Below are 72,089 nucleotides of genomic sequence, written 5' to 3'. Positions count from 1 at the left end.
GTTGTGTCTGACTCTGTGCGACCTCATAGACGGCGGCCCACCAGGCTCCCCCGTCCCTGGGATTCTCCAGGCAAGAACACTGGAGTGGGTTGCCATAGAGCCTGGTAGGTTACAATCCATGGGGTCGCAAAGAGTCAGACATGACTGAGCAACTTCTCTTTCACTTTCATTACTCCATTAGATCTCTAATAGAGAACTGTTACCCTATAGGGGAAACTGCTACTATGACAATAGAGAGGAGCTAACACTGTAGAAGAGGAACCATTACTGTAGAGGGGCTATGACAATAGAAAAGGAGTAATACAATGAAGGGGGACTATTATTACAGAGGGGAGACTATGACAGTAGCGGAGCACAGTTACTGTAGAAGTGAAGTTTTGAGAATAGAGGGCTATTACTCTAAACCCTATGACATTAGTGTTGGTCGTTCAGTCGTGTCCGACTCTTTGTGACTCCATGGACTGACCGCATGGAGCCTGCCAAGCTCCTCTGTCCATGATATTCTCCAGCTAAGAAGACTGGAGTGGGTTGCCATGCCTTTCTCCAACTATGATATTAGAGGGGGCTGTTACTATAGAAGCGGAACTATCACTGTACAGGGGAGAGTATGACAATAGAAGGGGAATATTACTGTAGAGGGGGGAACCATGACAACGAAGGGGACATTACTATAGAGAGGGGACCTTAAGAATAGGACAACCCCTGTCATGGAGAGCAGTAAACACAAAAATAAAGTCCAGGCATGTTTGCCATGAAAGGAGTCCCTGATGGCATGCAGACCACCAGGACACCACCCATAACAGGGAGAGGGACACTCAGACCCTACTGGAGGCATTCCCAGCTTCTTAGCTGCTCAGGTGGGTGCTCATCCTGGGAGCCTATCCAGTCACTTTTTACTGCAACAACACCCACCAGATGAGAGACCGCCTCTGGGAGTGAAGGGCGTGTGACCTTGTGCCTGGGCTCCATCGCCCCTAGGATGGAAGCCCCATACCTGGAGCCCACAGGCTCCACTGGGCCCCTCTCAGGCCCAGAGGGAGGGGGCTGGTGCACGTGCGAGGGAAGGGGGGGACCCTCTGGAGGAGGTCGCCGGTCTAGCCTCAGGGAGAGCAGACTTGAGCTGCTGGGGTCTGTCTGTTGGTCCCTGTCTCCCCGCTCCCTTGCTCCTCCTCAAACCCCCACTTAAACTTCTGTGTCTCTCTGCCTCCTTGCCTACTGTCTGTCTCTCTTCATGTCTCTTCCATTTCTCTCTGTGTCTGTTTCTCTGTCTCTAGAGCATGTCTCCCCTCTCCACCACCCCATCCTCCTTTCTCTTGGAGAGAAGTCCACAGGTACAGTTCCTAGAGCCACGCCTTCCACGCCGCCAGCACCGGGGCTTCTGTATGTCCTGTTTTCATTATGCAACACCCCATTTCCCTCCCCCAGATTCGCCCCAGGCTGGGCCTCCAAGTGGGCTGGCAGGTGAGCTTGCCCCGGATCCTTCCTGAGCCACCCAAGGTGAACGCCAACTGGGATGTCGGTGCTGAGTTCTCAGCTCTGAGACATGCCCTGCACCACCTCTCCATCCCAGGTGAGGCCCCGCAGGCTTGGCTCAGCGGGGGATGCGGGCTGCAAGACAGATCCAAGTGTGGGAAGCCTCAGAGCCAAACATGCACACATTGTAGGCACACACAGGCACCACTGAACACACACACGCATGCACACACACACCAAAACACATATGCACACACACACACCAAACACAAATGCACACATACTGCACACAAACACATTACACATACCAGCACCTTCCCTTGTCTGTCCACTTTATCCCATTAAACCCGGAAGGTTACGAGAACCCTCGAGAGCCTGCCTTCAGGACACATGCCGGCCTCCCTGGGGGGCGGGTTGTGTTTTCTCAGCTTACTCTGTCCTACTCCTGGGGACCCTCACCTTTCCACCCACGTTTTCCATCAGAGCTTGTGCAGCACCTTCTGCACGTGAGCCTGGAGGGCCCAAGTTTAAGGGGTCCACCCGCCCCCAAAACAACTCGATAAGTGGTACCAGAACTATCTAATTAAAATGAGGATACCTCTGACTCCAGCCAGTTTGGTTGCAAAAAGTGCTGCAAAGCTCCAGCTATGGGCAGGCATCTGGATTTGGGGATGCCAGTGGTGACCAGGCAGGCGGGCACTTCCAGGGTGACACTGCTGTGCTCAGGCCATCTGAGGGTGGCCACCAGACACCGTGGCCTGGGAGGGGAGGGTCCCTGCCAGACAGCACCCTGCTCACCTCCTCAAGGTGCAGACGCGCCCCATTCTCCACTGGCACTCCTCTGGCCGTGCAGACACTGGGCCCTGCCCTGGCTCTGTGACCCTGGGCACTGCCCGCTGGCAGCACCACATGGACAGTTGGACAACAGGAAGTGCTGTTTCTATGGAAGGCAGCTTTAGACTCTTTCTCACCCTCTCCACAGCTGTGGGGTCTATGCCGGCCACCCCACCCTGCCTGGGAGGAGGGGCCCCCACACGGCTCTGCCCTTGAGAGTGTGGAGCAGACAGGGAACCGTGGACCCAGTCTCTCGCCCTTCGGGTGCTAGCCGTTGGGGAAAGCTGTGGGGCCCCACAAGGAGGAGGCCTTCCAAGTCTTCAGGACCACAGAGGGGCCCCTGGCCGCTCTCCTTCCTGTACCCCTTACAGAATAACTCATGATGCCTCTCCCCCAAGCCCGGCACCACTCATTCTGCTTCTGTCTTTGTAAATTTGCCTGTTCTGGACATCTCTTATAACAGGGAACACGTAAAATGTGTCCTTCTGTGTCTGCTTCTCCATTGACCATCGTGTGTTCAAGGTCCATCCACAATGTAGCCTGTGTCAGAACTTCACTCCTTTCATTGGTGACTCATACACCACTGTGTGCATGGACCACATGCTGCTGACCCACCCAATCCATCCATCCACCCACACACCCACCCATCCACTCACCTATCTGTCCATTCCACCCACTCACCTATCCATCCCACTCATCCATCCATCTAACCACACACCCATCCACCCACCCATCCATCCATAATTCCACCCATCCAGCATCCATCCATCCATCCATCCACCCACTCACCATCCATTCATCCACTCCATCCACTTATCTATCCACCCATCCATCTACTCTTCCATAACATCATCAAATCAAATTATATTATGAAACTTGTAAATCCTCCTTCCCATCCCTTGACCCTGAGAATAAATAAGAAAAGAAAAAAAGAGAACGAAATAAAGCTAGTCCAAACCTATGTTCAGAGACAGAAGCGAAGGATTTCTGGATTGTCCCCAGGTGACTGCTAAAGTGTGAACCTCTCCACACTGTCTCTGAAACAGATCACACAGGTTTAAAAGGGAAAAGAATAAGTGAAACCACACATCAGTGACCACAACATTGGCGTCATAAAGAGCCTGAAAATACTATGAATAACTTCAAAGTACTTGTAACTAGAGAGGGTCTGTCTGTGCTCAGTTGTCTGACTCTTTGCAAGCCCCAATGGACTGTACCCGCCAGGCCCCCCTGTCCATGGGATTTCTCCAGGCAAGAATAATGAGTAGGTTCTCATTCCCTTCCCAGGGGATCTTCCCAAGCCAAGGGATCACCCCTGCATCTTTTACGCCTCCTGCTTTGGCAAGCGGGCTCTTTGCCACGAGCACCACCTGGGAAACAACAAACCATAAAATCAAAAGCCATCTTAAGCCTTTCCTGTCCGAAAACGGGATTCCTTAAATAAACTGACTTTCACTTTCTCACTTCTGCAGAGACCCCCATTTCGAGACAAGATTCAGTTCCCAGGACTCAGTGGATATGACTTTAGGGACTCTGCCATACCCCGCGGTGCTATAGCTGTGCATCCTTAGGGCAGCTTGGGGGCACAGAGGACAGGCTCAGGGGGTGATGTGGTCCCCCACCTGGTTTGCCTGCAGGGAGCCACAGCATGATGACCTACTGCCCTGAACAAGAAGTCACCCATCCTCACAAGGAGTCAAGGCTGCTGCAGACTCTGGGCAAAGTGCTGCCATGTGTCACCCTGCCCGTGGTGCTCAAGAGGTCCACCACCCAGGTGAGGGTCTGCGGGCACGCCCGGGCCCTGGACCCAGCTCCAGCCGCTAGTGTCACCCACAGGGGTGGTTTCCTTATTCCTCTTGGGGAAACGGGATTGAGAACAAACCTGCTGTAAAGCAGAATTGCTGTTTAGTCGCTCAGTCATGTCTGACTCATTGCGACCCCATGGAATGTGGTCTGCCAGGTTCCTCTGTCCATGGGATTCTGCAGGCGAGAATACTGGAGTGGGTTGCCATGCCCTCCTCCAGGAGATCTTCCCCACCCAGAGAGCCTCCCAGAAAGGTAGGAAAGGACACAGCTTTACTGTAGAACCAGCCTGAAGCTAGAACGGGGACCCATGGACTAACAGCATCACCGTCTGGGAGGGGAAGGAGGAGGCTGGGTCCCACCTTTTGTTGCAGCTGAGCTGACACTAGAGCTCCTCCTGGTCCCAGATAAGCAACAGCTGAGTTCCCATGTCCTCTGAGGTGGGTTTACGTTTGCACCCCAGACCCCCTCCAGGGAGACTTTCTTGGTGGTGCAGATGGTAAAGAATCAGCCTGCAATGCATGGGACCCGGGCTAGATCCCTGGATCGGGAAGATCCCATGGAGGGAGAAAATGGCACCCCACTGTAGTATTCTCACATAGGAAGTCCCATGACAGAGGAGCCTGGAAGGCTAGAGTCCATGGGGTCACAGAGAGTCGAGACAACTGAAGTGACTGAGAACACACGCACGCACTCACACCCCTCCCCTGTAGTGCTTCTCCAGGGTGGATTGGGGGTTTTATGGGGTGCAGAGAAGCCGGGGTGGGATGCAGTCATTGTGGAGGATGGAGAGGAGTCAATGGTGGGGGCCCTGTCTCTGTGGGGAGGGGGCCACCCAATTGACAGTGGTCCTGTCACTGGCACACACATTACCCAGGGGGTGGATGCAGGATGGGGTAGAAAACCCATCTGGGCTCAGGTGCCCGCAGGAGCAGGGGCCCACCTGGGCGGGACAGATGGCCCCTGCCTTCCTGTACCCGCACTTGAGGGGCACTCATTATTCCCGGTTTTTCTGCTCCTGGGCTGGTCCTCCCAAGAGGACAAGAGGCTGTCAAGCACAGCTCTTACCTGTTGATTGCTTCCTCCTGGGAGGTCCCTGGTTGCTGGAATCCTCCTCAGGGGATCTGATTGGCAGAGAGCCAGGGCTGGAATGGGAACAACTACATTCTTGCTTGCATCAGGTGCCTAAGCCTGGCCTTAAGAGCTCACACCCAGAGGAGGGAGCGAGCAGCAGGGGGTCCACCAGAGCCCGGGAGTCCTGCAGGACTGGGGTCCCTCTGCTCGGAGGGTCCCTTGTGCTAGGTCCCTCTCTTCTGCGTCCCTCCAGGGAAGGGTCCCCTCCATACTGGGGAACCTCGGTGCCATGGTCTCAAGTGGTATGGCTCCCAAAGAGACCTGGGTGTGTGCGGGTTGGGGGGCCACAAGTGGTGGTCTTCAGGGGGTGTTTAAGATCAGCGGCTGCAGCAGCACTTCATTAATCCTTGTAGAGGTGGATGGCAAGTGCCTGACAATAGCTGACAATACTCATATGAATCTTTGTTTTTTCTTTTAATTTGGATTGCAGGGAGGAGGGGGCTGTGACATCCTTTCCCATTTTTTATCCTTATATCTTTTTCTTTTTCCATTATGACTCTGTATAGAGAACACAGTACCATTTTCTGCTACTAGTTTATGTTAATATTAGTTTTCTGCTTTTTTCTTTTATTTTGGATAGAGAGAATCTATTATTTTCTTCCCACTGTTTTATTCTTATGTTTTTTTCTTTTTCCATTATGACTCCTTGTAGAGAACACAGTACATTTTCTGCTACGAATTTATATTAGGGCTTCCCTGGGTGGCTAGTTGGTAAAAGAATGTGCTTGCAATGAGGGTGATGTGGGTTCGATCCTGGGTGGGAAGATGTGGAGAAGGGAAAGGCAACCACTCCGGTAATCTTGCCTGGAGAATTCCATGGACAGAGGGGTCTAGTGGGCTATAGTCCACCGGATCAAAATGAGTTGGAAACAACTGAGCAACTTTCACTTTTCAATGTACGTTAAAGTTATTTTTTGCTTTTTCCTGTCTTATTTGTGTCATGGACAGATGTTTCGTCCTTTTGTTCTCTTCCCTTGATTCCTTCTTACCTTTCCTAGTGCTGTTTGTGGGGGTGGGCACAGACCTCTGTGGGTCTAGTGTGTTCTCATGTCCAAGGGTCCAGCTTGGGTGTCATGGAGCCTTAGCATTGAACCCACAGGGAGCTTCCACCCAGGGACTGCCTGAAGGAGCGTGAGGCTGGACTCTGCAGGAACACCCCCCCAAGACCACATCTCGACCTGGGCTCTGTGCTCCACATGACCAGTGACCCTGGGGACCCTGTTCCCAGAAGCAGTGCCTCAACCCCAGCAGCACCAACACGGTTGATTTCACAGTGGCCGACGTGGCCCTCAGTTGGGCGTCCTCAGTGCTTGCCCAGCCCCTGAGTGGGGGGCTGCCCTCTGTGCCCAGCACAGATGACCGACCTCTGTGTGCAGGTGCTGAGCATCGTGAAGCACCTGCACACAGAGGATGCTGGCGTGAGGACCTGCAGATGGCGCACATGGAAGAGGGCACTGAGAGGAATCTGCACTCTGGCCACATGGTGTACATGACGGCCCTCACGGAGGTGGGGGTGGGGGCAGGGGTACGGACGGGGGGGTCCGCCAGCCAGGGACACCCACGTCTGGTCCAGGCAGGAGGGGAGGGCCTCTGAGGGATGGGCACACGTCCACTCAGGTGGACATGTGGTCACTCCAGGCAGGAGAGGCTGACCTCTAAGGGGACAAACACAGGTCTACTCCAGTAAGAAGACACTGACCTCTAAGGGGACAACACAGGTCCACTCCAGTTAGAAGATGCTGACCTCTAAGGGGACGGACACACATCCACTCAGACGGACACACATCCACTCAGATGGACACACAGTCACTCCAGGCAGAAGAGGCTGACCTCTAAGGGGACAACACAGGTCCACTCCCATTAGAAGACACTGACCTCTAATGGGACAGACACACGTCCACTCTAGGCATGAGAGGGCTGACCTCTGGCATCAGTCACTCAGAATTCCCGACCAACGTGCATTTCTAAACTCACAACTGCACCCCTGGCCTCTGGGGTGTCTCCCAGAATTTGGCTTATACCAGGTCCCTGACACGTCTTTTCCTGTGTCTAGTTTTGGGGTGTCCAGTCCATTCTCTCGGCTGCTGGCCAAGTCACTCAATGTCTCACTCTGGCCCGGTCCCCAGTGCCCCCACCACAGAACCTAAAGACCCTTGGGTCTGGAGGTTCTGTCCTGGGCCTCAGTGTGCATGTACCCTGCTGGCTTCATACGCTCCCTGGAGTACAGACTTCACACGATATTATAAGCAATGCTCTCTGCTGCTGTGCATGCACACACACATGCATATCCGTGCACACACAGACCCTGAACACATGCACACCTGTGTGTGCACCTGTACCTACTGGAGTGCGTACACACACACACACACACACACACCAGCACACCAGAGCAATGCCACGGCTCCCCACTGCCACTCAAGAGAGGCTGCGTCCCTTGGGAGCAGGCATCATGCTTTATGTCTTTGTGTGTCAGGACACCCCAACCTGTCTGTTAGAGTGGCTGTGCTGGGGAATTCCCCACTCATGACCCTCTGTTTCTCACTACAAGGCCCTTCACCCACCGCCACCCAGGACATGCTCACAGAGATCTCAGAGTGGCTGGAGAACCACCCCCAGGAGGTGGTTATCCTGGCATGCAGGAACTTCAAGGGTGTGATGGAGGACCTGCATGAGTACCTGATGGGCTGCATCAAGAACATCTTTGGGGACATGCTGTGTCCCATGGGGTGTGAGCAGGGGCCACAGGCTCCCCATGCTCTTGCAGCGGGGTGGTGGGAGCACTAGGCTCACTGTAATCAGACTATCCACTCACTGCGTGAGGCTGATTCAGGCACCAGGTGATGCTGCTCATGGAACCCCAGTAATCCACCCACCACTGTCTCCACTCAAACACCCCAATGACCAGCCCATCACTGGTCACAGGCACCCCCAATGATCCACCCTGCCTGGTCTCTATTCAGACACCCCCAAAATCCATCAATCATGCCTCATGATGCCCCAGTAATCCACCTGCCATTTTCTATCAAAAACCCCAATAATCCATCCACCTCTGTTTCCACTCAGGCACCCCAATAATCGACCCATCACTGCTCAAGACACCCCAATAACCCACCCATCACTGTCTCCACTCAGACACCCTAGTAATCGACCCACTAGTGTCTTCCTCAGACATGCCAATAACCCACCCATGACTGTCTCTTCTCACAGAGAACCCAATAACCAGCCCATCACTGCTCATAGACACCCTAATAATTCACACATCACTGTAGCTTCTCGGACACCCCCAATAACTGACACATTGTGTCACAAGGCACCCCAATAACCCCTGTGCACATGTCTCACAGGCACCCGGGTAATTCTCCCCTAGGAGATGCTGACTCTGCACCAGCTGTGGTCCCAGGGCCAGCAGGTCATCCTGTCGTACAAGGACGAGGCATCCGTGAGTCAGCATGCAGAACTGTGGCCCGGTATCCCCTACTGGTGGGGGAACCAGGTGAAGCCCAGAGACCTCGTCCACCACCTGGAGCTCATGAAGAGCTGCAGCCACCCAGGGGAGTGCTGCCTTCAAACCGGGACACCTGGCCACATGCATGTCCTAGTGCATGGGGCTGGCTTTGGGTTCAAGTGGAGAAATGGGACAGGACGTATTAGGGGACGTTATTCTGTTCAGCACATGGGGACCAGGGCGTGGACATCCTTGGGGACGTTACTGTGTCCACCACAGGGGGTCAGGATGTAGACAGGATGTGGACATCCATGTGGACATTATTGTGTCCACCACACAGGGCCAGGACATGGACATCTTTGGGGTCACTGTCCAGCCCGCCTGCCCTCTGTAACAGGAGAAATTCATGAATCAACACCCCTGTGAGCCCCTGCTGTCTGAACTTTGGTCTCTGTCGGATATCTGAATCTCTGACCTCTGCGGAGGCCAGAGTCTGGGTGAGTGATGGCACAGCTTGGTGACTGCATGGGCAGGTGACCCCATGGGTTAGGGGTCACATGGGTGGGTGACTACATGGGTGGGTGACCCCATGGGTTACTGGTCACATGGGCGGGAGACCGTGTTGGTTGGAGATCGCATGGGTGGGTGACTGTGTGGGTGGGTGACCAGTTTGAGTTGCTGAGTGCAGGGTGGGTTACCATGTGAGTTGCTGACCCGGTGAGTGGGTGACCCCTTGGGCGGGTGACGGTGTGAGTTGGTCATCATGTGGACAGGTGAGCACATGCCCTCACAGGTTAGTGACCCCATGGGTGGGTGCCCACGGGGGTTGGTGGCCAGTGAAGGGATCACTGCATGGGGTAGTGACCCCGTGGGTGGGGGACCATGTGAGTCGGTGCCCACACGGTTTGGTTGGCCACATGACTCCGTGGGTTAGTGGCCGCACACGCGGGCGGCTGACCCCACAGCCGGCACCATGAACAGCAGCCCCTCTCTTGTCCCAGGCAGGCTGATGGTGGCCGGCATCAACCTCTCAGAGAACCTGGAGTTTGTCCGCGTCCACCCGGCCTGGTCCCTGGAGAAGCTGACCCAGTGGGGGCTCCCCTACCTTTGTGCATGGGTGCGGGGCCAGTGCCCGGGGTCGGCCACCCGCCGTACCAACACCGTCGCAGGCGAATTCATCTGGGCTGACGGGTTTGTTGGCGACGTCATCGGGTTGAACTGGAAGCTGCTTGGGGCTGAAGGACGCCGCATGTGAGGAGCTGGGCATCACAGAGGCTGCGTCTCAGTCACGTCCTGCGACGATACCTGCCTGAACCGGAAGCCGCCTCGGGGCTGAGGGACGGCGCACTGAGGAGCTGGGCCTTGCGAAGGCAGCTTCTCGTTCGCATCCTGTGACGTCACCGGCCTGAACCGGAAGCGCCTCGGGGCTGTCCGTTGGCATGTTGAGGAGCTGGGCGTTGCGGAGGCTATTCTCAGCCCTGTCCTTTGGGGCTTGTCATCCGTCCACGCGTCCACTGAATGTGGGTGACTGCCGAGTTGGGGCCAGGTGGCAGGGTCCATGGTCTCCTCGGTCCTCCGTGTGTCTCTCGGTGACTGCAGGGTGTGAGGGGATAATTAAAGGTGAGTGCACTCAGAGAACCTGGAGTTTGTCCGCGTCCACCTGGCCTGGTCCCTGGAGAAGCTGACTCAGTGGGGGCTCCCCTGCTTTTGGGCATGGGTGCGGGGCCAGTGCCCAGGGTCGGCCACCGGCCATACCAACATTGTCGCAGGCGAATTCATCTGGGCCGACGGGTTTGTTGGTTCTCAGGTCTGTGGTTTCCCCATGGGAGAGGCTGGGGTGCCCCCTCTCCCCAGGCACTGAGACTAGCAGACGGTGACCCCCAGCTGGGGAGGGGAGGAGGCACTATGACATAGTGTCCATAGGCGGGGACTGAGCGCATAGAGATCCCACTGAGAAATCCCTTTTATTAGATAAGGGGCTTCCCTGGTGGCTCACTTAAGAAGGCCTTCTTATCTCTCCTTGCTAGTCTTTGGGACTCTGCCTTCAGGTGGCTATATCTTTCTGTGTCTCCTTTGCCTTTCTCTTCTCTTCTCATCTATTTGTGAGGCCTCCTCAGACACCCACTTTGCCTTTTTGCATTTCTTTTTCTCGTGGATGGTTTTGATCACCACCTCCTGTACAATGTTAAGAACCTCCATCCACAGGTCTTCTGGTACTCTGTGTGCCAGATCTAACCCTTGAATCTATTTGTCACTTCCAGTGTATACTCACAAGGGATTTGAAAAAAAGCAAAGAAACAGAGGAAAACAATACAGTGGGAAAGACTGGAGATCTCTTTAAGAAAATGAGAAATGCCAAGGGAACATTTCATGCAAAGACAGGCACAATAAAGGACAGAAACGTTATGGGCCTAACTAAAGCAGAAGAGATTAAGAAGAGGTAGCAAGAATACACAGAAGAACTGTTAAAAAAATCTTAATAACCTGGATAACCACGATGGTGTGATCACTCACCTAGAGCCAAACATCCTGTACTGCAGACACATGGGCCTTAGGAAGCAGCAGTACGAGCAAAGCTAGTGGAGGTGATTAAATTGTAGCTGAATGCTTTCAAATCCTAAAGGGTGGTGCTGTTAAAGTGCTGCACTCAATATGCCAGCCAGTTTGGAAAACTTGGCAGTGGCCACAGGACTGGAAAAGGTCAGTTTTCATTTCAATCCCAAAGAAGGGCAATGCCAGGCAATGTTCAAACTACCGCACAACTGCACTCATTTCACATGCTAGGAAGGTAATGCTCAAAATCCTTCAAGCTAGGCTTCAAGAGTATATGACCCAAGAACTTCACAGTCCACACATTCATTTTTTTTTATTTAATTTAATTTTTTAACTTTACAATATTGTATTGGTTTTGCCATATATCAAAATAAGCAACCTAGATGTCCATCAGCAGATGAATGGATAAGAAAGCTGTGGTACATATATACAGTGGAGTATTCCTCAGCCATTAAAAAGAATACATTTGAATCAGTTCTAATGAGGTGGATGAAACCGGAGCCTATTATACAGAGTGAAGTAAGCCAGAAAGAAAAACACCAATACAGTATACTAACGCATATATATGGAATTTAGAAAGATGGTAACAATAACCCTGTGTACGAGACACACATTCAAACAGTTGATTCTAAATGCACAGTGATGCCACAAAGATGGTCAAGGCAAAGACACACAATGTGATTTTATTTATGTCTAAATCAGTGAAACGAAATATTCACTGCAAGGTACAAACTTTTTATTATGAAAAATCTTATATCTGAATATGAAATATCCTGCTGAAATTGAAAAATATGTTTTAATGTGAAATTCTTTAATTGTCAATTATTTTGAGACTATGGGAAAAAAGAAAATAAAGTTACGTTCATTGGGGCTGCTTCAGTTCAGTTCAGTCGCTCAGTCGTGTCCAACTCTTTTCATTGGGGGCTGCTTAAACTTTCACAGATATTTTTTCTTAAAAATTCCCTTACGGTTTTACAGTCTTAATTAGACATAAAACAATCAGTAGATTTTATACTATGTTTGTTTCTGAACATTTTCATTTCCTTTAATTTATGAATGTAACTGGAATATTTTTCTATTAAGTGAGTATTAAAATTACTCCTCTCTCCTGTGTGGAACACACTGTTTACACTACTGTTGGGAGACATTTTATTGCCTAAAACCTTTCATAATTCAGCTCTACGATCTAGGTTTTTTTGTTTGTTTGTTTTCCTTTGTTTAGGCTGAGAATTTTCTCATCTATTTTTAGTATCTTCAGAGTCTCTGTTAGGCATACGTCTGCTGTTGTTGCCTTGCACAGTCGTGTCCCAACTCTTTGCCACCCCATGGACTGTAAGCCCACCAGTCTCTTCTGTTCACGGGGATTCTCCAGGCAAGAATACTGGAGTTGGTTGCCATGCTGTCCTTCAGGGGATCTTCCTGACCCAGAGATGGAATTCACACCTGCTACGGCTCCTGCATTGCAGGTGGATTTTTTACCACTGAGTGAAAATAGATCATGTATACATGAAACCCACTTTAATTATTAAGACTCATAATTGGCGAAAAGCAAAGATGGAGAAGCCCAAACAAGCATTTATCTTTTACCAATTAATAATAAGAAAACCCCCTTCATTTCAATTTGTCTTCCTTTATTTTTTCAATTAACTTTTCATTGAAGGATGATTGCTTTCCAGAATTTTGGTGTTTTCTGTCAAACTTCAACATAACAGTCTTTCTTAACTCATAGTTTCTCTTCAATATCATCTTATCCTGTGTCAATAACTTCTTTTAACATTTCTTAGACAAGTTATCTGCTGAGCATGAATTCCCCAATTTTTGTTGATATGAGAATATCTCCTTCTCCTTTGCTTTTGAAGGATAATATTCCTGGGCATGGAAGTTAATTTCAGTAGTTTTTTTTTTTAAAGCATTTTATTTATTGACATGTTGTACCTGTACCATGGATTTACTAGTTAAGCTGTATAATTCATTGATTTGTAACTTATTCATAGGTTGAATAACCATAACCACAGCCTCATTCTAGAATATTTTCATCATTCCAATGGGAAACACTCTCCAGTTGGCAGACATTTTCCATTTGCCCTTTCATCTGGGCCCTTTCATTCACTCCTCTGTTTTCGGTCTTTAGAGCATTACCTAATCTGGGACATATGCATTCACATGAACAGTATAATGCAATACACAGCCTTTTGTTCCTGGCTTCTTTTAATTAAAATAATCATTTCAGAGCGCTAGCATTGAATAGCTTGTATAAGAACTCCATTCATTTGATGGCCAAATAATTTTGCATTGCATGTTTTATTTATTTGATCACCAGTTGATGGACATTTGAGTTATTTCAACTTTTTAAACTTTTTTTAGTTTATTTCTTTTTAAACTTTATTTTTAATTTAATAATTTAAAAATTTAAATTTAATGGCTTTTTCTGCATCTATTTAGGTTATCATATGATTTTTAGCTTTCCTCTGGTTAATATGGTCTGTCACATTGATTGATTTGCAAATATTGAAGAATCCTTGCATCCCTGGAATAAACCCAACTTGATCGTGGTTTTTGATGTGTTGTGGAATTCTGTTTGCTAAAATTTTGATGAGGATTTTTTTGCATCCATGTTCATCAGTGATATTGGTCTGTAGTTTTCTTATTTGGTCTTGTCTTTGTCTGGTTTTCATATCAGGGTGATGGTAGCCTTGCAGAATGAGTTTGGAAGTGTTCCTTCCTCTGCAGTTTTTTGAAAGAGTTTTAGAAGGATAGGCATTTGCTCATCTCTGAATGTTTGATAGAATTCACCTGTGAAGCCACCTGGTCCTGGGCTTTTGGCTTTGGGGAATTTTTCGATCACAGCTTCGATTTGGAGCTTGTAATTGGGTTGTTCATAATTTCTATTTCTTCCGGGTTCAGTCTTGGAAGATTGAGTTTTTCTAAACATCTGTCCATTTCTTCCAGGTTATCCATTTTATTGCCATAGAGTTGTTCATAATAGTCTCTTATAATCCTTTGTATTTCTGCATTTTCTGTTGTAACCTCTCCTTTTTCATTCCTAAGTTTGTTGATTTGATTCATCTCTCTATTGTTCTTGATGAGTCTGGCTAAAGGTTTATCAATTTTGTTTATCTTCTCAAAGAACCAGCTTTTAGTTTATTAATCTTTGCTATTGTTTCTTTCATTTATTTTTCATTTATTTCTGTTCAGATCTTTATGATTTCTTTCCACATACTAATTTTGGCTATTTTTTTGTTGTTCTTCTTTATCGGTTGTTTTAGGAGTCAATTGAGGTTGTCTATTCGATGCTTTTCTTGTTTCTTGAGTTAGGGTCGTATTGCTACAAACTTCCCTCTTAGAACTGCTTTTCCTGCATCCCATAGGTTTTGAGTTGTCGTGTTTTCATTGTCATTTTTTCCTAGAAAGTTTTCGATTTCCATTTTTATTGCTTCAGTAACCTGTTGGTTATTTAGAAACATGTTGTTTAATCTCCACGTGTTTGTGTGTCTTACAGTTTTTTTTTTCTTCTACTTGATATCTAGTCTCATAGTGTTGTGGTCAGAGAAGATGCTTGATACAAGTTCAATTTTGTTAATTTTACTGAGGTTTGATTTGGGACCCAAGATGTGGTCTATCCTGGAGAATGTTCCATGTGCACTTGAGAAGAAAGTGTATTCTTCTCCATTTGGATGGCATGTCCTCAAGATACCAATGAGATTCATCTCATCTCATGTGTCATTTAAGAGATGTGTTTCTGTATTAATTTTCTGTTTTGATGACCTGTCCATTCGTGTGAGTGGGGTGTTAAAGTCGACTATGATTGTTTTACTGTCACTTTCTCTTTTAATGTCTGTTAGTGTTTGTCTTATGTATTGAGGTGCTCGTGTGTTGGGGGCATAGATGTTTACAACTGCTATGTCTTCATCTTGTATTGATCCCTTCATCACTATGTAGTGTCCTTTAACTATTGTAATCGTCTTTAGTTTAAGGTATGATAAGAGGATTGCTATTCCATCTTTCTTTTGATTCCCATATGCATGGCATGTATTTTCCATCCTGTCACTTTCAGTCTATATGTGTCTTTAGGTCTGAAGTGGGTTTCTTGTAGACAGCATGTACATGGGTCTTTTTCTTTTAAATTAATGTATTTATTTTAATTGGAGGCTACTTACTTTGCAGCATTGTGGTGGGTTTTGCCATATATTGAGTTGAATCAGCCATGGGTGTTCATATCTTCTCCATCCTGAAACCCCGACCATTTCTCTCCCCATCCCATCCCTCAGGGTTTTTCCCAGTGCACCGGCTTTGAGTGCCCTATGTCATGCATCAAAGTTGGATGGGTGATCTATTTCACATATCGCAATATGCATGTTTCAGTGCTAGTCTCTCAAGTCATCTCACCCTGGCCTTCTACCACAGAGTCCAAAAGTCTGTTTCTATGTGTCCGTTTTGCTGTCTCGCATATATGGTCATCGTTACCATCTTTCCCATATATATGCATTAATATACTCTATTGGTGTTTTTCTTTCTGACTTACTTCACTCTGTAAAATAGGCTCCAGTTTCATCCACCTCATTAGAACTAATTCAAATGCATTCTTTTTATTTGCTGAGTAATATTTTATTGTGTATATTTACCTCAGCTTTCTTATCCATTTGTCTGCCAAAGGACATCTAGGTTGCTTCCATGTCCTGACTATTGTAAACAGTGCTTCGATTAACAATGAGGTACACATGTCTGTTTCAATTCTAGTTTCCTCGGTGTTTATGTCGTATGGCAATTCTATTTCCAGTTTTTTTTTTTTAAGGAATCTCCACACCGTTCTCTGGAGTGGCTGCACTAGTTTGCATTCAAAGAACTAGTCAGTTCTTTGCATCAGGTGGCCAAAGCATTGGATTTTCAGCTTCAGCATCAATCCTTCCAATGTATATTCAGGACTGATTTCCCTTAGGATTGACTGGTTTGATTTCCTTGCAGATCAAGGGACTCTGCAGAGTATATATGTGTATGAATCAATATTTGTTGTGCTTATGCTGCCCTCTCATGGAGAAATAGAAGAATGTTAATGAATGTAACTTATAAAATCCAGATGTATTCTCTCATATGTATATGTGTGTATGAATAAATATTTACGGTGCTTATGCTGCCCTTTCGTGAAGAATGCTTATGAATGTAATTTAAAAATCCAGATGTGTTCTCTCATATGTATATGTCAGTTCATATGTATATGTTAGTTGCTCAGTCATGTCTGTCTCTTTGTGACCCCATGGACTGCAGCACACCAGGCTTCGCTGTCCATCACCCACTCCCGGAGCTTACTCAAACTCATGTTCATCGAGTCCATGATGGCATCCAACCACCTCATCATCTGTCATCCCCTTCTCCTCCGGTGTTCAATCTTTCCCAGCATCAGGGACTTTTCCAATGAGTCAGTTCTTCACATCAGGTGGGGAAAGTGTGTGGGTATGAATAAATATTTACTGTACTTTAGCTGCCCTCTCATTGAGAAATAGAAGGCTGCTTATGAATTTACTCCATAAAATCTGAATGTATTCTCCCATATGTATCAGTTCAGTTCAGTTGCTTAGTCATGTTTGACTCTGCGACCCCATGAATTGCAGCACGCCAGGCCTCCCTGTCCATCACCAACTCCCAGAGTTCACTCAGACTCACGTGCATCCACTCACGTCAGTGATGCCATCCAGCCATCTCATCCTCTGTCGTCCCCTTCTCCTCCTGCCCCCAATCCCTCCCAGCATCAGAGTCTTTTCCAATGAGTCAACTCTTCGCATGAGGTGGCAAAAGTACTGGAGTTTCAGCTTTAGAAGTATTCCTTCCAAAGAAATCCCAGGGCTGATCTCCTTCAGAATGGACTGGTTGGATCTCCTTGCAGTCCAAGGGACTCTCAAGAGTCTTCTCCAACACCACAGTTCAAAAGCATCAATTCTTCGGTGCTCAGCCTTCTTCACAGTCCAACTCTCACATCCATACATGACCACAGGAAAAACCATAGCCTTGACTAGATGGACCTTTGTTGGCAACGTAATGTCTCTGCTTTTGAATATGCTATCTAGGTTGGTCACAACTTTCCTTCCAAGGAGTAAGTGTCTTTTAAATTCATGGCTGCAGTCACCATCTGCAGTGATTTTGGAGCCCCCCAAAATTAAGTCTGACACTGTTTACACTGTTTCCCCATCTATTTCCCATGAAGTGATGGGCCTGGATGGCATGATCTTCATTTTCTGAATGTTGAGCTTTAAGCCAACTTTTTCACTCTCCACTTTCACTTTCATCAAGAGGCTTTTGAGTTCCTCTTCACTTTCTGCCATAAGGGTGGTGTCATCTACGTATCTGAGGTTATTGATATTTCTCCCGGCAATATTGATTCCAGCTTGTGCTTCTTCCAGCCCAGCGTTTCTCATGATGTACTCTGCATATAAGTTAAATAAGCAGGGTGACAGTATACAGCCTTGACATACTCCTTTTCCTATTTAGAACCAGTCTGTTGTTCCATGTCCAGTTCTAACTGTTGCTTCCTGACCTGCATACAGATTTCTGAAGAGGCAGGTCAGGTGGTCTGGTATTCCCATCTCTTGAAGAATTTCCCACAGTTTATTGTGATCCACACAGTCAAAGGCTTTGGCATAGTCAATAAAGCAGAAATAGATGTTTTTCTGGAACTCTCTTGTTTTTTACATGATCCAGTGGATGTTAGCAATTTGATCTCTGGTTCCTCTGCCTTTTCTAAAACCAGCTTAAACATCAGGAAGTTCATGGTTCATGTATTGCTGAAATCTGGCTTGGAGAATTTTGAGCATAACTTTACTAGCATGTGAGATGAGTGCAATTGTGTGGTAGTTTGAGCATTCTTTGGCATTGCCTTTCTTTGGGATTGGAATGAAAACTGACCTTTTCCAGTCCTGTGGCCACTGTTGAGTTTTCCAAATTTGCTGGCATATTGAGTGCAGCACTTTCATGGCATCATCTTTCAGGATTTGAAATAGCTCATATGTATGCTGCTGCTAAGTCACTTCAGTCATGTCTGACTCTGTGCGACCCCATAGATGGCAGCCCACCAGGCTCCCCCGTCCCTGGGATTCTCCAGGCAAGAACACTGGAGTGGGTTGCCATTTCCTTCTCCAATGCAGGAAAGTGAAAAGTGAAAGTGAAGTCGCTCAGTTGTGTCCGACTCTTCCCGACCCCATGGACTGCAGCCCACCAGGCTTCTCCGTCCGTGGGGTTTTCCAGGCAAGAGCACTGGAGTGGGGTGCCATCGCCTTCTCCGATGTATATGTGGGTATAAATAAATATTTACTGTGCATATGATGACCTCTTGAGGAGAAACAGAAATATGCTAATGAATGTACTTTATAAAATCCAAATGTATTCACTCATATGTATATGTGTGTATGCTGCTGCTGCTGCTGTGTCACTTCAGTCGTGTCCGACTCTGTGTGACTCCGTAGACGGCAGCCCACCAGGCTCCCCCGCCCCTGGGATTCTCCAGGCAAGAACACTGGAGTGGGCTGCCATTTCCTTCTCCAATGCATGAAAGTGAAGTCGCTCAGCCATGTCCGACTCTTCGCGACCCCATGGACTGCAGCCTACCCGGCTCCTCCGTCCATGGGATTTTCCAGGCAAGAGTACTGGAATGAGTTGCCATTGCCTTCTCTGTCTATGAATAAATATTTATTGTGCTTATGCTGCCATCTCGTGGAGAAATAGAAGAATGATTGTGAATGTATAAAATCCAGATGTATTCTTTACATGTTGAAAATGATACTGTATAACTTTGTTAAAAATTAATATATGCTCATAACAGAAAATATAAAGTTGGTAGAAAAGTACAAAGAAAGAACAAAATCACCCATGATCTCATTTAACATTGGCTCAGAATTCTGAGTTCCTGGGACAGGGAGATAAAAAGATGAGGGTGTGCTAGTTCTTTTATTATAAAATCATCTTTTCTGCTATTAACATAGCTGTTAACATAGAACTTGGTTTTGATACGTGATTCTTGCTTTGTTTATTATCTTTAAGTCTCTGCTTTTACAAAGACCTAGCAATTTGACTCCCTGTTTAGAGACTGTTTGCTTCAAGGTTGTTTGGTTTTTCCCATTTTTGCTATAATTTAAAAAAATGTTGCATGTCATGGCTATGGTAAATAGTGATGCAGTGAACATTGGGGTGCATGCATCTTTTTGAATTAAGGTTTTCTCCAGGAAAATGCCCAGGAGTAGGCCATATGGTCATCGTATTTTTTGTTTTCTAAGGAGCTGCCATAGAGTTCACCATATCGGTGGTACCAATTTAGATGCCTTCTGACAATGCAAGAGGGTTCCCTGTTCTCAACGCTCTCTCCAAATTATTGTTTGTAGAGTTTTTGATGAGGGCTATTTGGACTGGTGTGAAGTAATACCCCATTGTAGTTTTGATTTGCATTTCTCTGGTAACTAGTGATGTTGAGCATCTTTTCAAGTGTTTGTTGGCCATCTGGAAAAAATGTCTATTTACATCTGCCCATCTATTGAGTGTTTTTTTTTTTTAATCCTGGGCTACACGTGCTGTTTGTATATTTTGGAGAGTAATGCCATGATAACTAATGAGAACTATCTGTATAGCACAGGTAACTGTCCTCAGTACTATGTGGTGACCTAAATGGGAAGGAAACTGAAAAAGGACGATGCATACACATATATACAAATACACACATACATGCAACTGGTTTACTTTGCTGTACAGCAGTAAGTAACACAACACTGTAAAGCAACTACATGTGTACATACCTTAGGCTCCATTTACAGAAAGTTCTAGATGAGGCAAAGCTAATGTTTACTGATAGAACTGAGAACAGGGGTTGCATCGGGGAAGGGGAGTGTGGGGAAGGGACCCAAGAGTTTTCCTAGGATGGTGGGAAAAAATATTGCAGTGAACATCATATATATAATCTTCGTGAAATTGCATAAATACTTCTGCAATGTAAATTCCAAACAACGTCTTGCTAATTGGCTCCATGCATTGATAAATTTACTGCTGCTGCTGCTGCTGCTTAGTCGCTTCAATCGTGTCCGACTGTGTGACCCCATAGACGGCAGCCCACCAGGCTTCCTCGTCCCTGGGATTCTCCAGGCAAGAACACTGGAGTGGGTTGCCATTTCCTTCTCCAATGCATGAAAGTGAAAAGTGAAAGTGAAGTCGCTCAGTCATGTCTGACTCTAGCGACTCCATGAACTACAGCCTACCAGGCTTCTCCGTCCATGGGATTTTCTAGGCAAAAGTACTGGAGTGGGGTGCCATTGCCTTCTCTGGATAAATTTACAAGATACTGTCAAATTGTCCTTCAGAAAGTTGCATCACTTTATGCTTTCACAACAACACATGAGCACTCATTTTCCAACCTCTCATCCTCAATTTAGAGGAAACATTTGTTATTACTCAATGCTTTCATTCAACTTCTGTCCGTTTTCATGGTGAGAAGTCGTATTCCATTATTGTTTTGGTTTGCATTTCTTTTATTACCAATTAGGTTCAACATTTTCTCCTGTTTTCTGGTAATCTTTATTTTTCTTCTGAGTAATTTGCATTTCTTTCTTCCCTTTGTTTACTTCGTGTTTGTCTTCTATTGGGTTTTTCACTATGTATTTAGAATCAACTGTTTGAACGTGGGGTGTATATTAGTACATTCCTTCAGGGACTGCAGGCTGTGCAGGAAGTGGTCCCAAGGCCTTGCAAACCATTAAGCATGCTCTGTGGAATGGAGAGATGGTAACATGGCAGCCTGTGTTGGCGACAAATGTTTAACAGAGTCTTCTCTTAATTAACCCCCTCATAGAAGACAGTGAATTTTTAAAGAGAAGTACTAAAACTGTGGCCGTATGAAATTACATATATATGTACACACCTATCTACACATATGTGTGTGCATATGTGTATATATATATGTATATATACAGACTAAAATTTTGTACCTTGTGAATAATAAATAAAATACTAAAACCTGACATATATGACAACAAACTTTTACAACTTAAACCAACAAAATTTGGTTTTGCAGGGGAAAAATATTTAATTACTGACACTATTTAAAAATTCTGAAGTATGGAGATGGTAATAAAAATAGAACCAGCTTTTACTTGGTTTTATTCTTGTAATAAAACTCTTCATGGGCAATGCCCCCCAGTATTGCCTGCACTGGATGTGGGCCACTCCCTCTGCCCCGCCTGTGGAAGGCCACTGTTACATTCTAAATTCCTTAGCTAAAAAGGTCCTAATCATTATTGGCTTTGTGACCTCCAAAAACCACCATTATTTCCCTTGCTTTCCTCCCTCCTTCCTCCCCGCTCTTTCTTTCCTTTTCTTTCTTATACAATTGTTAAAGATTGCTTTCCATTTATAGTTATTACAAAGTACTGGCTATATTCCCCATGTTGCACAATACATCCTTGAGCTCATCTTACACCTGAGACATTGTACCTCCAACTCCTCCAACTCTGTATTGCCCCTTCCCCTCTCCACTCCTCGCTGGTAACCAGTAGATTGTTCTATCTGTGAGCCCCTATTTTTGTTATATTCTCTACTTTGTGGTATTTTAAGGTTCTATAAGTGATATCATACAGTATTTTTCTTCTTATTTTATTAAGTATTATACCTTACATGTTACAGCAAATGGCATTATTTCATTCCTTTTATGGCTGAGCAGCATTCCATAGGTCTTCCTTGGTGGCTCCAGGGCGAAGAATCCGCCTGTCAAGAAGGACATATGGGTTCAATCCCTAGGTAAGGAAGATCCCTTGGAAAAGGAAATGGCAACCCACTGGAGTGTTCTTGCCTGGAAAATTCCATGGACAGAGGAGCCTGGAAGGGTAGGGTCCATAGGGTCGCAAAGAGTGGGACATGACTTAGTGACTGAACAATGAGTGTCCCATAGTATATACATAGGGATTCCGGGATGGCTCAGACGGTAAAGTGTCTGCCCAAAATGTGGGAGACCCTGGTTCGATCCCTGGGTTGGGAAGATCCCCTGGAGAAGGAAATGGCAACCCACTCCAGTACTCTTGCCTAGAAAATTCCATGGGTGGAGGAGCCCGGTGGGGTACAGTGCATGGGGTCGCAAAGAGTCGGACACGAGTGAGTGACTTCCCTTAATGATTTCCCTTAGTGACTGAACAACAACGACTGTCCCATAGTATATATATACCACATCTTTATCCATTCATCTGTCTATCATCTGATGGACATTTAAGTTGCTTCCATGTCTTGGTGAATGGTGTGCTTCAAGGAACATTGGGGTACATGTGTCTTTTTAATTAACATTGTGCTTTTTTTTTTTAATATACAAGAATGACACTGCTAGGTCATGTGTTGTTACATTTTTCATTTTTTGAGAAATCTCCTGCCGGGGTCCAGCCCCGGCTGATCCAGGGAGTTCGAAGTGGGGACGGCATTGGCGAGGATCGGGATACAATAGCTTCAGTTAGATATTAATTAGAGATATAAAGAGTAATAGAATGAGGATAGCTCAGTAGGAAAATTCAGTGGAGAAAAGAGGCTGAGTAGCTTGGTTTATTCGGGAGACCAATAAAATTTCAAGACAAGAAGTTTGCACCACTTATGTAGGCCACAGGCATCCTTCCGTTCTCTCGAAGGAGAGGAGACACTGAGGCCTCCCCCGTCGGATCTTAGAAGCCCAGGCATAATTAGTAAGCATGGCGGGTTCCGCACTCCTGATGGAGACTCAGCCAGAGTTTGAGAGAGAGAGAGAGAGAGAGAGAGAGAGACATGGGGAGACCAGTCTTTTGAGGAACTTATCCCAATTCTTTATTTTCCATGGTCTACTTTTATACACTGAGATGTTATGCAAAAGTCACACGGGGTCAGCAGTCCTGACTTTTATCAAAGTCAAGTGCTTCATACAAATGTATACAGAGGTCTTAGGGATGTTACATCATCTTCTGGCCAGAGGGCCTGCTGACAATTTATGACCCTCTCCTTGTGACAGTGGTCAGTCAACCAGGACACTCATTTCTCCAGGGGTGATTATTCTTAAAACAGACGCCACCCAAATAGTTACATTCCTATAGGGTGAGGGTGTAGTGGGTTTTAGTTAAGGAAAGAATTTACTTAGCCTAATGTCTAACGTGATTAATATCAAAGGTTAATACTTATTTCTATATATTCATTAATGTGTGTAAGGGCAGGGGATGTGGAGACTTAGCAACAAACATTGACTCAACAAATGAAAAACCCTTCACCAATACAATTTCTAATCAGCCCACTATACTTATACTAATAATTTTCTAACTTCTCTAAAGAACCTGTTTTTAGAAGGTTTAAAGCATCTCGTGTCTCTCACGGTTGGGAGGCTGTGAGCAATCACATGTGGCCAGACAAGCCTGTCAGGCAGGCTAGAGAACCTTCAGAGGAGTTTGTAGGTTGAAACACTCCTATCACACCCAGGAATTTTTATTAACTGGAGCTCTAAGTTAACTCCTTCTCCGAAAGAGGTGGTGGGGGACAGCCCCCCGTAAAGTCAGAGGTGTAGGTGAGAGCACAAAGTAGTAAAGTAGGCAGGCTCTGGTTATGGGGGTAGATGCTCGAGGATCTCCAGGGGGACTCCTCAGGCTTGATCCCGCCCTTGCGTATGTCGAGCCTCCTTCCTCATGACCTTTGCCACGGGTGGAGTGCCTCACGCTGGCCCCCAACAATCTCCATACTGAAAACCACAAATATTTTACTCCTAAGAATTACCTTTTAGCAAGCAAGTTTGAGTTTTTGAGGCTGCTAGTTGCTGACATCATAACTTGAGGTGTAATAAACACTACTGTGAGGTAGGTGCCAAAGGGGCAACTACTTTGTACGCCTTTTTTAGCAAATAGCACTGCCACCCCTCGCATGACACAGCTCCCCAGCTAAGCTCCCAACTCTGCAGTCACACACAGAAACACAAAGTCCTCTTCCTCTTCTCCCATGGGAAGTGTATCTTTCGGGCTCAGTCTGGACCCAGTCCTTCCTCCTGTTTTCTGGCTAACTGGACCTTCTGGTCCCATCTCCAACTCCACAGGATGCATCTCCGTCCCTCTTCACACATTTATCCCTTCCCTGTCCTCTCTGCCCCACACCCCCCCCTCCACTGCTTATCAGAGAGCTCAGAGACAGATAATTCCACATTAGGTTGATTTTATTTAAAGTTCATTATTAATGTGTGCTGTTGGTATAAGATTCAACGTCTGTACTGTTGGCCATTTCTCAGCGGCAAGACCCTTGAAGATTTCTGAGGTCTCTAGCCATGCTCTGAAGTCACTGGCTGCCCACTGGTCTAGCTGTCCCCCTGGCAGGGGTCCTCACGATCCCTGGGATCTCCTCCAGTTATTCTGATTCAGCTCTTCATTCACCTTGGAACACTGGCTACAGATTTTTGAGCCTTTGATTTTCTTCAGTTTCTTTAGGTGGGTGTTTCTGAGAAGATTCCTTGGTCAGCTTTGGTTGAATTGCTTATTTACCCTCACGGTTACCCAGGCCACCTGGAGAAAACAAGAGAGTGAGTACAGAATGGCATTGGTTTGAGGAAGAGGGTGAAGATGGATGGGAATGATGGCTTCAGGAGAAGGGGTGTGGGCAGAGAAGAAGTATATGCCAGGCAAAGACAGGGGAGGGGCTCTTATGGGGAGGTGTCAATGGGCAAGAGGAGCTTGGGTGGGTTCAGGTCACCTTGACACATCTTTTGGACCTTAGCTGATAGGGCGTTTTCATCTTTTCCTCCTGGGTATCTGGAGTCCACTGTTCCATAACTGCTCTAGAGCCTTGTGGCTTCCCAGTCAGCTTAGTCGTTTTGGAGACTCCCAGTGGTCTGCTCCAGAGCCCCCAAGCACCCTTATACATACCCCTACCCAGGGGGGCATATCCTTATGCTTTATGAGGTCAGCATGTCACTTCCCCAGGCAATGGTGGTCCTGGGTGAAACTTGACATCACAAAGCCCCATCCTGACATTAGGAAAGGATGCGGAGCAACTCAGATGATTTTGTGGGAGAAATGAGGCATTTTTAATGCCCCTTAAGAGCCCTTCAAACTCACCTCATCCTCATCTCTCTCAGACAACTCTCATGGGTTATAGGACAGGGAGCATGCATCCCCTCCAAACCTTGCCTCACAGCCACAGTATTCAGGCTTTCATTCTGTTCTCTCTCACCTTTCACCATTATCTAGTTTTTAATATCTCGCTTAAAATCCCTCCATGATAATTAGGCTGTATCGAAGTGTTTGCAGAAATCAGAATCATTCCACTTTCCTCCTACAAGGTTGTCTTAAAGCACATTGAAGACCATTTAATTCTGGGCCATCTTCCAGAAACCTTTTCCATCCCACCTCCTTTTCTCAGTGTTCACACAGCTCTCCTCAGTTTTCTAGTTTCCAGTCTGAAAACCTAGTCTTCACGCCGTGAGACTGCACTGAATACACTTGCCCTTCCTCCACTTGGAGCTGCCTTGTTTCAAGACTAGGATTCATGGTCACATCACTAGGTGTAGCTACCCAGGCTTTGGTTTTAAGAGGGTTATGGGGATGAAGCAGATAAATGCATACTTCAGGTTGGGCTGGATGATCCCAAGATGGAAATGACCACCTGCGACTGACTAGTATTCCCAGGAAAGGGGTGGAGCTTTCCCAGAGGTGTGTGAGCCTGGTGTGCAAAGGTCTTATCAACATGTGCCCTCACACATCTCTTTCCTCATCTTGTTTTCCTGCTGGCATCTCCATTGGAGCTAACCTCACAGTCGAGACCACTATGGAATTCATTTCCGTGAAGAGCTACCACAAGTTTCCAGCTTCTTGGAGGAAACACTGAGTAATCACGTCCTGTCCATCCAGTTCCCACGGTCTCTCATTGAGGTGGTTGGTACTGGAGGAAAGAGGAACGAGTTGTGTGCTTCACCGCAGTCCTTGTGTTATGAATTGACAAGCAGGGTCATCCAGCCTAAGGTGTGCCCCTGGGGACACAGGAAGCTTCATGGGGCTTCCTGTGTTTCCTGTGAAGTGCTTACTTTATGGTGTCCACGGGTTGCTTATTCACCCAGGATGCATCACACTGCTTAAAATTTTACGAGGTAGAACAAACCCAAAAGAGCTCTTAAAAAATTTTTAGAAGAACCTAAAACATGATAGGAAAATGTGAAACAGACACGAGCAAACATTTATAAGAAAGATGTAGCACTGGCCATTCACTTTATTAAGAGATGTTTAAAAGATATGAGCAGCCAATTGACAAGAAAAATATGGGACTAGACCCTAACCACATTAAAAATATATTTAATCTCACTACGGTAAGAACAATCAATCGTATTAAAATTCCCATGACAAACCAAACTGACCCAGAAGTGGCACAGATTTTAGAGACTGCAGACAGAGACATTAAAATACTTGGAATAGTTGTGTTTTGTATATTATAAAATTAAGTAGAGATATGGAAATGATAAAATAGATGCATTTTCATCTTATAGACATGAAATCTATAGTTAGATGACAAACACAGTAGACAGAATAAATGACTGATTAGACAGGGCAGCTGGAGAAAATTGTGCACTTGAAGAGGTAGCAATAGAAAGTGTCCAGAACGAAGCACAGACTACACTAATACATACAAAGTACGACACAGCATAATCTATTGATTTTTGTCCCCCTATGAGTCCAGCATTGGTTAAACATTTGAAAATCAATCAGTGTAATTCAACTTACTAAAGAACTAAAAATGAAACACAGTAGGGTCATTTCGATAGATGCTGAAAAACAATTTGATAAAATCAAACATCTATCCCTGGGTTGGGAAATCCCCTGGAGAAGAAATAGGCTACCCACTCCACTATTCTTGGGCTTCCCTGGTGTCTCAGCTGGTAAAGGATCTGCCTGGCAGGCAGGACACCTGGGTTCCATCCCTGGGTTGGGAAGATCCCCTGGAGGAAGGCATTCCAACCCACTACAGTATTCTTGCCTGGAGAATCCCTAAGGCCAGAGGAGCCTGTTTGGCTTACACTACATGGGGTTGCAAAGAGCTGGACACAACTGAGCGACTGAGCACATACTGTGAAAAAACTCTTAGCAAACTAAAATTAGAAAACTCCCTTATCCTGATGAAGGTAATAAACTGTATAACTACCATCACCCTTTATGTTAGAACACTGAGTGTTTTACTTCTAAGATCAGAATCAGCAAAAGTTGTCCCCTCTCATTATATTGAACTTCTGTCCATGAAGTCCTATAAGACAATGATAATGAAGTTATTCAGTTTGGAAAAGAAGAATTAAACTTTTTATTTGTCAGTGACATTTACGTAGAATACCCAATGAAATCTACAGCAACAACAGAATAAATAAAACTAAGAATTAATTTAAGCAATCTTGCAAGATATACAGATGATATATAAAATTTAATTAGTTGCTTTTTTATATGGTAGGATGGATAATTGAAAATTAAATTTAAAACATAACAGTAACATTGGAGTATGAGAAACTTAAGAAACTGACAAAATATATGAAAGGCACAATGCCAAATAATGGACAAAAAATTTGAACATGAAATTCACTAAACGATATACAGATGGCAATTAAGCATGCAGGCCACACCAAAAGGATGGTTCTAATGAGAGAACAGATAACAAGTGTGATAAGGATGTGAAAAAAGTTGAACTTTCATGTACTGCTTCTGGGAATACAAAATGGGACAGCCCTGGTGGAAAACACTTTGAAAGTTGCTTAAAAAGTTAAACATTGGGTTACCATATGACCCAGCAATCCCACTCCTACATTTACACCAACAAGAATGGGAAAAAAAAGGACGTGTACATGAATGTTCATAGCAATCTTATTTCTAATAGTCAAAAAGTCGAGATGAACAAGATGGCAGAGGGGTAGGTGGATGTGGAATACATCTTGTTCCACACACATCAGGAATACACCTTCAGACACAGAAGTGTTTGCAGAACACCAGCTGAGTGTGGACAGGAGTACCTGATCAGTGGAAAAGAATATATAAAACCACAAATCTCAGTAGGATGAAGGAACTAGGTGGGGAAACAAGAGTGTTAGTAGGACTGGACCTGCCCTCGGTGGGTGGGAGAACTGAAGTAGATGTCCGATCCCGACATGGGAGCAACTGTCTGGATCAGAGGAGAAACATTTAAGGCTGAGAGTGAAACAGCTGATCTGTGGCAGCTTAAATTGAATGAGAATAAGACAGTCCTCACCACAGCCAAACACACCACAGACACAGGGACACAGGTCCCCTAGAAGGCACAGCAGCTTGGAGCTGGTGTTTGGGGAAGGTGGAACAATCCCAGGGCGAGGGCTGCTTTTGACTGTGGAGAGACAGATTAATGGGATGTGAGGGAAGAGATCAGGGTGGGAAATGCCTGTGGAGGATTACCAGGCAGAATGGAAGCAAGGCGATACTGCTGAGTCGGTCTAGGGGGTGCAGCCATCATCATAGCCTCTTTCTCCCTACATGTCAGCATTGGCAGCTAAACAGTAGAGAGGCTGGCCATCAAGCACCTGACTCACAGGACTACAGAGTAGGACCCCAGCCAGGTGGCCCCTCTATGTGCCTGGTGCCCTAATAACAGAGAATGACTCCAGGCAAGGGAGCCCTCTAAATGCCTGAAAGAGCAGAACTATGGAGAAAGTCTGGCCAAAGAGTCCTCCTGAGCACCAGCTACAAGACGCTGGAAAAAAAGACTGTGATAAGGTCATAACTCCTGCGGCAGAGGCAGTCCGTGTCGCTGAACATTTGGCGCCTCCAGAGTACCCACAAGCCAAGAAGCTGCACCACCTTCATGCTCAACTCTCACTAGGGCAGAGCTGCCACAGGCAAAAAAGTCTTGCGTCTATGCGGGCAGGGTCGCTTCAGTAGTGCCTGACACTTTGCGACCCTGTAGACTGTGGCCTGCCTGGCTTCTCTGTCAGGGAAGGGGCTTCTACAGGCAAGAATACTGGTGCATATTGGCCAATACTGGTTGACATACCCTTCTAGAGCACTGTATTTCCTGCTGCCCTATCTGCCAACTCCCCTGAGTATCTTGTGCTACCAGAACCCCTGTGACCCAAGCAACTGCACCTCCACATCTGGCCTCACAGGGGCAAATCCAAGTCCTGCAGGGTAGCCTCAGGAGAAAAAACCCAGGGGATAATCCACATGCAGAGCTGCAACTAAAACCACAATTGAAACCCAGGGGCAGTGTTGCTAAGGAAGAAGACCCTGTAAAAGCTGCAGATTAAGTCTACACCATCAACTAGGCAGACTCTGTGTCTATGGAATATATAAAAGGACATTGAAAGCTCCCAAAAAAGAAAATGCACTAGTTCTGATAGCTGTGAACATTGGAGGCAAGAACACATAGGAATCGGACCAGATTAGAATCTGAGCTGCCCCCAAATCAAGTCCAGAGATCAGCACAGTTTTGGAGGGCATCCAAGAGAGATGAGGTGGACTGTGACACCCAGCAAGGGAAAAGACTCTGATAGAAGTGATGGAAGAAAAACAGGTTTTATTTTTATGGTTTGACTTCCTCTATAGATATATCAATAACCTGAGATATGCAGATGACACCACCCTTATGGCACAAAGTGAAGAGGAACTAAAAAGCCTCTTGATGAAAGTGAACGTGGAGAGTGAAAAAGTTGGCTTAAAGATCAACATGCAGAAAACGAAGATCATGGCATCTGGTCCCATCACTTCATGGGAAATAGATGGGGAAACAATGGAAACTAACAGATTTTATTTTCTTGGGCTCCAAAATCACTGCAGATGGTGATTGTAGCCATGAAATTCAAAGATGCTTGCTCCTTGGAAGAAAAGCTCTGACCAACCTAGATAGCATATTAAAAAGCAGAATCATTACTTTGTCAACAAAGGTCCGTCTAGTCAAAGCTATGGGTTTTCCCAGTAGTCATGTATGGATGTGAGAGTTGGACTATAAAGAAAGCCGAGTGCCGAAGAATTGATACCTTTGAACTGTGGTCTTGGAGAAGACTCTTGAGAGTCCCTTGGAGAGCAAGGAGATCCAACCAGTCCATTCTAAAGGAAATCAGTCCTGAAGATTCATTGGAAGAACTGATGCTGAAGCTGAAGCTCCAATACTTTGGCCACCTGATGCGAAGAACTGACTCATTGGAAAAGATCCTGATGCTGGGAAAGATTGAAGGTGGGAGGAGAAGGGATGACAGAGGATGAGATGGTTGGATGGCATCACCGACTCGATGGACATGAGTTGAGCAAACTCTAGCAGTTATTAATGGACAGGGAAGCCTGCCATACTGTGGTACATGGCATCACAAAGAGTCACACACAACTGAGCGACTGAACTGAACTGATAAGGGGAAAGAATATGAAGAAGAATAGATATCTATATCTGTACCAGACCAGCTGAAATGTAAAGGATGCTGATGGAGGCTGGTTCTGACCCTTAAGACTTCAATAAGCTGAAGCTTGAAGTCTGCCACAGCCCAAGACCCTTAATGAACATGTCTGTAAATTTACAGTGTTAGTCACTCACTCATGTCTGACTCTTTGCAACCTCATGGACCACCAGGCTCCTCTGTCTATGGGATTCTCCAGGCAAGAATACTGGAGTGCATTGCCATGCCTTCCTCTGGGCATCTTCCCCACCTAGGGATTGAACCCAGATCTTCTGCTGTGGGCAGATTGCTTACCATCTGAGCTACCATGGAAGCTTGAACATGCCTGTTCCCATAGATTAAAGCTTCCCCACCTTTGTGGTTTAGAGAGACACTGCTCTGGAAAGCTGCATGGTGTTCTCCATAGTTCTGCAAGTAATACACTTTTCCTTCCCATGAGCTTTGGCTGGGTTGTATCTTCTGGCTCAACACCCACCAAGATGTAAACTCACTTTTCTGGTAACATTTCTCCATCCAGAGTCCCAACCACCACTAGATACTAATTCTACAGTCAGTCGTCTGGCTTCCAATACATGGAAATCACCTTATTTTTCTGTGAGCAAATCTACCTAACGGCCAGAAACAGTGTCCCTATTTTATCTTGTGAAGCTAGTAGGTGTCAAGCAAACTCAGCTCTGTGGATCCACTGTCCTCCAGTTCGATGCCTCGTTGTACAGAAAACACTTGCAAGACTTTGAGGTTTTATTTATATCTCATTTCTGAACGCTTTTGATACCTACATTAAATACACAGATTACTCATCAGTGCCACTTCTACTTTGAGGTTAAAAATCCTCCAAGTTTTTTCTAACATACCTATTCCATGTGTTGCATTTAAATCTTTGACCATACGTTGTTTATCTTGTGTCTCATCAGAATTTAGTTAATTACACCGTTTCCCCCTGAATAATGTGGTACTCACCCCATAGGAGATCTTTTCAAAACTGGATTTGACAAGGTAGGGCACAGGTGGGCCTAGGAGAAAGTCCGGGAGCACGACTGCCATCTGGTGGAGCTGTGATTCTAGTTGAGGGCACTGGAAGGAAACATCCCGCCTGAGGACATCCCGCCCACTTGAGGATACAGGCCTAAGAGGCAATGCCTGAAAACAAGCAAAGAAAATGGCCAAAATGCGCCTGCGCACTGGCGGCTTCTTGACAGAAATGCCCCCTGAGCAGCCAATCCCTGAGCGGTTGGGTGGGGCCTCCTCCTCTCTCCACACCCTTCCAGCGCCTATTGGCAGGGCTGCCTCCATCACAACGCCGATTGGTCGCTTGTGCCTGACATGGTACAGACCGGCTGCTCGCCCTTCACTTCGCCTCAACGAGGGAGGACTCCATGCCATCGAGCTCTGAACGAGCCTAGGACTGGTGTTGGCAGCGCCGCAGAACAGCTGGGAGACTTACCGGAACATACCCTGCACAACCCTCACAAACCCTTACCCTGACGGCTTCAAATTCCAGGGTGAGAGGCCCCAAATCCCGTCAGCTTTGAAGAACCTGGGTCCTAACTTGAAGGGAGCTCACATCTCGTCAGCTTCAGGGACTACAAGTCCCTTCACCCCCAGAAACACCCAAATCCCCTGGTGCTGTGACCCTCAAATACCTAGAGTAATCCCAGTTCCCCTCAGGCTGCTGCCGCGTCACCTCAGTCGTGTCCGACTGTGTGTGACCCCAGAGACGGCAGCCCACCAGGCTCCCCCGTCCCTAGGACTCTCTAGGCAAGAACACTGTAGTGGGTTGCCATTTCCTTCTCCAATGCATGAAAGTGAAAAGTCAAAGTGAAGTCGCTCAGTTGTGTCTGACTCTTAGCGACCCCATGGACTGCAGCCCACCAGGCTCCTCTGTCCATGGGATTTTCCAGGCAAGAGTACTGGAGTGGGGTGCCATTGCCTTCTCCACCCCTCAGGCTGAGGCACCCTCAAAATAGCACCCACAGAGAGACCAAATTTCCTTAACCTCGCAGACCCTGAATACCTCAGCCTGGGAGCCCTTAAAACTCTTTGTCCTCAAGACTCCCACTGTCCTGCCTGTCAGAGACCTAAAGCCCCTTAATAAGAAACCTCCAATTTCCTCAGCCTCAAAGATCACAAGTTCTCTCACCCTGCACATTCTACATCAGCCAAAACATCCCCAGTCTCCTCTGTCTGAGGATCCCAGTTCCTTCAGCCCCCGTGTCGCAGATGTCCTCAAGCAGAGTGACTTGTCTCTTAAACGTAGAACCCATGTTATGCCCAGATTTTTCCGAGTTCCCAGGCAGAGATCCTCAAAACACTTCTTGGAGAAATATTCCCTCTCGTGCACTGGAACAGAGCCCTGATTTCAGCCTGACCCCAGTCCAGCAGTTATGGGCTCCTAGGTCTCCTCAGGACTCCCTCTGTCACCCACAGACACGTCCCTCCCAGTGCCTTTCCTCAGAGGGGCGGAATTGTAGGGGAACCATAGAAACCAAATCTAGTTCACATTAGGCTGGCCTGTCATAGCTGGTCAGGATCCGTCCCTCTCACCAACACCCTCACTCCGACTTTCCCCACACCTTCCTGCCCTGGACACTCCACCCAAGGAAGACAGACCAGGCTCTGGACAGTGGTCTGGGCTATCTCAGCATCTTCTTCTTCCACAGGCACCTTGGCATTGAGGCAGTCCCATGGCCATGAGCCCAAACAGGTCTCCAGAGAACAGCACTGAGGGAGATGCTGGGAGAACAGAGTGGAAGCCCATGGTGAGAGGCGGAGGTGGCAAAGCTGGGCTCTAAGCCAGCTCTATAGGAAGGACATGGCACTGGTCCCTGAAGGACCACAAACTGCTTGCCTGGGCAGCTGAGTGAACTTCTCTGTGAATGTACACAGGATGGAAATGCCTGGTCCTGTCTGAGATGGTGGGGAGGAGTGGGACAAAACAGGACACTAGCATCATCAACTGCTCTGTGTCCAGGGAGAGTTAGGAAAGTGCTCAGTGTTTGTTCAGTTAAGCAGGACACAGGCAGGAAGGAAAGTCTTCATCCCTGTCTCACAGAGACCATCCAGTAGCTTCAGGCTACTCTCTGCACAAAAGGTGGAGGAGAAGTCAGCTCTAAGGTCTGACATATATTAGTAAGTCACTGATGGAATCTACTATTTTCCTTAAGCCAAAGATGCTTTCAAAGACATTTCCATATACTTCACCAAGGAAGAATGGGCAGAGATGGGAGAATGGGAAAAAATCCAATATAGGAATGTGAAAAGGAACTACGAAGCGCTGATTGCTATAGGTAACACGAAGTGCTGGGTGCCTGTGAGCCTGGGAAACATGAAACAGGTCTTCACCCTTAGTGTTTACTTGGCCCTCTCTTAGGTGGCTTCTTCTGCTCACAGTCCCTTTTGTGTGGAGACTAACCTGGAGGGAATTTTTATTGTTTTGTACCAAAGTGGGGTTGACCCTGGCAGTGCAGAGCTCACATCTTGCCTTGTTCTACATTCTTCCAGCCCATCCTACTGATTTCCCTGACTTTGTGACACTTTCCATTGCTTCTGTGCTTTGTGCCTCCTTCTTAGAACATATATTTTGCTTCTTTCCAGGTTTCAGAGCCACTCAACCAGGTTTCATGCATCACGGCAGGCAGGTCCTCAAATCCCAGGTAGATGACACTGAGGATTCTGATGAAGAATGGACACCAAGGCAACAAGGTGAGGGGCCAGAAGGATTTAGAGGTGTCTTCAAGAAACCAGCCGGGGCTTAGGTCTCAACTGCGTCTCAGCCATTAGCAAAGAAAACATAATTTTCAGCATTCTAAAGTGGTTGTGGCTGAGTATTGACATGAGCCTGAATGAAGGTGAAGGTATAGGTTTTCCAGTGTTTTACGTTTAAAATTTATCATTCTTTGTAAAAAGAATTATTTTTGCTAAACATCCTTAATGAAAGGCAATTAAACATACCCTAGACTATAAATTCACTTAGCTCTTGACTATAGGTTAAAAAAATAAAACACAAATAGGATTGTTTTCTTATTTTCCTTTTTGGAATGGTTGTTGTTCATGCATGGGAAGATATTTGAATGTTGATTTTGTACCATGCAACTTTCTGTGCAGGTTTTGTGTGTGTGTGTAATTTAAAAAATTTTTCTGCACATAAAATCATGTCCTCCATGAACAGACATAATTTTACTTCTTTCTTTCCAACTGGAAGCCTTTTGTTTCCTTTTCTAACCTAATGCCCTGGCTAGGACTTCTAATATTATATTTTATAGAAGTATTGAGAATGGGCATCCTTGCCTTTTTCTCTTGATCTTAGAAGTTTTCAGCTTTTCATTGATGACTATGATGTTTGAGATAGACTTTTCATATATGACCTTTACTTTATTGCAGTCATTTCCTTCTATTTTTACTTTGTTAAGTATTTTTGTCATGAAAGTCTAGTAAATTTATTAGATACTTTACAGGCATCAGATGAAGCACAGATGAAGTTTCATATTTTTTAAATTTTAATAAAATTATGTTATGCTCCCAGTGGAAGCATAGGAGTTGATGATACAGAAATCACTTTCCATTCCTCCTTTGGTAATCCTTGTCCTTGTCACTCTCTGGCTCAGAATTTTGTGTCCTTAATTAGAATGCCCAGAGTTTAGAAACATTTACCAACCAAAACTCTGATTCTCATCATTTTTTAGGTAAACCTTCTGGGATGGCCTTCAGAGGGGAGCCCAGTAAACACCCGAAGGTGAGTGTCTCCCAAATCCTGTTGACAAAAGAATCCTCCTCACAGATCCAGTCACAGGTGAGAATAGGAGGAAACACAGAGATCCTGGAGACTGCTGCCTTCCTGTCCTGAATCTTTAGCACAATGTCTGATATCATTACCATCTTTATAGTTAGTAAGAACAGCAAATATAGTAGGCTGTTCTATTGTTACATTATTTTCACAATATTTCAGACTTTAAGCATTTTATGTGAATAAACTTACTTAAACCTTAAAACAATCCTACAGTACCTATAAGTAAGTATATAGCTATCACCATTATAGATCAAGAAACTGAGGTAAAAAAGTTTGATTATATTCGTGGGAACACAGTATCACTGGTGGTACAATCTAATGCAAAGCACCTTCTCTAAACCCCTTACAAAGCGGTTAGAACTTCCATAGTTCTATAAAGTTTCTTCTTACATCTTTATATCATTCATCTGAGAGATGTTTTCAACCTCAGTTCTTTTGTGCTGTGCTAGTGAGGGATATCTGACTAAGGGAAGCTTAAGGACATGTTGGGCAGTTTGTAGAGTGGATGGTCCAAGATGAAGAAGCTGAAGGACATATTGGACAGTTTGTAGAGTGGACAGTCCAGGATGAAGAAGGTGACATGATCCCTACCTCAGAGACTCCTACTCCAATAAGATTAAGTAACTTGCAGCTCTGACAAGCTTCAGGTTTATGACTCAAAAACAACAAATAAGAAAATAACTGAAGGACTTCACATAGGTTACCAGCTTTTGAGTAGAAACTCATCATCTGGACATGATTTCAAATGCTCATTCTTGTAGGAGGAAGTAACAAGTCCTTCCTCTGAGCTCTGATTAGACAACTCTCCTGTTTGGAATCGTTTGTTTAGCCTGCCCCTGTTTTGTGAGCTTTGAGAGCGTAGCCCATACCGTTAATTCTCAGATGTCCAGGCCCAGCTCAAAGCCCCTAAGGGCCCTCTGAATGTTTTGTGAATGAGTGACTCCACATTTAAACATTCATCTAGGAATAAGAAGGTCAAGGAATACTGAGGATAGTATTTGTGAGCTAGACTTCAAATATAGAAGCAGTCAAGGGGATATATTGATGGCAGGGATGTATGCTCACATTCATTCTGTATTAAAGAGCTCACACAACGATTTGTTGAATGTTATTAAACTTCATGTCCACTATCACAATAAGAATCAGCATGTATACCAATTTATAGATCAGGAAACTGAGGAGAACCCACTAGTCGTACAGCCTTCTTCAAGGAGAATTGATGAGGCCAGCTACTTTAATTCCAAACATTGTCTCTAGGACATGGCAACCTGCAACTTCCAGCTCATTTTCTTTATTGTCTGAATGTGTTTCTGTAGATCATCTTTTCTCTTCTCCATCTCACTACTTTGTCACCTTATTTTCCAGATGTGTTTTGTCCCCTCTGTAATTTTCCATACTTCCTCGTCCATCAAAGGTCCCCTAATTAGTAGAAAACCTCACGGATTTCTCTATGAGCCCTTACCCTCTTCTTTCCCTGACCTCAAGCTATTCTCCCTGCGTTGCTCTCACTTTTATGCAGAAAGTTGAAGGGAAAGAATCTTAAGATATGAATTCTAGTTTTGATTCACTACCCACTTAGGTCCTTTTTTACACTCCAGTGTTCAGAGCCCCCCTCCACCAGGTATTTCCAAGAATTGTCAAAGTATTAACTAAAGTCATGCATGTAAAAATACTTCATATAGTCCTAAAAGAACTAAAGAAATACATGTTGTCTTTTACTCACATGGAAGAGATTGTCCAGAGGACCACTAAATAAGGTATCCAGTTTGAAGAAATTGCCGGGAGCAGCAAAATTGCTGAAGAAAAGTGGCTCCAAACAGGCTCAGAAACCAGTGCCCCCTCCCAGAGAAGCGAGGACCCCTGGAAAGCACCCCAGACACAAAGTCGGTAAGATAAAGTTTGGGGAGTTCCTCTAATTAGTTCCTCTAATCCCTGTAGAAAAGCTAATAAGTATGGCCTAGGTGTGGGGTGTGGACTTTGGGTAGGCGTGGGTTTAAGCTGGACTGATCTGAGGCATAAAGTTAGCACTGGGGCCTTGGGGAAATCTTATACATTTTCTGAGGTCCTGATTGCTCATCTGTAAAGTGAAGATACAGACACATAACTCATACGGTGTTTGGAAGCATTGCATGAAATGCAAAAGTGCTGACACCTACAAGTAATTCAATAAATCCAGCTGTGATGATAGAGACCTCACTTTGTTAGTATTTATACACAGACCTCTGCTCAATGCTTTAGGTGTCATGCCCTTAACATATATTTTCTGAGTAGATGTGTCAGTGAACTATTTCCTAAGTAAGAAGGTTGGGAAGTTAAACCCACTAACGGGAAGTGCAGGAAGCTAACACTGAACTGGGCATCTGTGGTCAGTGTGGAGCCTCAGTGTCCTGAACCAGTAGTTAAAGGGAGAAGAAACAAAGTATAGAGAAGGGACTTTCCGGTGGTTAAGTGGTTATGACTCCACACTTCCCCTGCAGGAGGTGTGGGTTCCATTCCTGGTCAGGGAACTAAGATCCCACAAACCATGCAGCATGGCCAATAGATAATGTATCATTAAAACATAAAAATACACAAGTAAAAGTTTGAAAAATAAATGTGAAAAAGTTTTAACAAACTGTATAGATGGACAAGTAGGAGATCTCACCCTTTCTGATAAAACAGGGACTAATTCTCCAGACCCCACCAGCCTTGCTTAGCTTCTGTTCTCCATGTTAGAACTCAGAAGAAAGGAGACCGAAGTGAAGAGGTACAGTGTACGAGAAAGAAAGGGCCATGTGTACCAAGAGGTCAGCGAGCCCCAGGATGACGACTACCTGTGTGAGTGACCCTGCTGGCCCACTCATGGAGAAGGGGTTATGAGACCTTGGTACAATAACCTCACCTCACCATTTGGTCCCCCAATCATCCCCTTCCTCTATGACTTGGGGTACAAGATCAAGGCCAAAGGCCGCGAGTGCCCCAGCTCTTTCTGAAGGTCTTTGCGACCAGCAACATCCCTATACCTCCCCTCATCCCTGTTGCTCTCACCTCCAGATTGTGAGGAGTGTCAGAACTTCTTCATCGACAGCTGTGCTGCCCACGGGCCCCCAACCTTTGTAAAGGACTCTGCAGTGGAAAAGGGGCATGCCAACCGCTCAGCCCTCACTCTGCCCCCTGGGTTAAGTATCAGGCCATCGGGCATCCCTGAGGCTGGGCTTGGAGTGTGGAATGAGGCATCCGATCTGCCACTGGGCCTGCATTTTGGCCCCTACGAGGGTCAGATCATATACAATGAAGAGGACTCCAACAGTGGATACTGCTGGCTGGTGAGAAATAGCCCTCTTTCCCTGTCCTCTGGCTCTAATCGTTTGTGTGTTGTGGGGGTGTACTTCATGTCTACATGCAAGGACACGGATGGTGATGACATGTCGGCAATGACACGGTCAGCCCTGTGTACTGTGTGCACTGGGCATGAACACAGGACTTCTATCCAAAGGTCAGAGGAAGGTGGGAGACAGTGGTACAGGCATACAGAAGTGACCCTTCACTTGTGGAGCCCTTGCCTTCAATGTGCCAGTAGACTCAGACTTGAAATGATGAGCTTACTGTGTGGTCCGACTGGCAGTTGAATCCATGCAGGCTGAAGAGCACCAATGCCAGCAGGGGGAAAGTTCTCCTATTACTTACTACCAAAAAAAATAAAATAAAAGAGAGAAGAAAGCCTGTATCTCTTTTCTGACACTCAGGTCACCAAAGGGAGAAACAGCTACGAGTATGTGGATGGAAAAGACACGTCTTTGGCCAACTGGATGAGGTGGGTGCAGTGAGCCTGCAGTTTGTAGATGTCGCTCCTCCCTCAAGCCCACACCCCTTTCCTTCTCAGCCCATCTCCCTCGGTAGCTTTCACATCTTCTTTCCTCTTTTCCCTCCATATCATGCTCTTTCATTTCAAAAGACATTAGAAAGAAAGAAAGAAAAATATAGCATGTGCCCTCAAAATATAAGTCTATATGCTCAACAAAACTGAGGTACTTGAAAACAACTTGAGGAGTCTAGATTCACCAGGGACACTTTACCTCACTTAACTGAAATGTCCCAGTTTAGACAGTGAACTTCATTACTGAAGCAGATCACACAACCCATGTCCTTTTGGAGAACATACTGAAGACAGACATTAACCAATTGATTTTAGGAATAGTAACCTTACTTTTTCTATTTTTGAATAATTGCACAGCACCAGGATAACCTAACATGGGAGACCTTGAGTCCGTGTGGGCAACAACCTCCCCAGGCTCGGTTCCAGTGAGAAGTGGGCCCTGAGGCCTGAGAAGGAATGGGGAGCAGGATGGCCGTGAGCATGGCCACTCTCTGAGGGCCTCTACTTTCATCAGGGCAGGCAGAAAGTGAATAAACTATTACTGTTCTCTGTCTCAAGCTATGTCAGAGCACTCTCCATGTTTCCATGGGAGAGGGTGGGCAAGTGAATAGGACCCTGGATACATGTCGGGAGATTGGAGAAAAGCCTCTGGAGAGAAGGCAGGCTGGGGTGAGTGCTGAGGGGTGCATGCTAGCCTAGGAGTACCAAGTCCTGCGGAATGAAAGAGAACTTAATTTAGAGTTTAGAGGAGCTGGAGGTCACCAGTCTTACGGACAGTCCAGGTGGAGACAAGTCTGGAACTGGGCTCTGGACAATGGCTAATTAGGTAAGGAGAGAAAAGCATTCCAGCCAGGAAGAGGACCGGAAACAGGATCTGGAAATAGGAATTCACACAGCCAAGTCTAATGTGTGAACAGAAGGTCCCCATGGGGGGCAGTGGGAACCATGGCGGCCTCAGAGCCTGAAGGCTCTGGTGTCCAGTAGTGGAAGGGTCTCCTCACCTGTGGTTTCTTTCCCTTTCCCGGCCTTGACCCCAGGTATGTGAACTGTGCCCGGGATGATGAGGAGCAGAACCTGGTGGCCTTGCAGTATCACGGGCAGATCTTCTACCGAACCTGCCGGGTGGTCAGGCCGGGCTGTGAGCTGCTGGTCTGGTATGGGGACGAGTATGGCGAGGAACTCGGCATCAAGCAGGACAAAAGGGGGAAGAGCAAGCTCTCGGCCCAGAGAGGTGAGCACCAGCCCTCTTCCAGCACTCCACCCCATCCTGGGGAGCTTCCCTGGTCCTATTCTGAAGCACAGTCCAATCCAGTCTAAAGTCAGTCAAGTTGCAATTAAAATGCCTCAGAATTTGATTCATTTCATAAGACTGTTAGGAAAAATATTTATATTAAAAATATTAGTTCTAATTTTCAATATTTCATGCAAAAAATATGTAACATCACCTTCTTCTGAAAGGCTTAGAAGCAAAAAGCAAGTTTTTTAGCACCTACCAGCTCTCTCACCTTTACCAGTTTCTTCCTCATTTCCTCCACATTTCTAAGTGACATGCATACAGTGATTTGCATTCAGTTACTGTTTCAGTTTGTTGTCATGTGAATTCATACTTTGTGCCAGACAGGGCTACACACACTGAAGCAGACAGAACCACTGCCTTGGGGCAGCGTGGGCTTCATACCAGACAGGGGCTGGTGCTCTGAGGAAAACCAGTGCAGTAAAGTGCCTCGGATCAGCATGCACAGAGTGGGGTGTGGCAGAGGATGGTGGGGCAGGGTCTCTGCAGAGATAACACCTGTGGATTCCAGGATTCCAGGCAGGGGAGCAGCCAGTGCTGCAGCCTCAGGGCCGGGAAGAGAGGCCATGTCAGTGGTCGCAGGAGGAAGCACAGAGGGAGAGGAAGGAGGCTGGATGGAACACAGAAGCCTCAGCGCCCATGTCCATGTGCAGGCCTTAGGGGTCTTCCTGGGTGACACAGAACAACCATGTGGCTATCAGCTCCAAGCGGCATGTTCTCTGTGCTAAGATGATGCTTTGGTTCATTTTTGGGAAGAGACAGCAGTGGGGAGTCCCCTCAGAGGTCAGTTCATTGCCAGACATGAGGGGAGAGTGGCCTGGGTAAAGATGCTTGGGAGTGAGGGTGTGAAGAGTCTGGCTGGAGATGTATTTTTAAGCAGGACTTCCTAGTGCATGTTAAATGGACTAAGACTGTGTGAAATAAGAGGTATGAGTATTGATGAGGCTTGAGAAAGGACATGTCTTTATTGTATGATGTATAGAAAACAGAGAGGAGCAATTTATGAACCAACCGGGGCAGCAGGAGCCAGAGACCTGTAGTCAGTAGGACCTGGGCCTCTTGGTCTCGTCCAGTCTCAAACCCACTTCCTGCAGAGTGGTTTCTTTGAAAGGCTGCTCTTTGAACAAGAAGCCTCAAATTCAGCTTTACTCACACCTGCTCTAACCACCCCCTGTGCTGCCTCCCATATGCAGAGAGCTCCAGGCCAGGTGCCCCTAACTTAATAGACCCTTTCCCCTCACAGGGAGCCATTCAGGAAGATTCCACCTAAGTTATCAAGAGTCTTATCTCTCAGTAGGGTAAAATACCTGTGGCCACTGTGACACGACTTTTCAGATACTTACACTCAGGGAAAGGTCCCTGCAGATCCACCTCTATCAGGAGAGACGCTGCCTCTGATGCTACTGAAAGGTCCCTAGGCTGGGTGGTATGTAGCAAAGGCCCTTGATGCAAGCTTCCTGGATTTCTGTAGATGTAGAGAATAAGAATGGAATGGATAAGTGGACTGTAAAGACCCACTTGATGGGAGACAAATCGTGCACCGTCAACACTAAGATGGTTACTGGGGCAGGCTTTACCATGGCACACCAGCTACCTGACTAAAAGCTTCTTCTTTCAGCAGAACCAAAGCCCAAGATCTACCCATGTGCCTCCTGCTGTCTATCCTTCTCCAGTCAGAAATTCCTCAGCCAACATGTCCAACGCAATCACCCTTCTCAGATCCTCCTGAGGCCATCTATAGGAGACCACCTCCAACCAGAGGATCCCTGTCCAGGCAGTCAAAATCAGCAGCAGCGATATTCTGATCCACACAGCCTGAGTGACAAACCAGAGGGTCGAGAGCCCAAGGAAAGGCCCCATCCTTTGCTGAAAGGCCCCAAACTTTGCATAAGGCCGAAGAGGATTTCAACGGCCTCTTCCTACCCACCCAAAGGACAAATGGGGGGTTCTGAGGTGCATGAGAGAATGACCGAAGAGCCCAGCACAAGCCAGAAACTGAATCCAGAGGACACAGGCAAATTATTCATGGAGGCAGGGGTCTCAGGGATTGTAAGAGTCAATTACGGAGATCATGAGCAAGGCTCCAAGGATAGGTCAAGTCTAATCACACATGAGAAGATACACACGGGGGAGAAGCCCTATGTTTGTAAGGAGTGTGGGAAAAGCTTCAATGGGAGGTCAGATCTCACCAAACATAAGAGGACACACACAGGGGAGAAGCCCTATGCTTGTGGGGAGTGTGGGCGAAGCTTCAGTTTTAAGAAAAATCTCATCACACACAAGAGGACACACACAGGGGAGAAGCCCTATGCTTGTGGGGAGTGTGGGCGAAGCTTCAGTTTTAAGAAAAATCTCATCACACACAAGAGGACACACACACGGGAGAAGCCCTATGTTTGCAGGGAGTGTGGGCGAAGCTTCAATGAGAAGTCACGTCTCACCATACATAAGAGGACACACACAGGGGAGAAGCCCTATGTTTGTGGTGATTGTGGGCAAAGCTTCAGTTTGAAGTCAGTTCTCATCACACACCAGAGGACACACACAGGGGAGAAGCCCTATGTTTGCGGGGAGTGTGGGCGAAGCTTCAATGAGAAGTCACGTCTCACCATACATAAGAGGACACACACAGGGGAGAAGCCCTATGTTTGTGGTGATTGTGGGCAAAGCTTCAGTTTGAAGTCAGTTCTCATCACACACCAGAGGACACACACAGGGGAGAAGCCCTATGTTTGTGGGGAGTGTGGGCGAAGCTTCAATGAGAAGTCACGTCTCACCATACATAAGAGGACACACACAGGGGAGAAGCCCTATGTTTGTGGTGATTGTGGGCAAAGCTTCAGTTTGAAGTCAGTTCTCATCACACACCAGAGGACACACACAGGGGAGAAGCCCTATGTTTGTGGGGAGTGTGGGCGAAGCTTCAATGAGAAGTCACGTCTCACCATACATAAGAGGACACACACAGGGGAGAAGCCCTATGTTTGTGGTGATTGTGGGCAAAGCTTCAGTTTGAAGTCAGTTCTCATCACACACCAGAGGACACACACAGGGGAGAAGCCCTATGTTTGTGGGGAGTGTGGGCAAAGCTTCAGTTTTAAGTCAGTTCTCATCACACACCAGAGGACACACACAGGGGAGAAGCCCTATGTTTGTGGGGAGTGTGGGCGAAGCTTCAGTGGGAAGTCAAATCTCACCAAACATAAGAGGACACACACAGGGGAGAAGCCTTATGTTTGTGGGGAGTGTGGGCGAAGCTTCAGTGAGAAGTCAAATCTCACCAAACATAAGAGGACACACACAGGGGAGAAGCCCTATGTTTGTGGTGATTGTGGGCAAAGCTTCAGTTTTAAGGCAGTTCTCATCACACACCAGAGGACACACACAGGGGAGAAGCCCTATGTTTGCGGGGAGTGTGGGCGAAGCTTCAGTGAGAAGTCAAATCTCACCAAACATAAGAGGACACACACAGGGGAGAAGCCCTATGCTTGTGGGGAGTGTGGGCGAAGCTTCAGTTTTAAGAAAAATCTCATCACACACCAGAGGACACACACAGGGGAGAAGCCCTATGTTTGCAGGGAGTGTGGGCGAAGCTTCAGTGAGAAGTCACGTCTCACCATACATAAGAGGACACACACAGGGGAGAAGCCCTATGTTTGTGGTGATTGTGGGCAAAGCTTCAGTTTGAAGTCAGTTCTCATCACACACCAGAGGACACACACAGGGGAGAAGCCCTATGTTTGCAGGGAGTGTGGGCGAAGCTTCAGTGTGATGTCCAATCTCATCAGACACCAAAGGACACACACAGGGGAGAAGCCCTATGTTTGCAGGGAGTGTGGGCGAAGCTTCAGGGTGAAGTCCAATCTCGTCAGACACCAAAGGACACACACAGGGGAGAAGCCCTATGTTTGCATGGAGTGTGAGTGAGTCATGACCAATAAACCACATCCTAGCCACAGGAGGATTACTGCAGCTACCCCATGCCTCAGCTCTAAGGGGGCCTCAGAGCAGGTTTATGATCCGTTACTGTCGCCAAGAGTATGAGGAGAGACTTCCCAGATGGTCCAGTGGCTACTACTCCAATGCGTAGAGCCATGTTGAATACCTGATTTGGGAACTACCTCCCACATGCAGCAACTAAGACACAGTGCAGCCATGTAAATAAACACATAAGCAAATATTTTACAGAAGCAGTGTGATGAACACAGAATTAATTGATTAAACAGACCTTCCACTTTCATGACAGGAGAGGAGGTAGATAAACAGCAGATGGTTTCTTAAGTGTTCTGTAGATATTCATGCCAATTGCCTTCACGGTTTTCTGTACTTCTTCTAATAAATTTTGTCTCCAAACAAATCTGAAGCCCAGACTACGTACTCACTCCCCCCTTATTACCAACAGCAGTGGGGTCCAGTGACAGTGAACCCCTGGGAAGGCATTATTCTGGAGCCAACTCAGGTCACTGGACAGTCACTTCCAGGGTCCAGGGAGAGGAATCTAGGATTTGAGACAGACTCATCAGGGAAGAGAAAACTCTGGCTTCCTGGGAGGTGTGGCCTCTCCTCCTTATAGACCTAGACTCTACTTTGGCCTCTCCTGGTTGCCCTCTGTCTTCCTCTGACTTCTGTAGCCTCAAAAGTGAAGGCCACGTGCATGTGTATGTGTGCATGTGCATGTGCCTCGCTCAGCCTGGGCCATCTGGTCTCCCTCACTTTGTCTTTGCCACTTCATCAGGGTCATCACAGCATCTGGACTCCAGACTCGACCACAGGGGTCCAGTTCTCAGCTCTGCCCTCAGCATCTGTGTGACATGGGACAAGATGCTCAACCTCTCAGTGTCTCTACTCTCATCTGTGATACAGGGTGGGAGCACCAGCGTTTTGGTCTGTTGCATAAGCACAGGCAGAATCTGGAAGAGGCTGGCTGAGAATACAAGCCCCGCCATTGCTGTTATTTGTGTTTTTTCTTTAATCTTTTAAAATTTTTTAATTGAAGGATATTTGCTTTATAGAATTGTGTTTTCTGCATGTCCTTCAGCCCCCACATCTTCCAGGTCTTCAGAGCTAGACGAGGAAGGGGCTGTTTAGGCACTTAGCTGCCCTGATGAGGACATGTGAGGTCAGGGATGCTAAGGGAACACGACCTCCCTTCCCACCACTGCCATTCTTACTGAGCTGGGCAGCCCCAGAGCCCCTCCACACAGACAGGCAGTGCCGACAGTCGTCCACCCTGCAGACAACAGAGCCTGGAGCCGCGTGTGCAGGAAACTCCTGTCCAGACCCCATCCCACCCCCCACCCGGAGGGTCCTTGAAGCCCACACAGTGGCTTCTCTAATGCACGGGTCTTGTACCTGTGCCCACGTGCTTTGGTCAATGCTGTTGTGACCTTGAAATTCTTAACTATGGAATAGTTCATCCTACACTTCCCTTTTATGAGTGAAGTCTGATGGACCATAGGGTGCGCTGTGAGCAGAGCAGATGCACACAGCACAGCCCCCAGGGGTGACCAGGCTGCACGTGGGGACAAGGTGGACACAAAGTCCATCCCCCCAGGTGAGTGAAGGTGGTGACTGCACCAGGAAGCCACGCTTGCTTAGACCCAGAACTGAGTTCCAACACAGAGTGGAGGCAATGGTGTTCTTAGGAGTTGACCACACCCTTCCCTCTATGAATGAACTCTGCTCTGTCCTGATCCTTCCAGAATGGGTTCAGGAGGCTGAAGTCCACTCGGTCACCAAAAGACACCAAGGGGTGAGTGGGCTATCGGGCGGGGGGGTGGGAGGTGGTAGCTCCAGGACTGGGGGCAATGGCCCTCAGTTCCCTCCCTGTTCCAGGCTTGTGAAGTGTCTCTACATGAACCATGTCAGTAATAACCACCCACTGTTATTTTCTCGTTTCTTTCATGCTTTCCTAAAGGAACACGTTTGTCTGCTTGGTTTCCCTACAGGAAGGGAAGCCACATAAACTCTCCATCTTCCATGGCTTGTGGCTGGGGTCACAGGAGTGAGAGAGAATTAGGGGTGATGCAGGCAGAGGGGTTTCAACTGAAATACAGTGGAGACCCAGAAACTTGCAGGGGCTTCTCACCTGCACCTCCCACCAGAGCAGGGCCTGGAATCCCCTGAAAGCCTGAGCAGGTCAAAGCTTCTCCCTCCCCTCCCCTCCCCTCTCCTCCCCTCAAAAAGCTGGATCCTGGGCCAGCCCACAACACCCCCAAACCCCCCATCACCCACAGGCCTTCACAGGCCCTCCCTCACAGAAGTGGGAAGACCTGCATGGCGGCAGCAATGGTGTGTGACCCCAGAGCTTGGGGTCTCAGCTGACCTTGAGCAAGGGGGCTGGTGCTTTACACACCCTCCCAGCCCAGAGAGATGCCAGCAGCCACAAGCCACGAAGTGAAGCAGAGGTGAGGAAGGGGGCTGTTGATGTGAGCTGTCTGAGGTCCCATCCTGTCCCCATGACAGTGGCCAGGCCTCACCTGACACCATGACTGCCCTGCACGTGCAAACAAGACAGCAGCAGTCACAGTGACAGGACAGCCAGCTGCCTCCACCGCATGCTCCACTCGGACCTCAGAGGCCCCATAGCTGTACCTGACCCACCTGGCGCTGCTCTGCTTGGCTGCCAGGGCTTGGGGACCCTGGGTGAGTAAGTGAGGGCAGAGCACCAGAGGCCAAGCCTGTTTTCAGCGGCCAGACCTGCCCTGGTCGCCAGACCCATGAGCCCAACCAGTAACTGAAGCCAAGATGCCTTTGGGAGAATGACACCACAGACGCTGACCTCAGAGCTCAGACTCCTGAAAATTTACTAAACAGGTTGTTTTTAGTCTTTTTTTTTTTTTTAAGTAGGAGGTTGGCAGGAATAGGGAGGGGAATGACTTCCTTGGTGGTGCAGTGGTTAAAAATCTGCCTGCCAATGCAGGAGACATGGGTTCATCCCCGATCTCGGAAGATCCCACATGCTGTGGAGCAACTAAGCCTCTGCACAACTACTGCAGCCCAAGTGCCTAGTGCCCATGCTTCCCAACAAGAGAAGCCACCACAGTGAGAAGTTCAAGCACAGAAACTAGAGAGTAGCCCCCACTCCCTACAACCAGGGAAAAGCCCATATAGCAACAAAGACCCAGCACAGCCAAAAATAAATAACTTTTTTTTTTTTTTTTAAGTAGGATGCTGCAGCATTCCCTGCTGGTCCAGAGGCTAAGACTCTGAGCTCCCAACACAGGGGGGCCGGGTTCAATCCCTGGTCAGGGCACTAGATCCCACATGCCTCAACTGAATACCCTGTGTACCACAACTAAGACCCAGCGCAGCTGATTAAATAAATATTTAAAAGTAAGAGGTGGAGCGGTCCTAAGATGGTGGAGGAATAGAAAGAGGAGACCACTTTCTTCCCCACAAATTCATCAAAATATCATTTGAATGCTGAGCAACTTCCACAAAACAACTTCTGAATGCTGGAAGAGGACACCAGGCACCCAGAAAGGCAGCCCATTCTCTTCAAAAGGAGGTAGGACAAAATGTAACAGACAAAAAGAGAGACAGAAGAGTTAGGGAAGGAGAGCCATCCTGGGGAGGGAGTCGTGAAGGAGGAGAAGTTTCCAATCACCAGGAAACCCTCTTACCAGATCTGTGGGGAGTTTTGGAATTGCAGAGGGAAGCATAAGTGGGAGGGGAAAAAAATTCCACAGAATATGTGCCTTAACCACAACTCCCAGTGGAGAAATAGCCTAGACACTCACATCTGCCACAGCAAGCAGGAGAGGCGTGGGTTGCATGCTTAGGGTAAGGACTGGGCCTGAATGCCCTGAGGACAATCTGAGGGGGCTAAGGTGAGATAGCAACCCAAACTGTGGGATAGCCAGAGAGAGAGAGAGAATTTTCCTGTGAAAGCTCTAACCTAAGGCACAGTCTGGCCACTTCACAGAACAAAGGACTGAGTGAACACCAAAGGAGAGCTAGCTAGCTGTGGACTGTCCCCTCACCCTGCCGGAGGCAGAGAGGCAGGTGGGCAACAGCCAGAGATGGAAGACGAGGGGCAATCTCGGCCTCAGAGATGGCATCCTCCACCAAACTGTGAGCAGGCTCCTACTTCCTAACCACATCTTCCTGGGATCCTGGACGGTTGACATCTGCCAGGAGGATCGCAGCCTGAGATCAGCCCCCCAGAGGAGACATACAGCACACCTGAGACAGCGCTCTTTTGGCACACATGGGACACCGAGCAGCCGGGACCAGGCAGGTGATTAAGACACATGGCCCACCTGGGGCAGTGTGCTTGCCAAGCACCTGGTCACCTGAGCTGCTTGGACCTGGGAAGGGCACAAAACGCAGGTCCAGCTGAGTCTGTGCCTTTGTGGAGTACCTGAGAACCTGAACCTGAGCAGCTCAGACCAGGGAAGTGCATGAAATGCAGGGCCAACTTTGGACAGTTCCCCTGAAGAGCAACCTGGAGTCTGAGCAGTGTAGACTGGGAAAGCACAGGCCATCATGAGCTGGGGCAAGCCCCATGTGGTCTATACACCATGAGTACTCCCCACACATGCCAATGATATTTGTTTGCAGTGCTCCTCCCTCTCCACAACACAACTGAACAAGTGAGCCGAAATAAGTGACCACCTTCACTCCCTTGTGTCAGGGTGGAAATTAGACACTGAAAGGACTTGCAAACAGAGGAGGGTAAAATAAATAAAGAAGAGGGAGCCGCTCTGGAAGTGACAGGTGCAGCAGATTAAAACCCTGTAGTTAGCATTGACTATGCATTGGAAGGGGCCTATAGACCTTGAGAAGAAGTATAAGCTGGAACAGGGAACTATCCGAAACTGAACTGACCCCACCCTGCCGGCAGCAGCTCCAGAGAAATTCCTAGATATATTTTTACAATTATCATTTTTTAATTATTTTATTTTTAAGTTCTTTATTACTCCTTTAATTTTCATTTTTAAAACCTACTATTACTTTGCAAAAAACCTATTTTTTAAAGCAAACCATATATATATATATATATATTATAATTTTTGTGATTTTTTTTCTTTAATATTGTGTTTTTGAGAATCCAACCTCTACTCTAGATTTTTAATCTTTGCTTTTTGGTATTTGTTACCAATTTTGTACCTTTAAGAATCTAATCTTCAGTACCCATTTTTACTTAGGGGTGTGAATACTGGCTTGATTTCTTTCTCCCCTTTTGACTCTCCCTTTTCTCCCCCATGTCACCTCTATCTCCTCCCTCCCCCTTCTCTTCTCTACTTAACTCTGTGAAGTGTGTTCTCAGCTGTGGAGAACACTTAGGGAACTGATTACTGGCTAGATTGCTCTCTCCCCTTTTAACTGACCCTCTTCTCCTCCTGGTCACCTCTGTCTCCCTCCTCCCTCTTCTCTTCTCCATATAACTCTGTGAACCTCTCTGGGTGTCCCTCACTGTGGAGAATCTTTTCACCATTAAGCTAGATGTTTTATCATCATTGCTGTATGGATGGAGAAGTCTTGAGGCTACTGTAAGAATAAGACTGAAAGCCAAGGGCAGGAGGCTTAAATACAAAACTTGAGAAAACCAGAGAACTCCTGACTCCATACCTGCACTGAAACCAAGCTCCACCCAAGAGCCAACAAGTTCCAGAGCAAGACACACCATGCTAATTCTCCAGCAATGCAGGAATATAGCCCTGAGCATTAAAATACAGGCTGCCCAAAGTCACACCAAACCCATAGACATCTCAAAACTCACTACTGGACACTTCATTGCACTCCAGAGAGAAGAGATCCAGCTCCACCCATCAGAACACTGACAAAAGCTTCCTTAACCAGTAAATCTTGACAAGCCACTAGTCCAACCCCATCCACAGGGAGGAACGTCCACAATAAAGAGGAACCAAAAACTTCCAGCATACAGAAAGGCCATCCCAAACACAGCAATCTAAACAAAATGAAAAGGCAGAGAAATATTCAGCAGGTAAAGGAACATGGTAAACGCCCACCAAACCAAACAAAAGAGGAGGAGATAGGGAGTCTACCTGAGAAAGAATTCAGAATAATGATAGGAAAGATGATCCAAAATCTTGAAAACAAAATGGACTTAAAGATAAAGAGACTGAAGGCAAGGATTGAGAAGATGCAAGAAATGTTTAACAAGGACCTAGAAGAAATAAAAAAGTGTCAATCAATAATGAATAATGCAATAACTGAGATCAAAAGCACTCTGGAGGGAACCAACAGTAGAGTAACTGAGGCAGAAAATAGGATAAGTGAGGTGCAAGATAGAATGGTGGAAATATATGAAGCAGACAGGAAAAAAGAAAAACGAATGAAAAGAAATGAGGACAACCTCAGAGACTTTTGGGACAATGTTAAATGCCCCAACATTCGAATCATAGGAGTCTCAGAAGAAGAAGACAAAAAGAAAGGCCATGAGAAAATACTTGAGGAGATAATAGTTGAAAACTTCCTTAAAATGGGGAAGGAAATAACCACCCAATTCCAAGAAACCCAGAGGATCCCAAACAGGATAAACCCAAAGAAAAACACCCCAAGGCACATATTAATCAAATTAATGAAGATCAAACACAAAGAACAAATACTAAAAGCAGCAAGGGAAAGCAACAAGTAACACACAAGGGGATTCCCAAAAGGATAACAGCTGATCTTTCAATGGAAACTTTTCATGCCAGAAGGGAATGACAGGACATACTTAAAGTCATGAAAGAGAAAAACATACAACCCAGATTATTATACCCAGCACAGATCTCATTCAAATATGAAGGAGAAATCAAAAGCTTTACAGACAAGCAGAAGCTGAGAGAATTCAGCACTACCAAACCAGCTCTTGAGCAAATGCTAAAGGATCTTCTCTACACAGGAAACAGAGAAAAGGTTTATAAACTTGAACTCAAAACACACAGTTACTGTAGAAGTGAACTTTTGAGAATAGAGGGCTATTACTCTAAACCCTATGACATTAGTGTTGGTCGTTCAGTCGTGTCCGACTCTTTGTGACTCCATGGACTGACCGCGTGGAGCCCGCCAAGCTCCTCTGTCCATGGGATTCTCCAGCTAAGAAGACTGGAGTGGGTTGCCATGCCTTTCTCCAACTATGATATTAGAGGGGGCTGTTACTATAGAAGCGGAACTATCACTGTACAGGGGAGAGTATGACAATAGAAGGGGAGTATTACTGTAGAGGGGGGACTATGACAACAGAAGGGGACTATTACTATAGAGAGGGGACCTTAAGAATAGAGACAACCCCTGTCCATGGAGAGCAGTAAACACAAAAATAAAGGTCCAGGCGTGTGTTTGCCATGAAAGGAGTCTGATGCATGCAGACCACCAGGACACCCACCCATAACAGGAGAGAGGGGACACTCAGACCCTGACTGGAGGCATTCCCAGCTTCTTTAGCTGCTCAGGTGGGTGCTTCATCCTGGGAGCCTGTCCAGTCACTTTTACTGCAGCAACACCACCAGATCGAGAGACCGCCTCTGGGGAGTGACGGGCATGTGACCTTGTGCCTGGGCTCCATCGCCCCTAGGATGGAAGCCCCCATACCTGGAGCCCACAGGCTCGACTGGGCCCCTCTCAGCCCCAAGAGGAGGGGGCTGGTGCACAGTGCGAGGAAGGGGGACCCTCTGGATGGGGTCGCCAGCTCGAGCCTCAGGGAGAACAGACTTGAGCTGCTGGGGTCTGTCTGTTGGTCTCTGTCTCCCCGCTCCCTTGCTCCTCCTCAAACCCCCACTTAACCTCCTGTCTCTCCCTCCCGCCTCTCCCTACTTCTGTCTGTCTCTCTTCATGTCTCTGTCCATTTCTTTCTGTGTCTCAGTTTCTCTGTCTCTAGAGCACTTCTCCCCTCTCCACCACCCCATCCTCCTTTCTCTTGGAGAGAAGTCCACAGGTACCAGTTTCTCAGAGCCACGCCTCCACGCTGCCAGCACCGGGTCTTCTGTATGTCCTGTTTTCATTATGCAACACCCCATTTCCTCCCCCAGATTGCCCAGGCTCGGCCTCTGATGGGCTGGCAGTTGAGCTTGCCCGGCTCCTTCCTGTGCCACCAAGGTGAACGCCAACTGGATGTTGGTGCTGAGTTCTCAGCTCTGAGACATGCCCCCGCACCACCTCTCCATCCCAGGTGAGGCCCCGAAAGCTCGGCTCAGCAGGGATGCGGCTGCGAGATGGGTCCAAGTGTGGGAAGCCTCAGAGCCAAACATGCACACATGCAGGCACACACAGGCACACTGAACACACACACGCATGCACACACACACACCAAACACACATGCACACATACTGCACACACATACACACACCAGCACCTTCCCTTGTCTGTCCACTTTATCCCATTCAACCCGGAAGGTACGAGAACCCCCGAGAGCCTGCCTTCAGGACACATGCCGGCCTCCCTGGGGGGCGGGGTTGTGTTTTCTCAGCCACTCTGTCCTACTCCTGGGGACCCCTCACCTTTCCACCCACGTTTTCCATCAGAGCTTGTGCAGCACTTTCTGCACTTGAACCTGGAGGGCCCAAAGTTTAAGGGGTCCACCCGCCCCCAAAACAACTCGATAAGTGATACCAGAACTATCTAATTAAAATGAGGAACCTCTGACTCCAGCCAGTTTGGTTGCAAAAAGTGCTGCAAAGCTCAGCTATGGGCAGGCATCTGGATTTGGGGATGGCCAGTGGTGACCAGGCAGGCGGGCACTTCCAGGGTGACACTGCTGTGCTCAGGCCATCTGAGGGGTGGCCACCAGACACCGTGGCCTGGGAGGGGAGGGTCCCTGCCAGACAGCACCCTGCTCACCTCCTCAAGGTGCAGACACGCCCCATTCTCCACCAGCACTCCTCTGGCCGTGCAGACACTGGGCCCTGCCCTGGCTCTGTGACCCTGGGCACTGACCGCTGGGAGCACACATGGACAGTTGGACAAACAGGAAGTGTTGTTTTCTATGGAAGGCAGCTTTAGACTCTTTCTCACCCTCTCAACAGCTGTGGGGTTCTATGCCGGCCACCCCACCCTGCCTGGGAGGAGGGGCCCCCACACGGCTCTGCCCTTGAGAGTGTGGAGCAGACAGGGAACCGTGGACCCAGTCTCTCGGCCCTTCCGGGTGCTTCCCGTGGGGAAAGCTGTGGGGGCCCCACAAGGAGGAGGCTTCCGAGTCTGCAGGACCACAGAGGGGCCCTTGGCCGCTCTCCTTCCTGTTCCCCTTACAAAATAACTCATGATGCCTCTCCCCCAAGCCTGGGCACCACTCATCTGCTTCTGTCTTGGTAAATTTGCCTGTTCTGGACATCTCTTATAAATGGACAGGTAAAATGTGTCCTTCTGTGTCTGCTTCTCTCACTGACCATCGTGTGTTCAAGGTCCATCCACGATGTAGCCTGTGTCAGAACTTCACTCCTTTTCATGGTGACTCATACACCACTGTGTGCATGGACCACATGCTGCTGACCCACCCATCCATCCATCCACCCACACACCCACCCATCCACTCACCTATCTGTCCATCCACCCACTCACCTATCCATCCACTCATCCATCCATCTAACCACACACCCATCCACCCACCCATCCATCCATAAATCCACCCATCCAGCATCCATCCATGCATCCATCTATCCACCGACCAATCCATCATCCACCCATCCACTGATTGACCCATCCACCAACTCACCATCCATTCATCCATCCATCCACTTATCTATCCACCCATCCATCTACTCTTCCATAACATCATCAAATCAAATTATATTATGAACTTGTAAATCCTCCTTCCCATCCCTTGACCCTGAGAATAAATAAGAAAAGAAAAACAGAGAAAGAAATAAAGCTAGTCCAAACCTATGTTCAGAGACAGAAGCGAAGGATTTCTGGATTGTCCCCAGGTGACTGCTAAAGTGTGAACCTCTCCACACTGTCTCTGAAACAGATCACACAGATTTAAAAGGGAAAAGAATAAGTAAAACCACGCATCAGTGACCACAACATTGGCGTCATAAAGAGCCTGAAAATACTGTGAATAACTTCAAAGTACTTGTAACTAGAGAGGGTCTGTCTGTGCTCAGTTGTCTGACTCTTTGCAGCCCCATGGACTGTACCCACCAGGCCCCTCTGTCCATGGGATTCTCCAGGCAAGAATAATGGAGTAGGTTCTCATTCCCTTCCCAGGGGATCTTCCCAACCCAGGGATCACCCCTGCATCTTTTACGCCTCCTGCTTTGGCAAGCGGGCTCTCTGCCATGAAAACCACCTGGGAAACAACAAACCATAAAATCAAAAGCCATATTAAGCCTTTCCTGTCCAAAATGGGATTCCTTAAATAAATTGACTTTCACTTTCTCACTTCTGCAGAGACCCCATTTCGAGACAAGATTCAGTCCCCAGGACTCAGTGGATATGACTTTCGGGACTCCGCCATACCCCACGGCGCTATAGCTGTGCATCCTTAGGGCAGCTTAGGGGCACAGAGGACAGGCTCAGGGGGTGACGTGTGCCCCGCCTGGTTTGCCTGCAGGGAGCCACAGCATGATGACCTACTGCCTGAACAAGAAGTCACCCATCTCTCACAAGGAGTCGAGGCTGCTGCAGCAGCTCAAGAGGCCCACCACCCAGGTGAGGGTCTGCGGGCATGCCCGGGCCGTGGACCCAGCTCCAGCCACTAGTGTCACCCACAGGGGGCGGTGTCCTTATCCTTCTTGGGGAAACAGGATTGAGAACAAACCTGCTGTAAAGCAGAATTGCTGTTCAGTTGCTCAGTCATGTCTGACTCATTGCGACCCCATGGACTGTGGTCTGCCAGGCTCCTCTGTCCATGGGATTCTGCAGGCAAGAATACTGGAGTGTGTTTCCATGCCCTCCTCCAGGAGATCTTCCCCACCCAGAGAGCCTCCCAGAAAGGTAGGAAAGGACACAGCTTGACTGTAGAACCAGCCTGAAGCCAGAACGGGGACCCATGGACTAACAGCATCACCATCTGAAGTCACAGAGGCTGGGGGAGCTGGGAGGGGGAGGGGGAGGCTGGGTCCCGCCCTTTGTGCAGCTGAGCTGACACTAGAGCTCCTTCCTGGTCCCAGATAAGCAATAGCTGAGTTCCCATGTCCTCTGAGGTGGGTTTACGTTTGCACCCCAGCACCCCCTCCAGGGAGACTTTCTTGGTGGTGCAGATGGTAAAGAATCAGCCTGCAATGTGTGGGACCTGGGCTAGATCCCTGGATCGGGAAGATCCCACGGAGGAGAAAATGGCACCCAACTGTAGTATTCTCACATGGGAGGTCCCAGGGACAGAGGAGCCTGGAAGGCTAGAGTCCATGGGGTCACAGAGAGTCGAGACGACTGAAGCAACTGAGAACACACGCACGCACTCACACCCGTCCCCTGTAGTGCTTCTCCAGGGTGGATTGGGGGTTTTATGGGGTGCAGAGAAGCCAGGGTGGGACGCAGTCATTGTGGAGGATGGAGAGGAGTCAATGGCGGGGGCCGTGTCTGTGGGGAGGGAGCACCCAATTGACAGTGGTCCTGTCACTGGCACACACATTACCCAGGGGGTGGATGCAGGATGGGGTAGAAAACCCATCTGGGCTCAGGTGCCCTCAGGAGCAGGGGCCCACCTGGGCGGGACAGATGGCCCCTGCCTTCCTGTACCCGCACTTGAGGGGCACTCATATTCCCGGTTTTTCTGCTCCTGGGCTGGTCTTCCCAAGAGGACAAGAGGCTGTCAAGCACAGCTCTTACCTGTGTGATTGCTTCCTCCTGGGAGGTCCCTGGTTGCTGGAATCCTCCTCAGGGGATCTGATTGGCAGAGAGCCAGGGCTGGAATGGGAACAACTACATTCTTGCTTGCATCAGGTGCCTAAGCCTGGCCTTAAGAGCTCACACCCAGAGGAGGGAGCGAGCAGCAGGGGGTCCACCAGAGCCCGGGAGTCCTGCAGGACTGGGGTCCCTCTGCTCGGAGGGTCCCTTGGTGCTGGGTCCCTCTCTTCTGTGTCCCTCCAGGGCAGGGTCCCCTCCATACTGGGGGACCTCGGTGCCATGGTCTCAAGTGGTATGGCTCCCAAAGAGACCTGGGTGTGTGCGGGTTGGGGGGCACAAGTGGTGGTCTTTCAAGTGGTGTTTAAGATCAGCGGCTGCAGCAGCACTTCATTTAATCCTTGTAGAGGTGAATAGCAAGTGCCTGACAATAGCTGACAATACTCATATGAGTCTTTGTTTTTTCTTTTAATTTGGATTGGGGGGGGTGTGACACCCTTTCCCATTTTTTATCCTTATATCTTTTTCTTTTTCCATTGTGACTCTGTGTAGAGAACACAGTACCATTTTCTGCTACTAGTTTATGTTAATATTAGTTTTTTGCTTTTTCTTTTATTTTGGATAGAGAGAATCTATTATTTTCTTTCCCATTTTTTTATCCTTTTGTTATTTTCTTTTTCCATTATGATTCCTTGTAGAGAACACAGTACATTTTCTCCTACGAATTTATATTAGGGCTTCCCTGGTGGCTAGTTGGAAAAGAATGTGCTTGCAATGAGGGTGATGTGGGTTCGATCCTGGGTTGGGAAGATCTGGAGAAGGGAAAGGCAACCCACTTCGGTAATCTTGCCTGGATAATTCCATGGACAGAGGGGTCTGGTGGGCTACAGTCCACCGAATCAAAATGAGTTGGAAACAACTGAGCAACTTTCACTTTTCAATGTACGTTAAAGTTATTTTTTGCTTTTTCCTGTCTTATTTGTGTGGTGGACAGATGTTTTGTCCTTTCATTCTCTTCCCTTGATTCCTTCTTGCCTTTCCTAGTGCTGTTTGTGGGGATGGGCACAGACACTTTGTAAAGTTAAAAAATAAAATAACACTAAAAAAAAATCTGAATGTATACTCTCATATGTATCAATTCACTTCAGTTGCTCAGTCGTGTCTCTTTGCGACCCCATAGACTGCAGCATGCCAGGCCTCCCTGTCCATCACCAACTCCCAGAGTTCACTCAGACTCACGTCCATCCACTCACGTCAGTGATGCCATCCAGCCATCTCATCCTCTGTTGTCCCCTTCTCCTCTTGCCCCCAATCCCTCCCAGCATCAGAGTCTTTTCCAATGAGTCAACTCTTCGCATGAGGTGGCCAAAGTACTGGAGTTTCAGCTTTAGCAGCTTTCCTTCCAAAGAAATCCCAGGGCTGATCTCCTTCAGAATGGACTGGTTGGATCTCCTTGCAGCCCAAGGGACTCTCAAGAGTCTTCTCCAACACCACAGTTCAAAAGCATCAATTCTTTGGCACTCAGCCTTCTTCACAGTCCAACTCTCACATCCATACATGACCACAGGAAAAACCATAGCCTTGACTAGATGGACCTTAGTTGGCAAAGTAATGTCTCTGCTTTTGAATATGCTATCTAGGTTGGTCATAACTTTCCTTCCAAGGAGTAAGCATCTTTTAATTTCATGGCTATAGTCACCATCTGCAGTGATTTTGGAGCCCAGAAAAATAGTCTGCCACTGTTTCCACTGTTTCCCCATCTATTTGCCATGAAGTGATGGGCCCGGATTCCATGATCTTCATTTTCTGAATGTTGAGCTTTAAGCCAACTTTTTCACTCTCCTCTTTCACTTTCATCAAGAGGCTTTTTAGTTCCTCTTCACTTTCTGCCATAAGGGTTGTGTCATCTGCGTATCTGAGGTTATTGATATTTCTCCTGGCAATCTTGATTCCAGCTTGTGCTTCTTCCAGCCCAGCGTTTCTCATGATGTAGTCTGCATATAAGTTAAATAAGCAGGGTGACAATATACAGCCTTGACGTACTCCTTTTCCTATTTGGAACGAGTCTGTTGTTCCATGTCCAGTTCTAACTGTTGCTTCCTGACCTGCATACAGATTTCTCAAGAGGCAGGTCAGGTGGTCTGTTATTCCCATCTCTTTCAGAATTTTCCACAGTTTATTGTGATCCACACAGTCAAAGGCTTTGGCATAGTCAATAAAGCAGAAATAGATGTTTTTCTGGAACTCTTGCTTTTTCCATGATCCAGCGGATGTTGGCAATTTGATCTCTGTTTCCTCTGCCTTTTCTAAAACCAGCTTGAACATCAGGAAGTTCACAGTTCACATATTGCTGAAGTCTGGCTTGGAGAATTTTGAGCATTACTTTACTAGCGTGTGAGATGAGTGCAATTGTGTGGTAGTTTGAGCATTCTTTGGCATTGCCTCTCTTTGGGATTGGAATGAAAACTGACCTTTTCCAGTCCTGTGGCCACTGCTGAGTTTTCCAAATTTGCTGGCATATTGAGGGCAGCACTTTCACGGCATCATCTTTTAGGATTTGAAATAGCTCATATGTATATGTGGGTATAAATAAACTATTTACTGTGCATATGACGACCTCTTGAGGAGAAACAGAAATATGCTAATGAATGCAATTTATAAAATCCAAATGTATTCACTCATATGTATATGTGTGTATGCTGCTGCTGTTGCTGCTGTGTCACTTCAGTCGTGTCCGACTCTGTGCGACCCCATAGACGGCAGCCCACCAGGCTCCCCCGTCCCTGGGATTCTCCAGGCAAGAGTACTGGAATGAGTTGCCATTGCCTTCTCTGTGTGTATGAATAAATATTTATTGTGCTTATGCTGCCATCTCGTGGAGAAATAGAAGAATGATTGTGAATGTATAAAATCCAGATGTATTCTTTACATGTTGAAAATGATACTGTATAACTTTGTTAAAAATTAATATATGCTCATAACAGAAAATATAAAGTTGGTAGAAAAGTACAAAGAAAGAACAAAATCACCCATGATCTCATTTAACATTGGCTCAGCATTCTGAGTTCCTGGGACAGGGAGATAAAAAGATGAGGGTGTGCTAGTTCTTTTATTATAAAATCATCTTTTCTGCTATTAGAATGTTAACATAGAACTTGGTTTTGATACGTGATTCTTGCTTTGTTTATTATCTTTAAGTCTCTGCTTTTACAAAGACCTAGCAATTTGTCCCTGTTTAGAGACTGTTTGCTTCAAGGTTGTTTTGTTTTTCCCATTTTTGCTATAATTAAAAAAAATGTTACATGTCATGGCTATGGTAAATAGTGATGCAGTGAACATTGGGGTGCATGCATCTTTTTGAATTAAGGTTTTCTCCAGGAAAATGCCCAGGAGTAGGCCATATGGACATCGTATTTTTTGTTTTCTAAGGAGCTGCCATAGAGTTCACCATATTGGTGGTACCAATTTACATGCCCTCTCACAATGCAAGAGGGTTCCCTGTTCTCAACGCTCTCTCCAAATTATTGTTTGTAGAGTTTTTGATGAGGGCTATTTGGACTGGTGTGAAGTAATACCCCATTGTAGTTTTGATTTGCATTTCTCTGGTAACTAGTGATGTTGAGCATCTTTTCAAGTGTTTGTTGGCCATCTGTATGTCTTCTTTGGAAAAATGTCTATTTACATCTGCCCATTTATTGAGTGTTTTTTTTTTTAATCCTGGGCTACACGTGCTGTTTGTATATTTTGGAGAGTAATGCCATGATAACTAATGAGAACTATCTGTATAGCACAGGTAACTGTCCTCAGTACTATGTGGTGACCTAAATGGGAAGGAAACTGAAAAAGGACGATGCATACACATATATACAAATACACACATACATGCAACTGGTTTACTTTGCTGTACAGCAGTAAGTAACACAACACTGTAAAGCAACTACATGTGTACATACCTTAGGCTCCATTTACAGAAAGTTCTAGATGAGGCAAAGCTAATGTTTACTGATAGAACTGAGAACAGGGGTTGCATCAGGGAAGCCCAGTGTGGGGAAGGGGCCCAAGTGAATTTCTAGGATGGTGGGAAAAAAGATTGCAGTGAACATCATATATATAATCTTCGTGAAATTACATAAATACTTCTGCAATGTAACTTCCAAACAAGGTCTTGCTAATTGACTCCATGAGTTTATAAATTTACTAGATACTGTCAAATTTGCCCTTCAGAAAGCCGCATCACTCTATGCTTTCACAACAATGCTTGAACACTCATTTTTCAACCTTTCATCCTCAATTTGGAGGAAACATTTGGTATCATTCAATGCTTTCATTGAACTTTTGGCAATTTCCATGGTGAGAAATCGTATTCCATTATTGTTTTGGTTTGCATTTCTTTTATCAATTAGTTTTAACATTTCCTCCTGTTTTGGGGGATAATTTTTTGTATTTTTCTTCTGAGTAATTTGCATTTCTTTGTTCCCTTTGTTTACATCATGTTTGTCTTCTATTGGGTTTTTCATCTTTTCTTAACTTTTCAGCTCTGCATAAATTAGGTAAATGCATCCTTTGTCAGCTATCTTCCAAATATTTCTCAGTTGTCATTTTGTAATTCCTTGTTTATTATTTATTTACCCACACAGGAATTTTTCTACAAAGTGTAAATTTCCCCGTTTTAACCTACTGGACAAAGATCACTTAAATTAAGAAATTTAAATAACAGGGAAAACTCCAGGGAACTAGAGGGTGTAGGTTGAAAGATTGCAGGGAGGGGGTGTAACTCTTGAGTTCACCTGTGTGCCTTTCCACATGTACTTTACGATAAACTATTTACTTTACACTGAAATACATACATAGAGAGAGAGAGGGAAAAAAAAAGTGAAGGTGGGTAGTGCCATGATGGGCCAAGATGAAGCCAGGACGGGTGGGGCTGGACCTGGCACTCCAAAGAGATGAGTCAGCCATAGGCTTGGTCAGCCCTGTGAAATCAACAGGGACAGGTCTCTCGAGCTGTGATTAGAGGACTCAGGGAGCCCCAGCACGTGGTCAAAGCCAAGGTCACGAGGAGGGAAGCACAAGCAGGGCGATGATGCTGCCCAGTAAGCCTGTCTCCCTTGGGCCAGAGGGAAGGTGATGCTACTTTTATTATGGAAAATGTAGTCTGCGGATATTGGGAAAAGAACTTGGTCAGTGCACGCAGTGTGAAAAAGTAAATAAAATCCATGTTTAATTTCACTACAGTTCATATTTTGTGGCTTCCTTGGTGGCTCAGTGATAAAGAACCCGCCTGCCAATGCAGGAGTCAGGAGTTAGATCGCTGGGTCAGGAAGATCAAAAGAAATGGTAACCCACTCCAGGATTCTTGCCTGGAGCATCCCATGGAGAGAGGAGCCTGGCGGACTATAGTCTATGGGGTTGCAAAAGAATCAGAAACGACTGAGGGACTGAGCACACAATATTTTAGCCTATCTCCTCCACATCTTTTTTTAGCTCGTATTTTTTTCAGGACTGGGATTTAGTGGGTCATACAGCAAATGTATGTTTCACTTCTTAGAAAGTCCTAAACTGTTTCCCCAAAGGGCTGTATCATTTTACATCCTCACCAGCCATGTATGAAGGCTCTACTTTCTATCTTCTCCAACACTTTGGTACGTTTAGTCTTTTTGATTATGGCCATTCTAGTTGCCACTAAAAGAAAATGTGACCAACCAGAGGAAGATACTCACAATATATCAAACACTAAGAGCATATTAGGAAACAGGATGTGTAATGTAATCAGGGATGTGACTAAAACTGGAAGTCTAGATGCTCAGCAAGTAAGAGACATTCTGAACTGGGTTAGAGGGGCTAAGGGGTTTTGAAAGCTATCTGTATTGCGAAGAATCAGATACACATTAATAGTAAAGAGGAGGTAATAATCCAACTGGAGAGCTCAAGGAATTATCAAGAGGCCCAGACCCACACTCAGTGAAGAAATACATACATTATCTCCACTTCCCTATCTATCTTTATATTTGCTCATCTCGGAATGCATCCTCCCCAAACATTCTGCCTGATTTTCAAGAGAGAAATCATGCAGTAGGCATTCCTCTGTGATAAGCTTGCTTCACTCACTGTGTTTATGACCTTTGTTTCTTTAAATGATGTCTGGCTGTTCAACAGAGATGAGCCTGATCTGTTGAAAGAAAAAAAGACTTCATTAACATATGTGAAACAACGGAGGATTAATTCCGGCAGAAAAAATACACTCATACCCAGTGGGCTGTAAAGCGATTCATTCACCGTAAGACTCCACAGCTGTGAAGGTGTAAGAGTACTTAAAAACAGGGAAAAAACATTCCACCCCAAGAAAATGTTTACAGCAATAGTCACCAACCTTTGTGGCGCCAGGCATGGTTTCATGGGGGCGATGATTCAAATGCATTACATTTACTGTGCAGTATTATTTCTATTATTATGACATCAACTCCACCTCAGATCATCAGGCATTAGATCTCTTGAAGAATTTTCCACAATTTGCACTGATCCTGGTGTGTTGCAGTCCAGGGGATGAAAAAGAGTTGGACGTGACTGAGCGATTGAACGGAACACAGTCAAAGCCATTGGCCTAATCAATAAAGCAGAAGTAAATGTTTTTCTGGAATTCCCTTGCTTTTTCTATGATCCAGTGGATGTTGGCAATTTGATCTCTGGTTTTCTAGCTTTTATAAATCCAGCTTGAACATCTGGAAGTTCCAGTTTCGCATACTGTTGAAGCCTTGCTTGGAGAATTTTGAACATTACTCTGATGGCGTGTGAGATGAGTGCAGTTGTGTAGAAGTTTGAACATTCTTTGGCATTGCCCTTCTTTGGGATTGGAACAAAAACTGACCACAGGACAGGAAAAGGTCAGTTTTCAATAGAGTATTACTCAGTCATAAAAAGGAACACATTTGAGTCAGTTCTAATGAGGTGGATGAATCTAGAGCCTATTACAAAGTAAACTTAGTCAGAAAGCAAAAGATATATATTGTATACTAATGCATTTATAAGGAATCTAGAAAGATGGTACCGAAGCATTTATTTGCAGGGCTGCAAGTGAGAAACAGACATAGAGAACAGAATAATGGACATGGGGAGAGGGGAGGAAGAGGGTGAGATGTATGGAGAGAGTAACATGGAAACTTACATTACCATATGTAAAATAGAAAACCAACAGGAATTTGCTGTATGTCTCAGGAAACCCAAACAGGGGCTCTGTACCAACCTAAGGGGGTGGGATGGGCAGGGAGATTCGAGGGAGGTTCAAGAGGGAAAACATATATGTATACTACAGCTGATTCATGCTGAAGTTTGAGAGAAAACAAAATTCTGTACAGCCATTACATTAAAAATTTATTCATGTTTTATTTAAAAGCCATTAAATTAACAAATTTAAAATTATTAAATTAAAAAAAGATTAAAAAGAAATAAATTTAAAAAATAAAAAAAGTTGAAATGACTCAAATGCCCATCAACTGGTGATAGAATAAATAAAACATGCAATATTATTTAGCCAGCAAATGAATGGAGTTCTAATATAAGCTACAACATGCTATAGCTCTGAAATGATTATGTTAATTAAAAGAAACCAGGCACAAAGGGCTGTATATTGCATTATTCCATTCAAGTAAATGAATATGTCCCAGATTAGGTAATTCTCTAATAGAGTAGTGGATACCAGGGCCCAGATGAGGGGGGAAATGGAAAATGTCTGCCAACTGGAGAGTGTTTCCCACTGGAGTGATGAAAATATTCCAGAATGAGGCTGTGGTTATGGTTATGCATGATAAAGTCATGGTACATGAACAACATGTCAGTAAATTTAAAGTTTCTTGAAAAAACTACTAAACTTAACTTCTATGTCCAGGAAAATCATCCTTCAAGTATAAGGAGAAGTAGATATTCTCATATGAACAAAACATTGGTGAATTCATTCTCAGCAGATATCTGGTCTGTAAGAAATGTTAAAAGTAGTTATTTACACAAAATAAGATGATATTAAAGACAAATTATGAGTTAAGAAAGAGTGTCATAAATAAATGAAGGCCAAATAAAATGAAGGTTTTTTCTTATTATTAATTGGTAAAAAATAAATGCTGTTTGTGCTTCTCCATCTTTACTTTTCACTGATTATGAATCTTCATAATTAAAGTGGGTTTCTTGTACATAAGATATATTTCGGCTCAGCGGTAAAGTATCTGCCTGCAATGCAGGAGCCATAGCAGATGCGAGTTCCATCTCTGGGTCAGGAAGGTCCCCTAGAGGAGAACTTGGCAACCCACTCCAGTATTCTTGCCTGGAGAATCCCCATAGACAGAGGAGCCTGGTGGGCTTACAGTCCATGGGGTGGCAACGAGTTGGACACGACTGAGCAACTAAACAACGACAGACACACCTTCCGAACAGAAATTCTGAAGATACTACAAATAGATGAGAAAATCCTGAGCCTAAACAAAGCGAAACAAAAAGCCTAGACAGTAGAGCTGAATTATAAAAGGTTTTAGGCAATGAAAGTCTCTCAACACTAGTGTCAACAGTGTGTTCAACACAGGAGAGAGGAGTAACTTTTAATACTCAACAGAACAAATTTCTAGTTACATTCATAAATTAAAGGAAACAATAATGGGCAGAAAATAAACATAGAATAAAATCTATTGTTCATTTATATCTAATTATGACTGTAAAAGTGTAAGGGAATTTTTAAGAAAAAACATCTGCAAAAGATACAGTTTAAGCTGCCTCAATTAAGGCAATTTTCTTTGGTCCATACTTTGAAAATAACTGACAATTAAGACAGAATTTCACTTTAAAACATTTTTAAAATTCAGCAAGATATTTTACGTTGCAAGACAAGAAGATTTTGTACTTTTCAAGCTAAGAAAGACTGTACCTTGCATGAATACTTTGTTTGACTGATTTAGACATTTAACCACATTGTGTCTTTACCTTGACAATCTTTGTGGTATCACTGTGTATTTAGAATCAACTGTTTGAATGTGGGGTGTGTATTAGTAGTTCCCTCAGGGACTGCAGGCTGTGCAGGAAGAGGTACCAAGGCCTTCCAAACCAAGAAATATGCTCTGTTTAATGGAACAGTGGTAACCATGGCAGGCTGTGTTGGTGCCAACTGTTTAATAGGGGCTTATCTTAATTAACTCCCTCATAGAAGATCATGAATTTTTAAAGATAAGTACTGAAACTGCGGCCCTATGAAACTGTATGTATATATGTATACACATATATACACATATGTGTGTATGTATATGTATATTTTAAAACTCTGTACCTTGTAAATTATATATAAAATATTAAAACCTGACATTAATGAGAAGAAACTTTTAAAATTTAAACCAACAAAATTTGGTTTTGGAGAGGAAAAGTGCTTAATTAGGGACTTTATTTTAGAATACTGGAGTATGGGGATGGTAATAAAAGGAGAACCAACTTTTACTTGGTTTTACTCTTGTAATGAAACTCTTTGTGGGCAATGGCCCCCAGTATTGCCTGCACGGGATGTGGGCCACTCCTCCTGCCCCACCTGTGGGAGGCCACTGCTCCATTCTAAATTCCTTCGTTAAAAAGGGCCTAATCAATGTTGGCTTTGTGACCTGCAAAAACACCATTATTTTCCTTCCTTTCTTCCCTCCGTCCTCCCCCTTCTTTCTTTCCTTTTCTTTCTTATTATACAATTGTGAACGTTTGCTTTCCATTTATAGTTATTACAGAGTACTGGCTCTATTCGCCATGTTGTACAATACATCCTTGAGCTCATCTTACACCTAACACGGTGTGCCTCCCACTCCCCCACCTCTGTATTGCCCCTCCCTCTTCCCCTCCCCGCTGGTAACCAGCAGATTGATCTCTGTATCTGTGAGCCTCCATTTTTGTTACATTGTCTACTTTGTGGTGTTTTTAGATTCTATAAGTGATATCATACAGTATTTGTCTATCTCTGTCTATTTTACTTAGTACTATACCTTCCTCTTTGTTGCAAGGGCAATATTTCATTCTTTTTTCATGGCTGAGTAGTATTCCACAGGTCTTCTGGGTGGCTCAGTGGCAAAGAATCTGCCTGGCAATCAGGAGATGTGGGTCCAATCCCTAGGTAAGGAAGATACCTTGGAAAAGGAAATGGCAACCCACTGGAGTATTCTTGCCTGGAAAATTCCATGGGCAGAGGAGTCTGGAGGGGTAGAGTCCATGGGTTCCAAAGACTGGGACACGACTTAGTGACTGAACAACAAGTGTCCCACAGTACATATATACCACATCTTTATCCATTCATCTGTCTATCATCTAATGGACATTTACATTGCTTCCATGTCTTGGTGAATGGTGTACCTCAAGGAACATTGGGGTATATGTGTGTTTTTAATTAACATTATGAGTCTTTTTAAAATACATATCCAAGAATGACATTGCTAGGTCATGTGTTGTTACATTTTTAGTTTTCTGAGAAATTTTCATACTGAAAACCACCACTATTTTACTCCTAAGGACTACCGTCTAGAAAGCAAGATTGAGCTCTGAGGTTTTTAGTTGTTGACAGCATATCTTGAGGTGTAATAAACATTACTATGAAGTAGGTGCCCTACGGGCAACTAGCTTGTATGCCTTTTTAGCAAATGGCACTAACACCCCACACATGACACGGCTCCCTAGCTACATTCCCACCTCTGCACTCACACGCAGAAACACAAAGTCCTTTTCCTCTTCTCCCGTGGGAAGTGTATCTTTGCAGCTCAGGCTGGACCCAGTTCTCCCCCCTGCTTTTTGGCTAACTGGACCTTCTGGTTCCATCTCCAAGATGGGTTAAAGCTCTAAATGAAAGACCAGAAACTATAAAACTTCTAGAGGAAAATACAGGCAGAGCATTCTCTTACATAAATCACAGCAGGACCCTCTATGACCCACCTCCAAGAGTCATGGAAATAAAAACAAAAATAAACCAATGGGACTGAATTAGACTTAAAAGCTTCTGCACAACGAAGGAAACAATAAGGAAGGTGAAAGACCGCCATTAGAATTGGAGAAAATAATAGCAAAAGAAGCAACTGACAAAGAATGAATCTCAAAAATATACAAGCAGCTCAACACCAGAAAGGTAAACTACCCAATCAAAAGAAAAGATGCTCAATGTCACTCATTATCAGAGAAATGCAAATCAAAACCACAATGAGGTACCATCTCACGCTGGTCAGCGTGGCTGCTATCCAAAAGTATACAAACAATAAATGCTGGAGAGGGTGTGGAGAAAAGGGAACCCTCTTACACTGTTGGTGGGAATGCAAACTAGTACAGCCACTATGGAGAACAGTGTGGAGATTCCTTAAAAACCTGGAAATAGAATTGCCATACGACCCAGCAATCCCAATGCTGGGCATACACACTGAGGAAACCAGAACTGAAAGAGACACGTGTACCCCAGTGTTCATCACAGCACTGTTTACAATAGCAAGGACATGGAAGCAACCTAGATGTCCATCAGCAGACGAATGGATAAGAAAGCAGTGGTACATATACACAGTGGAATATTACCCAGCCATTAAAAAGAATGCATTTGAATCAGTTCTAATGAGGTGGATGAAACTGGAGCCTATTATACAGAGTGAAGTAAGTCAGAAAGAAAAACACCAATACAGTATACTAATGCATATATATGGAATTTAGAAAGATGGTAACGATAACCCTGTATGTGAGATACAAAAGAGACACAGATGTACAGATCAGTCTTTTGGGCTCTGTGGGAGAAGGCGAGGGTGGGATGATCTGAGAGAATAGCATTTAAATATGTATATTATCATATATGATATCATATGTGATTATCATATGTGAAACAGATTGCCAGTCCATGTTCAATGCATGGGACAGAGTGCTCGGGGCTAGTGCACTGGGATGACCTAGAGGGATGGAATGGGGAGGGAGGTGGGAGGGGGGGTCAAGATGGGGAACACATGTACACCCGTGGTGGATTCATGTCAAGTATGGCAAAAACCACTACAGCATTGTAAAGTAATTAGCCTCCAATTAAAATAAATAAAAAAATAAACTAAATTCCTTTGCTAAAAAGGGCCTAATCAATGTTGGCTTTGTGACCTTCAAAAACACCATTAATTTGCTTCCTTTTCTTCCCTCCTTCCTCCCCCGTCTTTCTTTCCTTTTCTTCTTACTATACATTTGTGAAAGTTTGCTTTCCATTTATAGTTATTAGAGTACTGGCTCTATTCGCCATGTTGTACAATACATCCTTGAGCTCATCTTACACCTAACACGGTGTGCCTCCCACTCCCCCGCCTCTGTATTGCCCCTCCCTCTTCCTCTCCCCACTGGTAACCAGTAGATTGTTCTGTATATCTGTGAGCCTCCATTTTTGTTATATTCTCTACTTTGTGGTGTTTTTAGATTCTATAAGTGATATCATACAGTATTTGTCTATCTCTGTATGAGTTATTTTACTTAATAGTATATCTTCCATGTTGCTGCAAATGTCAATATTCCATTCTTTTTATGGGGCAACTTCTTTCTATGCCTTTTAAGCAAATGGCACTGCCACCGCACACATGACATGGATCCCCAGCTAAGTTTCCATCTCTGGACTCACACAGAGAAACACCAAGTCCTCTTCCTCTTCTCCCAAGGGAAGTATATCTTTGAAGCTGAGTCTGGAACCAGTTTTTCCCCCCACCATGTTCTGGCAAACTGGACCTTCTGGTCCCATCTCCAACCCCACAGGACCCATCTCCCTCCCTCTTCACACATTTATCCCTGTCCTGCCCTCTCTACCTCCCACTCTCAGAGAACTCAGAGACAAACATACTTTCACATCAGGTTGATTTTATTTTCATTCTTAATGTATGGAGTTGGTATAATAGTCAACATCTGTACTGTTGGCCAGTACTCAGCGGCAAGACCCCCAAAGATTTCTGAGGTCTCAAGCCACGCTCTGAAGTCACTGGCTGCCCACCGGTCCCGCTGGAATGACAGGCGTCTCCACACTCTCTGGGACCCCCTCTGGTCCATTCTGATTCAGCTCTTCATTCACCTTGGAACACTGGCTACAGAGCTTTGAGCCTCTGATTTGCTTAAGTTTCCTTGTGGTGGGCGGTTTCTGAGAAGTTTTCTTGGTCAGCTTTGCCTGAAGGTGATTATTCACTCTCACACTTACCCTGGCTACCTGTAGAAAACAAGAGAGGGGTAGAGAATGGCATTGGTTTGGGGAAGAGGGTGAAGGTGGACAGGAACGACAGCTTCAGGAGAAGGGGTGTGGGCAGAGAAGGGTTATGTGCCAGGCAAGGACAGAGGAGGGGGTCTTATGGGGTGGGGTCAATGGGAAGAGGAGTTTGGGTGGGCTCAGCTCACCTTGACATGTTTTTTGGACCTCAGTTGAGAGGAGGTCTTCATCCTTTTGTCCCAGGTAACAGGAGGCAGGTGTTTCCTAACTACTCCGGAGCCTTGTGGCTTCCCAGTCACCTTAGTCATTTTGAGGCCTCCCAGTGGTCTGCTCCAGAGCCCCTGAGCACCGCTATATATACCCCTCCCCAGGGAGACACACCTTCATGCTTTATGAGGTCAGCAAATCTCTTCCCCAGCCAATGGTGGCCCTGGGTGAGCCTTGACATCACAAAGCCCCAGCCTGACACCTCTAGCGGAGGATGGGGAGCAATTCAGATGATTTAGTGGGAGAAATAAGGCATTTGTAATGTCCCTTTAAAGCCTACACTCACCTGCCATCGTCATCTCTCTACATCAACTCTGACGGGTCACTTGGCAGGGAGAGTGTGTCTCCTCCAAACCTTACCTCACAGCCACACTATTCAGACTTTCATTCTGTTATCTCTCATCTTTTACTATTATGTAATTTTTAATATCTTGCCTAAAACCCTCCATGATAATTAGCCTATGTTGAAGTTTTTGTGGAAATGTGAATTATCCACTTTCCTCCTACAAGGTGGCCTTAAAGCAAATTGAAGACCATTTAATTCTGGGCCACCTACCAGAAACCTTTTCCATCCCACCTCCTTTTTTCAGTGTTCACGTAGGTCTCCTCAGTTTTCTAGTTTCCAGTCTGAAACCCCTGCCTTCATTCTGTGAGACTGCACTGAATACACTTGCCCTTGGTCCACTTGGAGCTGTCTGGTTTCACATCTAGGACTCATGGTCACCTCACTTGGTGTACTACCGAGGCTTGCTTTTTAACAGTTTGGGGATGAGGCAGGTAAATGCATGCTTCAGGTTGTGCTGGGTGATCCCAAGAAGGAAATGACCACCTGTGACTGATTAGTATCCCCAGGAAGGGGTGGAGCTTGCTCAGATGTGCGTAAGTCTCATGTGCGAAGGTCTTCTCAACACGTGCCCTCACAAATTCTTTTTCTCATCTTGTTTCCCTGCTGGCACCTCCATTGGAGCTTACCTCACAGTCGAGACCATGGTGGAATTCATTTCCAAGAATAGCTACCACAAGCTTCCATGTTCTTGGAGGAAACACTGAGTAATCATGTCCTGTCCATCTAGTTCCCAAGGTCTCTCATTGAGGTGGTTGGCTCTAGAGGAAAGGGGAATGAGTTGTGGGCTTATGAAAAACATAAGAATCTGACAAAATATATGAAAGGCAACAATGCAAATAAAGAATGGACAAAGGATTTTCACAGGAAATTCACCAAATAAATATATACTGAGGACAACTAAGCACACACAGGACACCAAAATGATGGCTCTAATGAAAGAACAGAGAAGAACAAATGGGATGAGTATGTGAAAAAGTTTGAACTTTCATGCACTGCTTATGGCAATACAAAATAGGACAGCCTCGGTGGAAACCACTTTGGAAGTTGCTTAAAAAGTTAAACATTGGGTTACCACATGACCCAACAATCCCACTCCTAGGTTTATACCAAGAAGAATGAAAAAAAAAAAAAAAGTTTACCCAAGGACTTGAACTTGAATTTTCATAGCAGTCTTATTTCTAATAGTCAAAAAATTGAGATGAACAAGATGAAAAAACAAACCTGGAGTTGCAATCCTCATATAAGACAATATAGACCTTAAAAATAAGAATAATACAAGAGATAAAGAAGGACACTGCATAGTGATCAAGGTATCAATCTAAGAGGAAGACATAAAAATTGTAAATATCTTCACCCAACGTAGGAACACCTGAATACCTAAAAAAAACACTAAGATACATAAAAAGAGAAATTGACAGTAACACAATCATAGTAGGAGACTTTCACACCCCACTCACACCAATGGACAGATCATCAAAACAAAATTAATAAGGAAACGTCTTAAATGATATCTTAGATGAGATGGATCTCATTGATATCTTCAGAACATGCCATCCAAATGCAGAAGAATACATCTTCTTCTCAATTGCACATGGAACAGTCTCCAGGATAGACCACATCTTGGGTCACAAATCAAACCTCAGTAAAATTAAGAATTGAAATCATATCAGGCATCTTGTCCAACCAAAACACCATGAGACTAAGATATCAATTACAAGAAAAAAAGTGTAAGAAACACAAACACATGGAGATTAAACAACACATTTCTAAATCAACAGGTTACTGAAGAAATCAAAAGGGAAATAAAAAATTTTCTAGAAACAAATGACAATGAAAATACAACTCAAAACCTATAGGAAGCAGCAAAAGCATTTCTAAGAGGGAAGTTTATAGTAATACAATACTACCTCAGAAAACAAGAAAAACATCAAATAGACAACCTAACTTTACACCTAAAACAACTGGAAAACAACAAAAAATACTCCAGAATTAGTA

General features: G+C 45.8%; 1 protein-coding gene across 1 annotated transcript; it reads left to right on the top strand.

Annotated features, from left to right (window-relative positions):
- The first annotated feature begins 33,316 nt into the window (after window positions 1-33,316).
- LOC113888881 (histone-lysine N-methyltransferase PRDM9-like) lies at window positions 33,317-44,489 on the top strand. Its single transcript, XM_027535846.1, has 11 exons — window positions 33,317-33,392; window positions 33,797-33,913; window positions 34,221-34,328; window positions 35,309-35,358; window positions 37,143-37,299; window positions 38,128-38,229; window positions 38,446-38,717; window positions 39,138-39,205; window positions 40,306-40,499; window positions 42,184-42,617; window positions 43,368-44,489. The coding sequence occupies exons 1-11, from the start codon at window positions 33,317-33,319 to the stop codon at window positions 44,487-44,489; spliced, it is 2,700 nt and encodes an 899-aa protein (XP_027391647.1).
- The last annotated feature ends 27,600 nt before the right edge of the window (window positions 44,490-72,089 follow it).

This window comes from Bos indicus x Bos taurus, unplaced genomic scaffold (assembly GCF_003369695.1).
Source record: "Bos indicus x Bos taurus breed Angus x Brahman F1 hybrid unplaced genomic scaffold, Bos_hybrid_MaternalHap_v2.0 tig00002747_arrow_arrow_obj, whole genome shotgun sequence".
Lineage (NCBI taxonomy): Eukaryota > Metazoa > Chordata > Mammalia > Artiodactyla > Bovidae > Bos > Bos indicus x Bos taurus.
This window is presented reverse-complemented; position numbering and strand designations above follow the sequence as displayed.

Excerpts from the sequence above, each read along its gene's own strand:
- LOC113888881 (XM_027535846.1), top strand. The coding sequence starts at position 33,317 with ATGAGCCCAAACAGGTCTCCAGAGAACAGCACTGAGGGAGATGCTGGG. Across the intron at positions 33,393-33,796 it reads GTGGAAGCCCATGGTGAGAG|ATGCTTTCAAAGACATTTCC; the intron begins GCGGAGGTGGCA and ends CTTAAGCCAAAG. Across the intron at positions 40,500-42,183 it reads CAAGCTCTCGGCCCAGAGAG|AACCAAAGCCCAAGATCTAC; the intron begins GTGAGCACCAGC and ends TTCTTTCAGCAG.